Source organism: Ahaetulla prasina, chromosome 2 (assembly GCF_028640845.1).
Source record: "Ahaetulla prasina isolate Xishuangbanna chromosome 2, ASM2864084v1, whole genome shotgun sequence".
NCBI lineage: Eukaryota > Metazoa > Chordata > Lepidosauria > Squamata > Colubridae > Ahaetulla > Ahaetulla prasina.
Window position 1 is genome coordinate 150,636,038 of NC_080540.1, and position 72,089 is coordinate 150,708,126.

General features: G+C 40.4%; 2 protein-coding genes across 7 annotated transcripts; one reads left to right on the forward strand and one right to left on the reverse strand.

Moving 5' to 3' along the window:
• Positions 1-12,070: 12,070 nt before the first annotated feature.
• Positions 12,071-32,246, reverse strand: PCTP (phosphatidylcholine transfer protein). Of its 2 annotated transcripts, none has more exons than XM_058169424.1 (6): positions 30,066-32,246; positions 20,076-20,193; positions 15,813-15,892; positions 15,346-15,517; positions 13,404-13,471; positions 12,071-13,020 (listed from the first exon to the last, which is right to left on the reverse strand). In XM_058169424.1, exons 2-6 carry the CDS (start codon positions 20,116-20,118, stop codon positions 12,958-12,960), a joined length of 426 nt encoding a protein of 141 aa, XP_058025407.1. In that variant the 5' UTR covers positions 20,119-20,193; positions 30,066-32,246; the 3' UTR covers positions 12,071-12,957. The 2 variants fall into 2 exon arrangements, with proteins under 2 accessions (XP_058025407.1, XP_058025406.1); XM_058169423.1 differs by lacking the exon at positions 30,066-32,246 and adding an exon at positions 29,302-29,807.
• Positions 32,247-41,517: 9,271 nt separating this feature from the next.
• On the forward strand, positions 41,518-57,414 carry TMEM100 (transmembrane protein 100). 5 transcript variants are annotated; one of them, XM_058169426.1, is made up of 4 exons: positions 41,518-41,600; positions 47,646-47,823; positions 48,954-49,121; positions 54,691-57,414. In XM_058169426.1, the coding sequence occupies exon 4, from the start codon at positions 54,758-54,760 to the stop codon at positions 55,160-55,162; it is 405 nt and encodes a 134-aa protein (XP_058025409.1). In that variant the 5' UTR covers positions 41,518-41,600; positions 47,646-47,823; positions 48,954-49,121; positions 54,691-54,757; the 3' UTR covers positions 55,163-57,414. The 5 variants fall into 5 exon arrangements, with proteins under 5 accessions (XP_058025409.1, XP_058025413.1, XP_058025408.1 ...); XM_058169425.1 differs by having other exon boundaries at positions 41,575-41,713; XM_058169427.1 differs by lacking the exon at positions 41,518-41,600 and adding an exon at positions 42,297-44,233.
• Positions 57,415-72,089: the final 14,675 nt, after the last annotated feature.

Sequence of the window (72,089 nt, forward strand, 5' to 3'; positions counted from 1 at the left end):
TCTTAGTTTTCTTAATGTTGAGTTTCAAGCCAACTTTTGCACTCTCCTTCTTCACCCACATCAGGAGGCTCTTTAGATCTTCTTCGCTTTCTGCCATTAGAGTGGTATCATCTGCATAACTGAGGTTGTTGATATTTCTCCCATCAATCTTGATTCCAACTTTTGATTCATCTAGCCCCGCCTTTCTCATGATGTGTTCTGCATATAAGTTAAATAGGCAGGATGACAGTATACAGCCTTGCCAGACTCCTTTACCAATTTTGAAAGAATCAGTGATTTCGTGTCCAGTTCTCACTGCTGCTTCTTGACCCGCATACAGATCTCTCAAGAGACAAATAAGATGGTCTGATACTCCCATCTCTTTAAGAACTTGCCACAACTTGTTGTGGTCCACACAATCAAAGCAGGGGTGAAATTTACTTACCTTCCCTACCAGTTCGTCAATGTGCACCTGATTCTCAGCAACTCTGAGCAGCTCGTAATTTCAAAGACAGAAATTACAATGCAATTAATAAAGTTAAAAGTTGGCACGCATCATGAAATGAGGGTTGTTGTTCTCCCTCACCAAAGGCCTGGATGAAGAGGGTCTTCTGAACAATAGCAATGATCAATGAATTAACGATTCATAATGATTGTAACTGAACAACTGGTCATAATCCCAGAGTCCCTGCTTCATACACAAATAATTCAGTTTGGACTGGATTAGCTGATACAATAGCAATGACGGCGGGTGGTTCGGAGAACCTATAGCAAAAATTTCTCTCCCCCCACTGCCGCCTATACCCAGCTGAGCCGCACGATCGTCAGAGCCTTTTTTTTTTTTTACTTTTAAAAGCATTTTTACAACCTCTTCTGCCAAACAGGTTGTAAAACAAATGCTTTTAAAAGGTAAAAAAAAGGCTCTGATGATCCCAGCTGAGCTGCCTGATCGTCAGAGGCTTTTTTTTTTTACTTTCAAAAGCATTTTTTCTACAACTTCTTCGGCCGAATAGGTTGTAAAAAAAATGCTTTTAAAAGTAAAAAAAAAAGATTGCACGTCACAGCTGATCACCCCCCACACACACACACACATACACACACTGTTCTGCTTACTGCATTTGGTGCGTGGTGTGCCAGGCGCATGTGCATGCAGCGGACATGCACAGCCAGCGAACCAGTAGTAAACCGGTTCAGATTTCACCACTGCAAATAACACCCCTCATTTCATCACACACTACCTATGCAATCTTTCTCTGACTACCGTATTGTACATTTCTTGACACAAGTGAATGGATATCCGGGACAGTTATAGAATTCCAATGAACCATCAATCACAACAGTAGCCTGTGAAAAATCTCTGGCCCCAATTGCTGCCTGATTAAGTTTTGTTTTAAGTCGCTTCCTTTTCCTCACTTGCCATGAGGTCATCATATGTTTACGGCGGCTCTTTTTCTCTGAACTATAAAAGGGCTCTTTTTTTTTTTCCCCTTCCTTTCCTCGTGATGCCTTTCAGCCCCCGGAGTGAACTGTCTGAAATTATTCGTCGGAGTAATTGCCTCAGATTTCCTCTGGCCAATTGTCATTTTCTCTATCTGTAGAATGAGTTAGCAGAAATGCTGCGACTTAATTTTCGGCCTTTAAAGAAGTGGAGGTGGTGGTGGGGAAATTGGCTGGGCTTCTTCCATCCCAGGAATAATATCAGGAAAAAGGAAACCAAACGCTGCTTAGATAAAAGCCGTGTATTGTGCACACGCCACTTTCGTTTCCCCAGCGACTTGCCATTTCAGTCAGACGGGGGTGAGTGAACGATGGTGCCCTGGGATCCTACCCTCTACTTCCAAATGTCTCTTCCCTAATGCTTTGATCCTCTTTCCTGGCTTCCTCAATTTTAGTATCCAGCAGCTTCCTCTAGACATTCCTCATCACTGCAGTGACATTGCCCCAATATTGTTTCCTCTCATTTAGTTGCAGGCATTTTCGTTCCAACATGCAGTTTATGTAAGCGACAGCAGTATATTTCAACCTGGGGGGCGGGTGGGGGGGGAGATTCGAACCCAAAGACAAGCAGCCAGAGCTCCCCAGCAGACTCATTCACGGGCCTTTTCAATTTGGGCTCACTTTGTAAGGGAGTGAAGTTTTGCATTACTACTTCTTCTGACAGCCCTTTTGCAAGGGGAATCCCCCTACTTGAAAAAGCAATGGGCCTGTGGCAGAAGGGGCCTTGAGCACACAGAGTTGTCATTTCTAAAAGCATATGTGTGGGAGATACTTTGTTGCAGACACGTATGTTTTGGGAGATTTCCTGGCTTCAGTGACACATCTACTCTAGGCCTTTTTGAAATTGCAGAGCTTATGATTACCTTTGTTTCAGATGCATTAAGAATCATGTCATGGGCTCATTCACCTTAAACAATTCTCAATACTTTATCGGAAACCAAGTTTGCAAATCAAAGTAAGCCCCCATTTCAAACTATGTTTTGTTGAATAATCTACAGTTGCTTTTATATAACTGTCTGGCTTTTTCTATAACTGTCTGGTTTGGTTCTGCAACCCAACAAGACAGAAAACAGACTTCAGAGGATAATTAGAACTGCAGAAAAAAACAATTGCTACCAACCTGCTTGTATACTGCACGAGTCAAAAAGAGGGCTATGAAAATATTTACAGACCCCTCGCATCCTGGACATAAACAGTTGTAAACTGTTACAACTCCTACCCTCAAAACGATGCTACAGAGCACTGCACACCAGAACAACTAGACACAAGAACAGTTTTTTCCTGAATGCCATCATTCTGCTAAACAAATAATTCCGTCAACACTGGCAAACTAGTTACTAAGTCTGCATTACTATTATTATTATTATTATTATTATTATTATTATTATTATTATTATTATTATTATTATTAATCTTCTCATCGTTCTCATCTCCTTCCACTTAGGACTGTATGACTGTAACTTTGTTGCTTGTATCCTTATGATTTATATTGATATTGTTTCCTGATTGCTTATGTGTACCCTATGACTATCATTAAGTATTGTACCTTATGATTCTTGATGAACGTATCTTTTCTTTTATGTACACTGAGAGCATATGCACCAAGACAAATTCCTTGTGTGTCCAATCACACTTGGCCAATAAAAAATTCTATTCTATTCTATTCTATTCTATTCATATTTTAAATTGAACCATAGATCAAACTGTGCAAAGCGTATTTGATTTTACAACATACCAGGCCCAAAAGAAGCCAACTACAATATGACTTAACACTAGAGCTGTCACTAAAATCTTGCGTTTATGATCACTAGCCATATATTAGCAAATTTTAAGTTTGCTCTTTCCCTCAATAAGAATACATCTTTAAAAACAGCTTGAACAATGTCCTTACACAATAAGGACCAGAAGGGGGAAAAATCTTCTGGAAACAGAAATCAGGCCTATTTATTTCAGAAGTAATCACTGGCAGGGTTTCTCTATTCTGACACATTCTTCAATTACCCATATAAACTGTAGGGACATTTTAAATTCATATTTCTTGTACTGATCCTTTCTTTGGAAAGATTTAAGTACATAAATATACAGCTGGTTCTCGATTTATGACCACAATTGAGCCCAAAATTTCCATTGCTAAGCAACAGTTGTTAAGTCTATTCTACCCAAAGTTACAACCTTTTTTGCTAGAATTGTTAAGAGATTCACTGCAGTTTTTAAGTTAGTAACACCAGTGGTGAGATTCAAAAATTTTTATTACCGGCTCTGTGGGCGTGGCTTGGTGGGCGTGGCAGGGGGAAAATATTGTAAAATCTCCATTCCGGGGGAAGGTTACTGCAAAATCCCCATTTCCTCTTGATCAACTGGGACTAGGGAGACAGAGAATAGATGGGGGTGGGACCAGTCAGAGGTGGTATTTACTGGTTCTCTGAACTACCCAAAATTTCTGCTACCAGTTCTCCAGAACTGGTCAGAACCTGCTGAATAACACCTCTGAGTAACACGGTTGTTAAGTCAGCAGCTCCCAATTTTTCTGCCTCAGCGAACTGGCGGAGGTGGCGGCGGTGGGGGTGGATTGGGAGAGGGGATGATTTCGCGCATACTCACCCACCACTTCCATTGCCTGATTCTGAATGGGCAGCAGCCCAGAGTTTGGGGCCCCTGAGTTAAGTGAATCTGGCTTCCCCATTGACTTTGTCAGAAGGTCGCAAGAGCTGATCATATAATAATAATAATAATAATAATAATAATAATAATAATAATAATAAGAATAAGAATAAGAATAAGAATTATAATTATTATTATTATTATTATTATTATTATTATTTATTCGATTTTTATACCGCCCTTCTCCCGAAGGACTCAGGGCGGTGTACAGCCAAAATAAAACAAACAATACAATATACAATTAAAACAAGAGTTAAAAAACTTATTAAACAATTGGCCTAAAACTTTAAAAAACATTTAAAATTCTAAAAACCCATTAAAATTCATAATATAAATTTAAAAACCAACAAAATTTAAGCCAGCCCCGCGCGAATAAATAGATGTGTTTTCAATTCGCGGCGAAAGGTCCGAAGGTCAGGTATTTGGCGTAAACCAGGGGGAAGTTCGTTCCAGAGTGTGGGAGCCCCCACAGAGAAGGATCTTCCCCTGGGGGCCGCCAGCCGACATTGTTTGGCGGACGGCACCCTGAGAAGTCCCTCTCTGTGTGAGCGTACGGGTCGGTGGGAGGCATGTGGTAACAGTAGGCGGTCCCGTAAGAAATAATCTCAGGACACTGCGATAAATATTAGACAGTTGCCAAGTGTCTGAATTTTAATCATGTGACTACAGGGGTGCTGCAATGTATGCAAAATGGTCATAAGTCACTTTTTCAGTGCCACTGTAACTTCAAACAGTCACTGAACAAATGGTTGTAAGTTGAGGACTATCTGTAACTAAGAACTATAACATGCTGTAGAAAGAGCTCTCTGCCCCGTCTTTCGTTGCCACCCTGAAAACCTACATGCATGGTTATATTTTGCACACCGTGTATTTTGGGAGAAATCAGGTTGGGCAATATAAAAATTCGTTGCATCGGTACATGTTTGCGTATATGGGGATTGTGGAAAAATACAAGGTGAGCCGCCTAAACTTTGTTCTGGGTCACATGATTAGGAGGAAAGAAAGAAGGAGCTTAAAATGAAGGAACTGGCAGCATCGTAAGCCAATTCTCCCCTATAGCTTTCCCCTCCCAGAAGCAAAACTCTTTTCTCAAACGTCAGCTCTTTAACCATTTTTTTTCAGCAGCTATATTTCAGTTGTAAAGTTTGGGTGACTACTATATACCAACTAAGAGTTACCCTGTGATAAGATGGGCGGTCCATAAATTTGATAAACAAACAATAACCACCTTCTTTAATGGCTAATAGCTGGTCAATCCATAATTACAAGGTGGTTGTTTTTTTTCTGTTTAGTGTGAACTGGACTACTGCAAAGGTATAAAAGGAAAGGAAAGAAATGGAGTTCATGGACTAACAGAGCATTGTGCATACTAATGGGAAGAGGCTTTTTATCCACCAATTGATGGATGACATTGGCTGGGCATGGAAGTTCAGTCAAGGGAACTATCAATAACAGAATTTTGTGCATAGCAACTGCTTGAACAGTAGTAGTGGACAGACCTGTTCTGCGGACACAGGATGACAACAGGAACATTTAAAGAAGATTTAATTCTTTTTTAAATTAAATTTAATTCAAAAAATTAAATTCTTTTTTAAAGCAGAAAAAATAATTGCTACCAACCTGCCTTCCATTGAGGACCTGTATACTGCACGAATCAAGAAGAGGGCTGTGAAAATATTTACAGATCCCTCACATCCTGGACATAAATTGTTTCAACTCCTACCCTCAAAACGACGCTATAGAGCACTGCACACCAGAACAACTAGACACAAGAACAGTTTTTTTCCCGAAGGCCATCACTCTGCTAAACAAATAATTCCCTCAACACTGTCAAATTATTTATTAAATCTGCACTACTATTAATCTTCTCATCGTTCCCATCACCAATCTCTTTCCACTTATGACTGTATGATATAGTGAAAATTCTATTCTATTCTATTCTATTCTTTTGGCGGGACAGTCCCGCTTTTTAATAATTTGTCCCGCGTACCGCGGCAATTCCAAAAAGTCCCAAATTTTTTTTGTTTCACTCCCATTCTGAAAATGGGAGGCGGCAACGCAAGAGGAGGAGGCGGAGAAGGGGGAGTGGCGGAGAAGGGAGCGCGAGAGGGAGGAGAGACGGCGCTTGACTTCACCTGAGAGGAAGAGAAGAGCGGAGAGGAGAGCCGAGGAGAGCCAAGCCTGCCTGGAAGAGCGGAGAAGCAGCAGTCGCTCCTCCTCCTTCAGGCAAGTGGCAAGACGCAAAGCGCATGCGCAGCCCACCCCCCCCCCCACCCCCATCAATGGTGTCCCACTTTGCCATCGGTGAAATCTGGTCACTTTACTGTATGACTGTAACTTTGTTGCTGGTAATCCAATATATTGATATATTGACCATCAATTGTGTTGTAAATGTTGTACCTTGATGAACGTATCTTTTCTTTTATATACACTGAGAGCATATGCACCAAGACAAATTCCTTGTGTGTCCAATCACACTTGGCCAATAAAAAATTCTATTCTATTCTATTCTATTTCCTGCCAGCTCCAGGGAGAGGCAAAAGCATGGCAAGGCAGTTGGGTGGGCGTGGGCCTAATGAAGTTCAATACAAATACATCCAGAATTATCAAAACAAACTTTTTGTTTGGCCAACATCAAATTCACTGAAGAGAACTCACAAATTAAGCAATAATTTATGCTCACCATTTGTTTAGCTGGATTTAGAAAGGTTTAGATCCGTGATGGCTGGAAGTGGCACACAAAGTCATCTCTCTGGGCACGCCAGCTGTTGCCCGTTGCTCTTCCAGGTTCCAGCATGCACATGCTCGCCGGCCAGCTGGTCTTCATGTGCACGGGAGCACTGGAAACTGGAAGAGCAGCTCCCTGGACTGAAATTCTTGGTATTCTTTCTTGATACTCATAAAAATCTCATAAGAAATCAGAAATAGAAGCAAGATTGCAAACTCATCTGAATGCAACCATTTAGGACAGTGGTGGGTTTCAAAAATTTTTACTACTGGTTCTGTGGGCGTGGCTTGGTGGGTGTGGCCGGGGAAGGATACTGTAAAATCTCCATTCCCACCCCATTCCAGGAGAAGGTTACTGCAAAATTCCCATTTTCTCCCGGTCAGCTGGGACTTGGGAGGCAGAGAATAGATGCGGATGGGGCCAGTCAGAGGTGGTATTTACCAGTTCTCCGAACTACTCAAAATTTCCGCTACAGGTTCTCCAGAACTGGTCAGAACCTACTGAAACCCATCTCTGATTTAGGATGAGTGAGAGCAGGAGAAATGTGTTACAAAAAGATTCCTCTTATTACTTGTCTGAATTACGAAACACAGCGAGCATCATTCTAATAAAGGCGCCTCTTTTGCAAATGGCCTTATTTATAAATCTGCTGATAATTAAAAACTCTTTCGACCTATAATTATTTCCATATATTTTTAATCCATATTTTCCAACAAATCTTATTTTCAAATTCTCGCTATCAATTTTGTGAAATTATAACATCTGAACTCATTATAACTTCGTCTCTTGCAAGATGACATGCAAAGGGGAAACAGAACTCTGTTTCTTGTTCAGGAAACATCTGGTCAACCTTTTAATTCTCACGTAGGTCACTGGCCATTTCAAAGCTAATGGAACAGAAAAGGGTGGGAAGACAAAGGTACATCTCTCTCTAAGTATCATCACGCAGTATACCAGTCTGAATCCAAATAGGTTCTGGAAATGGCTTTTGGCTGATTGAGGGGTCCTTGGTGCTTTCTGAGCTTGATTGTTTTCTTGCTGAGAAAACAAGCACCACATCTAGGTGACATCATCAGGGCATTTTTGCTGATTGCTTTTCTCCAGATCAACTTTTAAGTAGCATATGGATAGAATTGCAAATTTCCAATGGAAGGACTGAAAATATATATATATATATTATTTACATTTATATCCCGCCCTTCTCCGAAGACTCAGGGCGGCTTACACTATGTTAGCAATAGTCTTCATCCTATTTGTATATTTATATACTAAGTCATGGGACGCGGTGGATGAGGGGCTAGGACGTTGAGCTTGTCGATCGAAAGGTCGGCAGCTCAGCGGTTCGAATCCCTGGTGCTGCTGTGTAACAGGGTGAGCTCCCGTTACTTGTCCCAGCTTCTGCCAACCTAGCAGTTTCGAAAGCATGTAAAAATGCAAGTAGAAAAAATAGGGACCACCTTTGGTGGGAAGGTAACAACGTTCCGTGCGCTCTTGGTGTTGAGTCATGCCGGCCACATGACCACAGAGACGTCTTCGGACAACGCTGGCTCTTCAGCTTTGAAACGGAGATGAGCACCGCCCCCTAGAGTCGGCAATGACTAGCACGTATGTGCGAGGGGAACCTTTACCTTTACCTTTTATACTAAGTCAACTTATTGCCCCCAACAATATGCAGTGCCTCTGCCTCAGTATTAGTTGAACACTGAATTATGAAGCAGATCCAGGCAGAATGGAATGGGTTTCTTTGAGTTTAGAGATACAATATAACATATCAAAATACAAAAGAAAACGATACGAAAACAAGGGAGGGATTTCTAAATCCTTTGGTGCAGTAGAATAAGGTGATAGTATAAAACCTCAACTTTTTACTTTGATATAATAATATATACTAGCCATTTCTATAACAACATATCTCCTGTAGTCTGTACCTTTCTAGCTCACTTAACGATTAGAAAATAATGCATTTTACATTAAGAAACAGCTTGTAGTATTTTTTTTTAATTTGCATTTATATCCTGCCCTTCTCTGAAGACTCAGGGCGGCTTACACTATGTTAAGCAATAGTCTTCATCCATTTGTATATTATATTCAAAGTCAACTTTTATTGCCCCCAACAATCTGGGTCCTCATTTTACCTACCTTCTAAAGGATGGAAGGCTGAGTCAACCTTGGGCCTGGTGGGACTTGAACTTGCAGTAATTGCAAGCAGCTGTGTTAATAACAGACTGTTTTAGCAGTCTGAGCCACCAGAGGGCTCAGTTTGTAGATTTATGATGATCTTATACACCCACATCCATATTTCTATCCATTCACCCTCACCAATGAGTACAATATGCAGTCTCTCTTTCAAGTAAATTACAGTTGCAACCCATTAGACCAAACTCGGGAGATCAGTTGTCTCTAGTGTTCATTCAAACTCAGTTAGCTTCCTGTTTTGGCTGTCTGTCTCAGAAATGAGGTAAGGGGAGCAAAGAACAGAAATGTCAACTCATACCTGGCAAATTGTATTACATCACTGCCGGAAAGGGCGTAACATTCTCCATACATAAGTTAAATATGATTAACCCAAACCCAATTGATTTTATGGGTCTGCCTTAAGTATGACCAATGGACAAACTATAATAAATGCATAGTATATGTAACTACCAATGTGTTTGAAGGGGTGGGTTTATATGACAGGAAATATAGAGGAGGGAAGTTTAATTCTCCTCCTTGTCAGACTGTCATTTTATAACTTTCCCTCCTTCTTTCCATTCAACTGAAAGCAGAGATTCACATCTGGCCAGTGTATCCCAGGTGGCCAATTGGAGTGCTATGGCTGTTTTGTCTTTCTATTTCCCTAAAGCTGAGCATTACAGTCTAGCTACTTTAAAAGTATTTGAAGCAGACATAATGGCACACCAGCTGTATGGTATAAAATCATGGCTTTACTCTTAGTTCCAGTAGTGAAGGTGCAGTCTAGGTTTAAGAGCACTTATGAAGTCCCTCAATGTGTGCCCAATGTAGCTTTAAGATTAGAACTGGGAATTACAAAAACAGAGGCCAAAATGTGGATTTTTTTTTTTAATAACCAGCTAGAATTTATGCTTCTCCCATATTCCTATATGGGAATTTATGCTTCTCCCATATTCATAATTCCTCTGATAATCAGGGGTTATTTTCAAGCTACAGGGAAAATCTCTTTCAGAGAAAAATTGGCTTTATATGGCATCCCTTGGGAGACATTACATAGGATGGGATATAGTAAGATATACACAAAGCCAGCTGACCTTCTGAAATATGCTAGCTAACTCTTGCCAATCTTTAATAATTATGGATATTGAAGAACATAAAAAGTTGCTAATGACAAATATTGAAATATTCTCTCATATGAACACCTCTGCCCTGGGGCTATGCAATTTGTCCTTGGTTTCTGCTTTAGGACTTTAGATATAGTTTTGTTTTGCAGGCCCCTGGGATTGACAACCGGGAACATTTTTTACCGACCTCCACAAATTTGCGGTATTAGCGAAGTTTAGGTATTAATGGAGTAACAGCATTGTCCAATAGTCTCTGACATTTAGGCCAGTTGGCTTTTTAAAAGTTATATCTATATCTGAAGGGGATACTGAGGTTGAACTACAGCGGTGACATGACACATAATTGGCGAGTGCTGGGAATTTGGGATAGATGGGCAGACACATTGTGACACATTGCTGGATTATACAGTCGTTCACAAATATCAAGTCTGGGTTATATCCCCTGTGCCACCTTCCACTGTTAAATGAAGCTGGTAACTTCATCAGAGCCAGGTTATTCAAATCTGCCCACTGTATAACAGCCGCCCCATTTTTGTCATCATCTGTACCCCAGATGCTGCTGAGACAATTAACGTGACAAAATGTATCTTATCCTTATGAAATGTAGTAAATGTCATCTTTGATCTCAGTTAATGATGGCTTATACACTGAAGTGACTATATAGTTGCTCAGCTTTAGTTATTATTTTTATGTTATAAAAATAATACGGCTGGATCCCAGCCATAACAAAAACTACTCTGCCATATTGTCAGTGGGGCTCCTCTTCTACAAGCTGCATGCTCTGTGTTTTAGGTCTTCTCTGAAGATTGTCTCTGTGGGTCTACACAAGACATTGCAGCTATACTTTTGCCACAAGTCCCGCAATAGTTCTTCCTTATAGATGGACAAACCGTCGATGTTTACTGAAATAACAGTCATCTGTGGACTTGAAAAGGTACTTTTGGGGATACACACAGTGTCACAGATGGAAATGAGCATCTCACTATGCTTTGGATGCTTCCGGATAGAAAGGATTAGGCAGCTATAAGCTGTTGTCCAGGGGATGCCCAAATGTGTTTAACAGCACACATTCTCCTTTCATAAAGGTAAAGGTTCCCCTCACACATACGTGCTAGTCGTTGCCGACTCTAGGGGGCGGTGCTCATCTCCGTTACAAAGCCGAAGAGCCAGCGCTGTCCGAAGACGTCTCCGTGGTCATGTGACCGGCATGACTCAACGCCAAAGGCGCACAGAACGCTGTTACCTTCCCACCAAAGGTGATCCCTATTTTTTCTACTTGCATTTTTATGTGCTTTTGGAACTGCTAGGTTGGCAGAAGCTGGGACAAGTAACAGGAGCTCACCCCATTACATAGCAGCACTAGGGATTTGAACTGCCGAGCTGCCAACCTTTTGATCAACAAGCTCAATGTCCTAGCCCGAGCCACCGCGTCCCTCCTTTCATATACCCCTCTAATTGAAATGAAAAGGACTTCCAGTTTTAATGAGTCTATATGATTTTTGGTGGAGAGGTGCCCGATTTTTGTAATGATTAAATATAACAAAATATCTAAGTAAAACTCCCATCTGTTTAGCTTTTAAGGAACTGATTAAACCACATTTCTTAGAAGATATAAGATTCAAAACAGATGAAATTCCCATGAAGAGAACAAATTAATGGCATGTATCAGTGTCAGATGTATTATATGCAAATTCTATCCTTTCCCACTTAATTTCTCAGTGAATCATGAAAAGGAAAAATGCCCAGACAAATCTGAAATACTGCCAGATGTATTTTGGATACTCTTTCTACCATACACACAAAAAGACATATACATGCATGCATACATACTTGTGTGTGTACATGTGCGTGTGTGTTTATATGACTACCCTAGTATTCGCAATTTAGTAAGCAATTACTCCTTTAACTCACTTTTTTGTTCATGATTTTCCTAAGTTGCACCAACACAGTGTATTAGATTTAGGCATAATTTCATTAATATATGTGTGGGTATAGCTTTCCAATATGCACTAGTCTATATGATCTTTCTTTGCTGAGGACAATGGATAAAAATATGCTCTATTTATTCTTGCTGCTCTTAAAGGTACATAGACTGGGGGGGGAGGGGAGTCAATGAAGGCAATGACAAAAGCAAGATTGAAAGTTATTATATAAGCTCTGCACCTTATATAGGTGCATTATGAAGTTGCACAAAAGTAAGAAAGAGGCGCAGCTTGCATTATACCATACTTTTTATATTGCTTTGTTGATAGGATTGGATCCTATGGATGCCTGTGGAAGATGCTCATGTCATGAGGAAATTGGCTTCGAGGGTCAACAGCCTTTTTGAGTGAAAGAAATATAGAATAGATTTCTCTATTTGAAGCTGATATTAGAAAAAGAAGCAGTGACTTGAGTTCAAAGTACTGAGTTGCTCCAACAGGTTTAATTCGTGGGATAAGCTCTGTGTATTCAACTCTTTAACCCAGCACTGATTCCACCGCTGGCTCAATTTCTCCGGCCTCTGATGTCAAGGTAACATGTCACATCAGAGTTTAGCTCAAAGAAGATTATTAGGTTATGTTGAGAGACACAAACACTTTCACTGTGTTTTCAAGCCATCAAAATTAAAAGAAAGGCGTGACTGGAAAATGAAAAGTTTAATAAGTTCCATTATCATATGCCTGGAAGCTTCCATGGCTCATGATTACCATCCTCAAAGGCAGCTGTTATTCAGTGATGTCTATATCCACATTGATGACCAATTTTGGAAAGTATATCTATCAGTCCTTCAGATTGAATACAAAGAGCTGTTTATCTCTTACGATAACTCTGGCAAGCTTTCTGCATGTCTTTCAAGAAGTTGGGAACTCCAGTCTGAAACAAGAATTGAAAAACAGTTATCTTTCGATATTTAATGGTACACTAAGTAGCAACTAATTGTCTTTGCATTTCTTTTGCTATTACTTAAAGAATAAACATTGATTTAAGTCACCCATCTCATACTTTGATTTACAGGGAAGCATCACACCAGGGCTTAATATTTGTACTAATTCTGGGGATACACTCATTGGATTACTGGTATCTCTTCTACAGGGGCAACCAAACACTACCATTCACACTTTACAAATTATATAATTATATATGGAAAAAGGCAACAACAAAACAGCATTTCAAATTTCTAAGAGCTCATGAATCAAAGTGACTTACTGACTTAACCTACAGCATTAATGCTCCAGAGCTTCAACTACTCTGCTTACCTTAGCTGCCCAGTTGACAACCCACGAAGGAAGCTTTCCACCAGGATCATCAAAATAGGTCATGAAAACTTAACCAAAAAAGAAGAAAGAAACAAAGTGAAATTTTAAGCGCATCTTTTTCATTCATCCAGTATATGCCTGTAATTTAGAAGTAAGGATGGAATTTATTCCACCAAATGTATTATTTCATGTGCTGAAACTCCAGATATCAGAATATCCTCCCTTCTGCATAATGTACTCCTCATGTGGATTCTATTCTAGGCAACTGGACAACTGATTGCACATAAACCCAGTCCAGAAACAAAGCAGTAAAGAACAGATACGAATCTTTAAAAAGTCATTCCCTTCCCTAATCCCATTGTCTCACCTATCCTTTGTAAGAAATCTAAATTTGGCCTTCACCAAATCATTCTTTTTGGGTGGAGGGAGGGGGAGGAGAGATAGGGAAGGGAAAGGAAAGATTATTTTAGTATTTCAATTTAAATGTAAATAATCTTAGTCTTTGAGTCATCAAAAAAATTACTGGATGACATTAAAAACCTATCTATCCCAATGTGTTATTCCTAGTGTCCAGTCAGTTCCATAAGCCCTATTCAATTTTTCTTCCACAACTGCTATTCAGAGATAGACAGCCTCTGATATTGCAAAAACTAGACTGACATCACTACTGCCAGACACTGATAATCCTTCCCTTCATTTGTTTGTCTAATCTGAGTTAAATGCTTCCACCATGCCGTTTATCAGAACCTGCACTAAAGGAACAAATTAAAGAATTAATATGAATTATATGGCTCCCTATCTTATATAACACTACTCGGGGTGGCCCACAATAATAAAACCAGGAAAATAAAAAAGCAAGACCTGGCACCTCAATCAACAGTCTACTATACATCCAGCAATAAAGTTCCTGACTTCCTCACCCTATCCCAATGCTTGCATGCCCTCTCTAAAAGAATTTATGAAATATGCCCCAAACCCTCATTTATGTTGAACTTTTTCTGAAAACTGAGATTCCTTTCCATTTTAAGCATTCTAACTAATTTGCTACGATTAGCAAACATAGCTATCTTGTTGCTTTTCAATTTGCTCATAATTATTTTCAAACATAGTGAAACAAATTTTCGGTTGCTGTTTTTTTTCAAACCATGTTTTCTTTCTGCTTTCTGTTCTTTAATAGGTTACCAATCTTCCAATTCCATAATGGTGAATTTACTCAGAAGCCTCTGGCAAACTTTGTGAAAGTAAAGAAAGAAAAGAAAAGAAAAACTGTATCCAATGGACATCCCTATCCATCACTTAAATACCTTCAAAGAACTTTAAAGGGTCAGTGAGGCAGAAATTACCTTTCCAAAAAGTCTGTTAATATTTCTTCAGCAAGCTTTGATTTTACATAATGTTCTCACATGATCACATGGTCAATCCAAGAAGTAATGGAAAACCTCTACTCTTCATACAGCCTGGTGCTGCTGTGAGTGCACCAGGCATTTTAAAAGTTAAAGAAAGGTAGAAGAGATTTCCTTGGCCACCACATACAGTTTTAAAAGTGGGTACAGTCCCTCACCCAACTTTTGCTAGCCAACTTATTGTTCAGTTGCTAGGCATCCCATGAAAAATCTGATAGCAGCAAATATTCAAGTTCAGTTCACAGAGGGATCTATAATAAATATTTTTTAATCCCTAGGTAGGAGACAAAGAGCAACAGAAAAAAGCAAGATGAAAGTTAAATAGTAGAGATTGGTTAGCTGGTGAGAGAGAATTATCTGTATTGGAATTTATGAAATAAATCATTGGCTGTAGGCCTACAATGCACACATTCTTTCAGCAATATCCAAATCGCTAACAAAAGACAGGAATTAATTTATATTTGTCAAAGTCCTGAATTAGAATTTAATTTTTCTGATCAAATTAACCATGCCTATGAAATTTTATATTTATTTCTTACCTTTGCACCCTTTCTTGCCATCACTTGCAAAGGCCACACCTTGTCTAAAATTCTTTACTCTAACAATCCCAGGCTTTTCTGAGAATTTAACAGTATTCACACTTTTAGCCAATATAACATAGATCTTCTGCCCATCAAGCTCCATATCTTGACGCTCACGAACAAAAACATACTGTGCTGAAGTTTAAGAAATAATCAGGATTTTAAAATTTAACATACATTGTGTCCAGACATATCCCAAATTTAGGGAGCACAGATTCAATTGCATTTTGGACTTGAAATTAGGTGGTTATTTTTCTTTTAAAAAAGTATAAGATGAAACAACAGCATGTATAAAGATTCTACTTTTTTAGTTTCTAATAAGGATTAATTTGTACACCATTTACATTTTCAGAAACTGAGATCGTAGCAAGGTTTGTAACTATTAAAGTTAAAATAAAATTACTGTCAAAAATTTGAAAGGATACATCTCTGTTTGCCAAGGGGAAGGGGAACTTCACTTCCCAGTAGATAGCTGTTTTGCCATCCTGAGTTTTCTCACGTACATCTACAAATTGGTGGTAAAATGTATAAGAAACATATTTATTTCACCAAACAATCAAATAATGACTAAAAAGCATTTAATGAAAATGCTACAAGTCATATATAAATCAAGCTAGGTATGTGAGACTTCAATAAATGTCCCTTTTGTTTTAAGCTGTCAGCTCTAGGGATTTAGGTGGGAGGCAGGATGTGTTGCTCATCATTCAGAGTTGTTTAAAGTCATGCGGTATGCAAGTTTAATAAATCATCATTATTGTATACACAACAATGTGAAATCACAGCTGCCAGTTCTTTAGCTGGTGTTGGCCTTCATGTACAGTGAGTTCTTTTTTTATTTTATTTATTCATTAAATTTATATGCTGCCCATTTCCCAAACCAAAGCAACCCTGAGTTCTTCCCAAGAACTTAAGATGTAATAATGTATCAACATGTGGAGCCAAGCAGTTTGGTCTTCTGCAATGCACCTATTTTCTAAGTGCTGTCACAGATTTGGTATGGTATTCAGTGTGCCGATAATGTGTGGGACCACTATGGCAGGCTTATGCCATAATCTTTCAACTTTGATTTGCACATCTTATACTTTGTGATCTTCTCCAATTCTTTGTCTTCTACCATTTTCCCTGGTATTGCCACATCAATTATTCCTGCTTTTGCTTTTCAACCAATCACTTTCTTGTTATGAGCCAAGGCTTGTATTTGTATTTGGAAATCCTACAATATTTTAAATATTCCTTCTCAACTATTTTTTCAACTGAGATGTTCCATCCGTTTTTTGTTACTAGCACATGATAATTTTTATAGATTATTATTTAAAATAAATTGCAAGTTAATGACATCAAGGCCAGAAACCATGACAGCAATTATGGAATCATTACTTCTTAACTGCTTCTCAGTGGATAACAGCTTTGGCTTGCAAAAGTGACCCCTGAGAAGCTCAGAGCCTAAGGAAAATAAACCCCCCAAACAGTACTGACTTTTTAAAAAGAATACATCAGGAAAAGAAAAAGTTCTATAGAAGAAGAATAGGAAAGAATATTAAGAGAAGTTATTTATCTATCACCATTTGTTTAGCCTCATTAAAGAAAAACAAAAATGCTCTTCTGACTCTGTTGCACTGGGAGAAAATATCTGTCATGAAAGGAGAGAACCATGCTGAGTAACTATGTGGAATGAAGATGTGCTAAGCCTCTGTCCAGAGATTGCTTAGACCTAAAAGGGTCCCAAGCAAGGCTCATATACAATAAATCCTTCAGCATTTTCTTGCAAAGACTTCCCTCTTCCTCACTACTCCATTCACTTGTATCTTTAGTGTTTTGTTGCCCAAACAACCCCACCTTCAACATACATACATACATACATTACTGTATACAGTTCAGATTTTTTTAAAAAACTGTTTTCCATGCAACACAGTGTGATCTAACAGAGGCTGGACTATACAGTATGTCATGTCCCCTCCAATTATATTTTATCTCCCAGAATTTCCCAGGCAGCATGGCTGCTGATGAGAATTCAGAAAGATCCACCCATTTGGAGTGCAACCAGATTGGGAAAGACTAGCTTATCAGATCCATAACATCTAACAATACATTGCCTTTCCCACAAGAAACAAAATAGAACCGACAGATAAATAAATAAAGCATAGTGTCTCTGGTGGAATGATTAAGAGGTTGGAGAGGCCCAGGTTCCAGTCCAGCTCAGCCCTTTGAGCTAATCATTCTGTCTTACTTCACATTTTAGGGTAAAAGTGAGGGAGGGAATGAAAGAAGGAATGCTATGTACACTGTCTTGATGAAAGGGAGGCTATAAATATGACAAATAATGTATGTAAGATAAGAATAATAAGTCAAGACAAATCTGTGGAGAACCCTCATTTTTCTAGCAGAAGAAGATACATGGCTTTGTAACTTAAGCCCCTAGGACTGTCTCATCCTTACGATGAATCCTCTTCTGACCATCTCAAAACAGTACTAGGAGATACAAAATGGAGAAAGTGTCTTCTTGGATAAGGTGAGGAAAAGAAAAAGAGTCAATTCTAGTAGGACAAGACTATTTCTTCTCATTATTTCTTCTAGCAATGGCTCTATTATGAAATTATTAAGGCTAACAGTGAAGCAAAGCAATGGACACTAAATCTCTCTCTCTCTCTCCCTCTCTCATTCATATATATATATATGCATACACATGCATATAGTCACCAAACTAGAACTCAATCCAAAAATGCTACTAAATCTTTTCCAATATAGTTTTTCCTTTCTACTGTCAATAGGCATAGATAATTTATGTATATATGTTTCATAAATTATGTGACCTATACTTCTAAAGCCTCAATATATTTTTAGTTTTTCAAGCAATCTTGTGTAAGCTAATTTTTAAAATTATCAGTTAGTTAAAGTTAACTACTTTTCCATCAACACAAATTAAAATGTTTCATTTTTTTAGAATATTCATTAATTTCTTTTTAAACATTTCAAAACTGTCAAATACGTCTTAAGTAAATTTCAGTCTAAAATAGCCTGTAGTGGAAAAGAAAACCCCAAAACAATACAACTGGAGCTTTTTCATGTTTTAACAAATGGTATGTTTCTCACTAAGTTTAATTTTTGAAAAATGTACCCACTCTCAAGCTCCCGTTGGATCCACTTGACAAATAGGAACTCTCATGCACATAATTGATGCAGTTTATGTGTTGATACTAGAAGACGATCTTGAATGCATTCTGTGTTTTTAGAGAACTAAATGAAATGCATCCTGAACAATAATATCATGCTCATCTTAAAAGTCAAAAAGGCCATTTTGGGCTTTTCAACTAATACTACTGGGGAGGGGGGGAGTGAGAATGAGAATTCTCTTAAATTCTTAAGACTTTGTCACAAACATATGGAAGACTTAATCACATGTTGTTACTCTGAAATATCTTTATTTTCATAGGATTTCATATTCAATGCCAACTTTCTAATGGAATAGAGTATAATTCCCAGAAAGCAGTAAATCACATGAATATCACATTTTCCACCAGAGGTCACTGCCGTATTAATTTGGGACCAGACAACCCATATCCCATATCCCCAGACAGGACATCTCTAATCTTACACAGCTATCCATAAATATATTAACTAACCAATGAAACAGCACATTTCTACTTATTTCCTGCTTAATATTGAAACATTTTTCAGCTCTCTGTTTATTCTTATGCATGCTTTGTTTTCATTGTATATCATTCTTACAGAATTCAGAAATCATTCTTTAACGCTATATTTGTGCAAAACAAGCCTACTCAACTTTACTGCATGCTTTCTTTAAATCAACAAATGCAGAATTAATTCTCTTTTCGCTTTCGTATACTTCCTAATTCCTGAAGAGTAAAAATCAGCTCCATATAACCCTTATATGGCATAAAATGGCATCATCCTTTCCACATTATAATTCATTTTAACTTCTAATATTCTTTTAGTAACAATTCTTTCCATCTCTTCTATCATTAAATTCTCCCATAGTTTCCCCAAGGCTATGTTACCCTCTCTTTCAATGATAAGGCCTTTATACAATACTTAAATCAAACAGTCACTTCATAATAAAATGATATTTTTATAATTTGTATAGAAATTGTAATTTCTCCAATTACAAAACGTGCATCTACAGCCTTACTATCTACATTGCAGATATAAAGGTAGTCAACAAAGTGCATCCAAAAGTACATTATATGATAACAGAAGCAGAAAATGCAAAAATAATATACTAATATTGTATGTGTTGCATTATATTTCCATGTATTAATTTATGTTAATTTTCATTATACTGACAATCTGTGATTTATAAGAATACACACAGACTCAGACAGACATCAAAAACTTTCTATAGGCAGAATAAAATTTTATTTAGAAGATTTCCTCACAGAGTACTTAATACCCAGTAAACCTAAAAAAGAATATTACTGAAGGATCAAAGAGGGTTGACTGAAATAAATGGCTGTCTAGAAACTGGCATATGTTTTTATTAATTTCTCAAATAAATACCTATACTTTCAAGGTTATTTTATAAACATTGGAAGAGAATTTTAAACAGCATTTGTATTTTAGGAAAGAAAACTTCACTCACTGAATTAATCATCTTTGAATTTAAAACAGTGAAATGAAAGAATCTTAGAAATAATAGCAATATAGAAGAAACATTATAATTATTTACTAACTTTTAACATATTGGTCCCATTTTGTTCTGTAGTTTAAGTCCATATAAACATCAGCACATAGCTCCGGGGAACAATCAGTAAGTTTGCTGTAGATTTTATATTCATACAGCCCTGATTTCTGGAAATAGAAATTAAAAATCAGTCAGATTAAAAAAGCAATATCTGCTTTGTAGAACCATTTCTGTCTAAGCTATTACTTTGTATCAACCTTCTTCTCCCCATTGTTCCTCAGCAAAGCCGTTGCTAAGAATCAAGGAGTAGAGTCAGTGGTGGGATTCAAGTAATTTAACAACCAGTTCTCTGCCCTAATGATTTCTTCCAACAATCAGCTTGCCAAACTGTTCAGAAAGTTAACAACCGGTTCTCCCGAAGTGGTGCGAACTGGCTGAATCCCACCACTGAGTAGAGTGTTCGTAATAGAACGGCACCAAGTTAGGGAAGGCTACTTTTACCAATACAATCTACTTTCATAAAATAAATTTACATTAGCATCTCAAGTAGAATATTTATCTTAAAGGACAAATACTACTGATCCTTTGGTGAAAGGCCCAAGCTGTCACTTTCAAAATACGAAATACAATATTGTGCCAGCAGGTTTCCATTCACTCGTGCAATGATCACCCTTCCTTTCCTCCTTCTGCAATAGTGCCCCCAATCTGCTTTGAAGTGATGCGAAAAGATATAGTACAAGCAGAGTGGATTTGATTTAAATCAAGTCGATTTAAATCATAATTTTTAAAGAGCAACTGTCATCTTTGTCTCGCAGTAGCTCCTCCTCTGTCCCGCTGTTGAGTCACCAACAGTCCCAATATTAAAGAATATACAGCCTCATGCTACATAACTAAGCTACATAACTAAGCTTTAAATTAAAAAAATGATTTTAAAAAATCCATTATTATTATTACTATTTAATTATCAATTTTTATCCACCCTGAGTACAAGAGAGAATGACTGTTTGGTTGGCTAGACTGAAAGAAGTTAAAAAGGGGAACAGAATAAATGAATGGACAGGAAAAAAAACATTGCTGGAATGTCCTTGGAAAAGCTGTATTATATTATGGAAGACAGGTTGATATGGAATATATCTAGGAATTCACCAGAAATTGAACTCAATGAATGGCACCTAATTATCTATTCCATTTGTGGAAGTACAGTTAGATTCAAACTAAAAGCTTTCATCCTGTTAGAAAACATTTCTTCATATAGTAACCATCTCACTCTTACGGTAATTCTGCATGGCAGCCTTAAGGTGTTTATCTCCCATGCTGATACTGGCTAGATATGAAACCTGTCTAGTTTTCAAGCTTTGACAATGATCCAGGCCAGATGTTCTATTCAGACAGCACTAACCATGACCTCTAGTTGGTGCATTCACCTACGTTTTTACCTTTTCCTCTGGCATTGAGAAAACAAACACTAGAGTCAGTGGTGGGATTCAAGTAATTTAACAACCAGTTCTCTGCCCTAATGATTTCTTCCAACAATCAGCTTGCCAAACTGTTCAGAAAGTTAACAACCGGTTCTCCCGAAGTGGTGCGAACTGGCTGAATCCCACCACTGAGTAGAGTGTTCGTAATAGAACGGCACCAAGTTAGGGAAGGCTACTTTTACCAATACAATCTACTTTCATAAAATAAATTTACATTAGCATCTCAAGTAGAATATTTATCTTAAAGGACAAATACTACTGATCCTTTGGTGAAAGGCCCAAGCTGTCACTTTCAAAATACGAAATACAATATTGTGCCAGCAGGTTTCCATTCACTCATGCAATGATCACCCTTCCTTTCTTCCTTCTGCAATAGTGCCCCCAATCTGCTTTGAAGTGATGCAAAAAGATATAGTACAAGCAGAGTGGATTTGATTTAAATTTTTAAAGAGCAACTGTCATCTTTGTCTCGCAGTAGCTCCTCCTCTGTCCCACTGTTGAGTCACCAACAGTCCCAATATTAAAGAATATACCGCCTCATGCTACATAACTAAGCTACATAACTAAGCTTTAAATTAAAAAAATGATTTAAAAAAATCCATTATTATTATTACTATTTAATTATCAATTTTTATCCACCCTGAGTACAAGAGAGAATGACTGTTTGGTTGGCTAGACTGAAAGAAGTTAAAAAGGAGAACAGAATAAATGAATGGACAGGAAGAAAAACATTGCTGGAATGTCCTTGGAAAAGCTGTATTATATTATGGAAGACAGGTTGATATGGAATATATCTAGGAATTCACCAGAAATTGAACTCAATGAATGGCACCTAATTATCTATTCCATTTGTGGAAGTACAGTTAGATTCAAACTAAAAGCTTTCATCCTGTTAGAAAATAGATTTCTTCATATAGTAACCATCTCACTCTTACGGTAATTCTGCATGGCAGCCTTAAGGTGTTTATCTCCCATGCTGATACTGGCTAGATATGAAACCTGTCTAGTTTTCAAGCTTTGACAATGATCCAGGCCAGATGTTCTATTCAGACAGCACTAACCATGACCTCTAGTTGGTGCATTCACCTACGTTTTTACCTTTTCCTCTGGCATTGAGAAAACAAATACTAATCACTTTCCTTTATGTGGGCAGATCTTTGAATACGTGGTTTTCATTTGTTTTCATTTGCAAACATCGACACTCAATGAATCATTCCTCTGGGAGAAGGCTTAGACATCTAATTCAACCTTATGTTTAGGAACAGATTTGCTTGGTCACAGTGAATATATCACCAGATTACCAGCTAAATAAAAACACACCAATTTCACCATTCACTATTCTTATTATTTGAGCTGGAAGACAAAACTGGCAAACTTCTCTCAATTTCTTTCCAGCTCTTACTTGAATCCAGATATCCCTTCTGCCAGCATTGATCTTTGCAAGCCCAATTAGAACTTTTATATATCAAAAGCAACAGTAACAGAGTTGGAAGGGACCTTGGAGGTCATCTAGTCCAACCCTCTGCTCACGCAGGAGACCTATACTAGGGATGGGCTCTAGTCTTAAGAGAACTAAGAGGTACATCTGTACTGGGAGAAAAGAGGGAGATTCTTTTCTTTTTTACAATTTGACAATTTGCAATTAGTACTTGGCAACAAATTACATATCTCCTGGCATTTCATGATTTAGTTTGGTTCCTCAGCAAGACTTGGCAGAGGTTTTGGACATGAATTGGCTAGTAAGATTCTTTAGATGAGAATTAAACAATGTAAAACAATACTCTTGATTTTTAAACCTATGGTGGTTTAGAGCCATTGTTTCTTCCTCCCATCCATTCCACATAGTCTTGACATGATATGGAGTGGCCTTAAAACTACATGAATGTTGTATCTGTCATTTTTTAACCGAGAACTATCTAAATCCTAACTGAGAAAGATGTGATGATTTATTTTTTATTTATTTATTTATCAAACTTCTATACCGCCCTTCTCCCGAAGGACTCAGGGCGGTGTACAGCCTTCATTTAAAACAATAAATATACATATTAAAATAACCATTAAAAAGCTTATTCAATGAAAGGCCAGATTAAAACCGTCGATTGACCATAAAAATACCCAATAAAATTACCATTAAAAGTTTAAAATTTAAATTTAGAATTTAAAAAGTCAGGCCAGTCCTGCTTGTATAAATAAATAAGTTTTCAGTTCCCGGCGGAAGGTCCGAAGGTCAGGCAATTGGCGTAAACCGGGGGGAAGTTCGTTCCAGAGAGTAGGTGCTCCCACAGAGAAGGACCTTCCCCTGGGGGCCGCCAGCCGACACTGCTTGGCGGACGGCACCCTGAGAAGACCCTCTCTGTGAGAGCGTACGGGTCGGTGGGAGGCATGTGGAAACAGCAGGCGGTCCCGTAAGTACCCGGGCCCTAAGCCATGGAGCGCTTTGAAGGTGGTAACCAAAACCTTGAAGCGCACCCGGAAGACCACAGGTAGCCAGTGCAGACTGCGCAGGAGAGGTGTTATCCGGGAGCAACGCGGTGCTCCCTCAATCACCCGCGCAGCTGCATTCTGGACTAACTGCAGTCTCCGGGTACACTTCAAAGGTAGCCCCATGTAGAGAGCATTGCAATAATCCAGTCGAGAAGTGACGAGAGCATGAGTGCATAAGGCATCCCGGTCAAGAAAGGGGCGCAACTGGCGGACCAGGCGAACCTGGCGGACCAGGCAACTGGCGGACCAGGCGAACCTGGTAAAAAGCTCTCCTGGAGACGGCCGTCAAGTGATCTTCAAACGACAGCCGTTCATCCAGGAGAACGCCCAAGTTGCGCACTCTTTCCGTTGGGGCCAGTGACTGCTTCAACAGTCAGCCGCGGTTGCAGCTGACTGTACCGGGATGCCGGCATCCACAGCCACTCCGTCTTGGATGGATTGAGTCTGAGTCTGTTTCTCCCCATCCAGACCCGTACGGCCTCCAAACAACGGGACAGCACTTCGACAGCTTCGCTGGGGTGGCCTGGGGTGGAAAAGTACAGCTGAGTATCATCAGCGTACAGATGATAACTCACCCCAAAGCCACTGATGACCTCGCCTAACGGCTTCATGTAGATGTTGAACAGGAGGCGAGAGAATCGACCCCGCGGCACCCACAAGTGAGGCGCCTCGCGGCCGATCTCTGCCCCCTGTCAACACCGACTGCGACCGGTCGGAGAGGTAGGAGGAGAACCACCGATAAACGGTGCCTCCCACTCCCAACCCCTCCAACCGGCGCAGCAGGATACCATGGTCGATGGTATCAAAAGCCGATGAGAGATCCAACAGGACCAGGGCAGAGGAACAACCCCTATCCCTGGCCCTCCAGAGGTCATCCACCAACGCGACCAAAGCTGTCTCCGTGCTATAACCGGGCCGGAAGCCGGACTGGAACGGGTCTAGATAGACAGCTTCCTCCAGGTACTGAGGGAACTGCCGTGCCACCACACTCTCTACAACCTTCGCAACAAAGCGAAGGTTGGAGACTGGACGATAATTACCCAAAATAGCTGGGTCCAGGGAAGGCTTCTTGAGGAGGGGTCTCACCACCGCCTCTTTCAAGGCAGCGGGAAAGACGCAAAGATGATGCAAAGAGAGCCAGAATCAGTTTTTTATCTGAGTTTTCCTGAATTCTTTCATTGCTTTAAAATGACATTAAGACTATTTTAGGACATTTTAAAGTATTTCCTATCTCTAAAGTGATAGGAAACGTATCATCAGTTTTTGTGTCGTGTTCAAAAGCAACTTGAGGGCTCCAAAGGATTAAAGCAGTAAATTGCCTGCTTTTGATATACAGCAGCAAATTGTTGATTCTCCCAAATATAGGCAACAATAACCATATTTCTGTTGCAATGTTTAGCTACATAATATAAAACTCTTGAAGCAAAAATAAATAACTTGCTATTATTAGTATTAGTCATTGTAGAAAGTCTAATTCAATGCATTAACAAATCCAAGTGTTTTCCCTGATGAGAAACATACTCAATATTATATATGAGTAGTATTTAAGTGATCACTACCACTAAAATTACCCTTTCTCTGAGCTCTAATGCTTATTAAATCTAATTTTATTCTAATTCTTCTATTAGAATTTTGAATGTAACTATAGGAACCCAATTCAGTAAACATAATTTCATCCTTCAGTACAATCAGCTAGGGCTTCTATTAAACCATCATTTAACAGTAATTTAAATAATGGTGTACAATTCATAGATAATTTTATAGTGGTATTAAACATTTCCCTTATTCATTATTTATTTTCAATATATTTTTACAATACTGCTTTGAACAATCATTCCAGAAGTGGAGGTAAACCCACTCTTTATAGACGCTTAAATAGATCTGCATCAAAGCTGCTCCTGCAGAGGTAAACAATTATATCTACTCTAGCTTTAAATGAACACTTAATGTTTATATTATAGAAAATTACAACAAAAATTATTTCATTGCTTTAAAAACATCTTAAGCTTTCCCACTGCTTCAGAGAGAATCTTTCAATAATGAAATGTCAATAAAATTGGATATAGCATATATATTAAAATGGCACAATTTTAGCAGCCTACTCCAAGGCTGGATGTAGTCAGTAGATGGGACTGACAAAATAAAACATTTGGAACCAGCAGCTTGTCTGGAAAAAAATACGTAGCAAATATGAAAGAAGGTTTTTCACTAAAATCAAGATAAATATTATCTTAAGAGAGATAAATTAATCAAGTTCTTGAATACATAACTCAAACTTGATGTAAGCATACTGGTTTAATTAATTAATACAGCTGTAGTCTGATGGAACAGCAATTGAAAATACATTCCATTAAGCACTGCAAATATCAAAATCTTGAAATTCTAAATATGATCATCAGACCATGGCCTTTGACTTAATAAACTACTGTGTTCCTTACTTATTTCTTACTTATTGTATAACTTATACATAAGCTTATAAATTGATTATTAAGTTATATTGTATCATTTGAAACCTTACTTGGTTATAATCAGGATTGTAAATCAAAAGTATTTATATATTTCTGATATGATTATACAGAGTCTCTCTCTGAGTTTCACCCTTTGCAATCATGATTCCTAGGAAATGGTGTCCTAATTAGAGTCTTAGGGGAAGAGAATGAGCCTCTAATGTTTTCAGAAAGGGTAAGAAGCATTTACATCAAACATACTGAACTCCCCCCCACCACCACCACCACCATTTCTCAGAATTATTTTATATAGGTAGTCCTCAATTTATAATTGTAATTGAGGCATAATGCAGGTCATGACATGACTGCACCTGATTTTATGATGTTTTTTACACTGATTGTTATGCAAATCTATGGTTTGCTCCGTGTTGTTTTTTTTAACAGAAACTGGAAGTAAACAATGGCTTCCGGCAAAACCATCATAAATGGTGATTGCATGACTGCTGCAAACATATATAAATGTGGGCCAGTTACTGAGCACTAGAAATAATCATGTGACCACAGGGTGGAGGGGGCCAACATTAAAACTTTGAAACCAGGTCATAAGTAGCTTTTTTAGGGTCTATCATAACTGAACAACTGAACGACTAAGCAACCAGTCATAAGTCTGGTCTAGATAAGGACTAAACTGTATCAACGCACTATCAAAAATCTTCTTAAGCTGAGGGAATCAGAACAGGGAGGTAGAAATTTGGCGTTCTTATTCCTAAATAAAAGTAGGAGCATCCCTTGGGTATATCTAACAAAGAAAAAAATTAGTTAAATTTTAAAAAAATCTAGGGTGACATTCAATTTTATTTGATGATATATTGGAGGAAATAGTTTAAAATCCTATCTTTAGCTTTTCAGATCTCAGGAGTAGACAGTAATTGTGATAAACATATGATATAGGGGTTTTTCTCCTGAAAAAAAAATATTCAATAAGAATAACATTTCTAAAATGTAAGAGAATAATTGGGTTTTGGAGAAATAATTATTTTTTATTCCCAAACCCAAATTATTCTTTGTATTCCTTCAGCAAACTTTATAGAATGTGAAGAGGAGAGCAAAAACTTTATTTCCAAAGATATAAACTGTTTATAAACTTTATAAACTAAAAGGAGGATAGGAGAAAATTCTGCCTCTGTCTATACTTCAACCATCCTGCTCACCTCCCTGACCAGCTCAACAATGCTGCAGAAAAACCAGACTTGCAATAAGATGCTATATCTGCATCCTACAGCTTCTTTAATTTTGTCTTATAATAAACATCTCTAAGTGAAAAGGAGTACAGAAAACAGAATATTGTTGAATATACCCATGATCAAGTATGAAAAATTCAAGCTGTTAGCCCTCACTTTCATTTCATCTCAAGTATGGGAAACGGAAGAATGAAAGAAAATAAAAGTTGAAGGATAGGATGATAGAAGCAGAATACTCATGAAAAATGAAGATGTCTTTTTGGGCACTTGCCAATGAACTTTAAAAAATAAATGCCACTTAGTCATAGTTGGTCAACCTATAAAAATAAACCTTTCTATTTCCTATGTTACTTCCCTTAATAGGACAAATCTATCAATGATTATTACTCAGCATAACTGATCCTTCACCTTAAAAGCATATTTTTAAATGCTAGGGCTACTGTTATCTTGGCTGCAAACATCTGGATAACTGAAAGGCAGCAAAGAAATACAGAAAACTGATTACGATTGTGTGCAAGAATTCCTGAAGGGTCCTGGCTAGTGACTATTGGAAACGATATTGGACTTGAAAAACCTTTGATTTTGCCAATCTTCATAGTTTATGATGAGGAAATTGTATATTTATGCCCAGAAACTTTACAATTATTTCTTCCCCCCCCAAAAAAATGACAAGAATATTGACAGACTGAAACTTTCAGATTAAAAAAACCGTGTACCCTTATATCTGGTGGAACAAGCCTGGGGCAGTCCTGTTCTATGATTTTGCTCATGGTTAAAACAGTGGTTATAATGTGGGAATCTGATAAGGGAGCTCCAAGATTCAAACCTCTGCAACCACCTCAAACTTTTGACAGGAAGATCATGGTCTGCCCCTTTCCACTGAACTTCCTTGCAGGTATGCTGTGAAGGTTAACAGGTGGGAAGCCACCTTGTAGGCCTCCTGAACATCTTGGTGGAAATAGGTGAGGTTAAACATAATTAAAAGTAAAGGTAAAATAAAGGTTTTTTGTAAAATTAGCTTGATTAACAGAGATTATTACACAGACTTGGGGAAATCTATATGAAATGAGAGGATGAAATGTTATAGCCATTGGTTAACTAAAGGATTAACTGATTAAGTTATTCGGATAGATACCAGATGGATGTATAGTAAGACTAGATAAATTAAAGGGTTGTATATCATGAAACTGTACAAGAGATTTGTCACCAGCCCACCAACACACTGTAATTGGATTTAAGATGCTTTTGTTTGTTTGTTTTTTAAAAAAAAATTAAAAAAAGAGATTATTACACAGATTGCATCTATTCTCTGCCTCATTTTTGTTTTCCATTTTTTAAAAAAAATGAGCCAAGGTCCACTAAGGACTCAACTAGCTGGGCAATATTCTAATAAAACATATACTTATATATACTGTATATATACTGTGTGACAAAAATAAATAAATAAAAATAAAATAGGGCCCTCTCTGGAACATTTCGGTTTCTGTGGTAATAATACCATAGTGCAGCATAACTGAACTGAACAAGTAAATATATTAATAAGGCCCTCGCCCTTTCCAGCCTGTCACCCCCAAGCAGCGAACTCGGGGGGGGGGAGGCGGGGACCCTGGTGCGACGCCTCGCACCTCGTCGTACAGCCGGTAGATGCAGAGACCCTGGACGTTGGTGAGGAGCTGCCAGGTGTCAGGACGCGCGCTAGGGCTGACCAGCTCCTTGGAAACGGCCAGGAACTGGTCCTCGGAAAAGGCCGGGCGAGAGTGCTCCGGCCTGCGGACGTGGGCAGCCGAGGAGGAAGCTACGTTGCTGACGCTGCTTCGGGACATCCCCACCGAGAAAGGACAGGCGCAGCGCTCGCCTTCCTCTAGCTCTTCCTTGGCCGCCCCCTTCAGCAGGCCACCGGGGAGCCTCCGGACCAGGTTGCTAAAGATCTCCGGCGGGCACATGGCCCGGGCCCAAGAAGCATCGCCGGCGGAGCTCCTGGCGCGCTCAGCTCGGCCGGGCCCGGCACGGCGTAACGGCTGCACGAGGGGCGCGCGCGCGGACCTGGCTTCGAATCCCCCCCCCCATCCCGACGGGATGGGCGAAATGCCTCAGGGGTGGGGAAGGAGGAGAAGGGCTCCCTGGAGGCCGGTGGGCCACGGGCCCCAGAGTCTGCCTCCTCCCCCCCACCCACCCACCCCCACATCTCGCTGCAGCTCGGACGATCTGGGGAAGGGGCAGATCTGAGGCAGATCCCCACCGATGACATGACCCCTCCCTTTCCCCTCACCCCTCCCCCTCCGGGTCATGTTTCTTCGGACGGCTCCTGTCAGACGACCTAGAAAAAGTTAACGGTTGTTAAGAGGCAAAGGCCTCTGAGGGGCTTAAAAGAATTGTCAGCCAGGATTACCCTTGCACGGTCTGTAAACTGGGCCGAAAGCCAACAGTACAACAGATCTAAGTAGCTCCTTTCATCCAAGAATAATTGCCAAACGGGTCATGGTATTTCAGTCAGACACTTTGCCTAAGAATCACTTTTGACGGACTCTGTTCCCATGACACACTCCTCTCTCTCGGTTAATCCGATTCTGCGTCTTGTATGACATATGCAACCATAAACTAACCACACGGCTTGAGTTTCCATAAGTGACAAGGCTAAAATGTGGATTGGCTTGTTCCATATTTCAGGCTGTCATGTCAGTGAAGGGCAATAAAGGTTCAGAGGGGTTTTTTAGAAGTCTAAGAAATGCTTAACAGCTGCTGAATCCAAAGAAAATATAACACCGAAACTGAGCAGACTTTTAGGCCAGGGCAGCCAAAGCTTTAAAGGTCCTGAAATTGTGAAGGAATGTGAACATCTCATCCATTTATGTCTTTTTCCTATAGAGGAGCTAACCCCAAGAAGTCAAGATGGACTCCCCCCCCATCTCTGGATATTTTGGAGGACTGCAAGGACCTGGCTTTTCCACAGGGATAGAAAGAGACTGTGATTATCCGCCCCTGGAGATGGAAGAAACACCAGGAAATTTTATTATTAATGTGATAATGTGGATGCTTGTTAATGAGGATTTTTTTAAAGAGCTCATTTTACCTATTATATTGTTAGGGTTTATATAGATAAGTTCATTGCTGTGAAGAAAAATTGTAATCTGCTCAGAGTTAATTAGAACAGTGTGGAGCTCTAAGCGAGTTCATTTTGTTTATTGTTTCAACCACAACAGAATATAATAATCAGTATGAAAGTTAAGTAAAAACATAACCAATCATAATTAAAATACATCAGAATCTGTAAGAGTAACCAAAACATACAGGGCAATATTTCTACATTAACTAGAAAAGTAAAAAGTTAATAATTTCAATAAAATCATTAATGGGTTTCGTTACTTGAGCAAAGCTTGCCAGCTTCCATAGTATGGCCCCCCCATCTGAATTCATCAAATATTAAATGTTGACTGAATTGGACCAAAAAGCACCAGCTTGGTCTAGTGGTTAAGGCATGAAACTAAAAACCAGGAGATGGTGAGTTCTAGTCCCACCTTAGCCATGAAAGCCAACTGGTGAGCTTGGGCTGGTCACTCTCCCTCAGTCCAACTCACCTCACAGGTTGTTGTGGGGAAAACGAGGTGGAAGGTTTGTTGGATATGAATGAGTGAGTTGTAAAAATAATAAAGGGGGGCTACAAATAAATAACATAGTTTCCTCGATTTGCCATGGACAGAAGTAGGGCAGTGCAATAATATCAAATATGTTCTATAGTTTTATTTGAACACAGAAGCACATACAAGTGGTCATTGTTCAGTGATTGTCTTGGATAGCAACCATTTACAATTACAATAGTGATGAAAAAATATTTTTATGACCAAACCTCATATTTATGACCTTCACAGGTCTGTAAATCAAAGGAAAGCTGAAGGAAGATCAAAACCACAGTTGTGATTGCACCTAGTGGTTGCCCCACTTAATAACTGAGTTACTATCCCACTTGCAATTTGTAAATGAAGACTATTCATATTATATGGTACTTTAAGAAATTTGTCAGTAGTTAAAACTATTCTGGTGAATATCTTGTTAGGGAATAGCTCTGTTACCTTAAATAACAGTAGTTAACAAGTAGTCATAGTCAATTGGTTATATAAATTTTATGCCAAAGGGCAATGTTGCTATAGTACTGGTAGTCCTCAACTTACAGTCACAATTGGGACCAGAGTTTTGGTCATTGGGCAAAATAATCATTAAGCAAGATGTCCACATGATTGCTTCACTCAACAAATGCAATCCCAGCTCTTCATTGGGCAACTACATGGCTTGTTAAGTGGACGGAGTGAAAGAGCTGCTTACCAAAGGACAGCGGGCAACTCATCTCTGTGCACAGAAGGGAATTGCAGTGGCAGGGTGGGGAAAGGAAATTCAGATCATAAAGAGCAGAGCTTCCTTTCTCCAGCCTGCCAGATTCTCCAATGACTTTCTGAAGAAGCCAGCAGAGAAAATTGCAAATAACAATCACATGATCACAAGGAATTTAGCAATCAATCATAAGAGCAAACAGGTTGCCAAGTGCCTGAAATATGACTGCAGGGGCAGCAGTCATAACTTCGAGGACAAGTTGTAAGTAGCTTTTTAAAAGTCCATTGTAACTTCAGTTCTTACATGACCAGCCAGCAAGGACAATCTGTTTGCAAAACCTAAGAACAATTCCTTTGAAAACATCCAGAATCCTGTTTTTAAATGACTGATTATTGTAAGCATTATTTGCAGTCAGAAAGACTTGGTGAAGAGCCGAAGATATGCATATGATTGATTAAAAACATAAAGCAACAATTGCAAGATGAAGTGGAAAATTTCATTTGCTTCAAAAGACATAACTTGACAAATTGTGAATCTGCTTAATCCAGTAATTAAAGCTTAATTAATTAATCTGCTAATTAAACACCTTAATTATTTTGGCTGTAATTAGGTATGTGCTAGTTTCTGTATTCAAAAAGGAAATATGTGTACCTTAAGGTACACATAGCTCTAAGCAGCATGTTTTGGGGAAAAAATCCATTTCATAAGGGGCAGAAATTGTCCTTAATACCCTTACATGTAGAAAATAAGGAACTAGCACCTAAGCAAATTAGTAAATATGACATAAGATTAAAACACAATTCTTTTAGATAAAATCATTAAAAAAGGATTTGACTATACTATTAGGCAGTACACAAAGTAGCTTCCATTTTCTTACTTCACTGAGCCAATGGCATGAGAAATGTGAAAGGAATATAATAAGGACATATTCAGAATGTTAATTTGAAATAACAAATCACAACTGCAAGTTTCTATTTTCCATATATTCATAAGACTTTCCTCACTTTCATCTAACTGTAATACAGACATACCTTCCTTCCCCCCTCCCTCTTTCTTTCTTTCTTTCTTTCTTTCTTTCTTTCTTTCTTTCTTTCTTTCTTTCTTTCTTTCTTTCTTTCTTTCTTTTCCTTATGAAGCTGCCTCATCTGATCTGAAATTTAAACCAGGACAGATATTACTCCTTCCCTCCTGGTCTCTATTCCAGAGTTATTCTTTTCTGTGTAGTAGAGGACTCAACTTCTTTCAGACCAGGCTATCTCCAAAGGTCACCAGGTACAGATTCAAGTGCAGGAACAGTTATGCAGGAGGGTTCTGGCTTTCTTTTGTGCAGCCTACTCCCACACCCACACCTGTCATGGTAGACTAGCAGTGGTGACAAGAGTGTGGAGAGTAAATGAGAGACAGCGACTTTTCCACCAGCTGCTAGTTGGTCATTGTGAGAAATATACTGCACATTTGGTGGACAAAGTCACTCATAATCACTCCAGTTTTAAACCAGAATTCCAGTTTTAAAGCAGAATTGATGGAGGTAGTGGCAGTTACATCTTGCAAAGAAGTTTTAAGTGGCATGGTGGCATAATGTTGAAGATGCTCGCTTCTCACTCAGAAGGTTGAGAGTTCAACTCTACCTGTAGGTAGTAGCAAATGTTTCTTTCTCAGAAGTCCACATAGGAGCCAAGCAGTGGTGGGATTCAGCCAGTTCGCACCACTTCGGGAGAACCGGTTGTTAACTTTCTGAGCAATTTGGTGAACTGGTTGTTGGAAGAAATCATTACGGCAGAGAACCGGTTGTTAAATTATTTGAATTCCACCACTGGAGCCAAGCAATAAACACTCAGCTCCATTTAGTTGCCCCATCTCTACCCTGAATTAAGGGATTAGAGGTTCATAAAAAAGGAAAAAAAAGTGTTTTATAGTTTTAGAATTATAAACTACCTACATTGTACCCAGGAATATAGGGATTACCAATGGAGGAGCAGATTTTTATGGCAGTTTAGTTTTCTGCTAGCAAAAGGAGTGATAGGTAGCATTTTTAAGTCAAAAATCCTCTATCTTAGCAGCAAGATGTCCTTTGAATCACACTTTGGAATACTTTGTGCAACTGTTTGCTAATCTCTGTTGTGGAGTAAAGGCTATATATTTTTTAATTAAACATCCTTTCAAAAACACAAATCTCTTTACCCTGGCGTATTTCAAAAACACTGGATCTTCAAAAGGTCTTTTCTTTTGTTGACATTCTTACAAAGCACATCATAATTATGAGCAGTTACACCCTCTCAGAATTGTTCATTCTTCAGGAAAAGAGCTCTTGTTTTCTTAATAAGAAGGAGGTACCAGTTTTATTGCATCTGGCAAATGGTATCTTAAGAAATTGAAGATTTGCTCCTTATGTCCACATTCAGACCTTTTCATTCTGCCTTCTGGCCCCTGCTGGGAGTATCCCACTCTGAACATCCTATGGTACTTACTGAAGAATAAACACCTCTCTTTCCAATTCTTTTGCAATGAGAAATTGCTTGGCAATTTCAGCAGACCAAAGTGACAGTGATCCGTTTTGCTCATGTTTCAATCTAACTTGCAAGTTGTTGAACTGGTCTTTTTCAAATTCAGTCTGAAAATTGCTAGGTAAATATTTAGTGAAAAGCCTGTTGTTCTAAGAGTGCCACTATTCTTTAATACAATAAATGATTATATAAAGTTTTATGGTTTATGCACAGAAGGCTGCAGCATGGAAATGCCTAACTGACTTACGGTGTATTTTCTGTTTAGGTACTGCTCAGCCATTTCTTTTTCAGAAGGCTGTTTCATTATTCCATCCTTGGCTACATCCCCAATTTGGGGAATATTTTGTCTTTTTCAGTAGATAGCCAACATTTTGTAGATATTGAGAAAGTCATGTGTTCGGAGAAAACCCACAAAAGCTGTTTCACAAACTTACTGGCTTTGTTCTTGTTACTTGTGTGTGTGTGTGTGTGTGTCTTTGACTCAGTATGAACTCATGGCAATTGCCTAGACTGGTTCCTGCTCTTTTACTGGTAAGATTTTCAGAAGTGCCCATGCCTTCTTCTAGAGCTGAGAGGGGGTGGAGTGGAGTGGCCAATATCAGGCAACTGGCTTTGCGCCTGAGCAGTATTAGGATACATTGTTGCCTGGTTTCTAGCCCAGTGTCTTAACCACTACACCAGCCTAGCTATCTCTCATGAATACTTTATTTATTAGCCATTATTACTTCATGTTTATTCATTTAACCTAATTCCACAACTTGCACATTATATTGAGCCCTCACTAACTACATGAATGTATCTTGTATAATATGCTAAACTAGAATATGGTTGAATAGTCCATGAGTCAGTGTGACATATGCACCTTTGTTGGGAATTAAGGAACCCAACACATTTTGATCAGTAGCATATTAAAACATGTAGAGCTCTTCATATGTGTACCTTCCTTTTCTTTCAAAGAACTGGAGACATATTGATCCTTCAGCACCCTTTTGAGGGTGGTAATTCTTTGAAATAATGACTAGTGCAAAGCTATGCAATAAGTGAAGCGTGGCCCAAGATATGGATGTTAGCAGAAGAGATAAGAGATGACAAATAATGGAACATCCATGCAACAAATTTGATGTGACTGATGTAAAATTTATAATTGAAACATTTACACAGTAACATATACAAATAGAATAGAATAGAATTTTTATTGGCCAAGTGTGATTGGACACACAAGGAATTTGTCTTGGTGCATATGCTCTCAATGTACATAAAAGAAAAGATACGTTCATCAAGGTATAACATTTACAACACAATTGATGGTCAGTATATCAATATAAATCATAAGGATTGCCAGCAACAAGTTACAGTCATACAGTCATAAGTGGAAAGAGATTGGTGATGGGAACTATGAGAAGATTAATAGTAGTGCAGATTCACCATTTTGATGTAACTGTGGCTGTAAGTGACACCTATGGCCTAGAAGTAGTAACTATGCATTTGGTTCCCAACAATCTGTGCCAGGCAACCAATCAGTCTATTTTCCCCCATTATAGCTAGGAACCAGGTATAGACAAAATGGAATCCATCGATACAATATAACACCTGAGCATTTTTATAAAGCCTGATTGTAAATAATCATAAATTGTTAAGTTCGGGAAGTAACGAGGCTCGAGACCAGGGTAGTGACAACAGCTCTTTAATATAGGGTGAACCCAGCAACAGGCTGGGGGAAAAACCTCTCCTTTTATACAGTTCTACTGGAGGCTTCGTCCAATCAGCAACGTGCTGATTTCCCGCTCAAATATTTAAAGGTACAACATGAATACATAACACTCCTCCCCTCCCAGAAAACACTTTGCCACTATTTACATATTATTTACATGTTATTTTTCGACGTAGTCACGCAAATAACCTGGGCGTCTCCTAGTTCTTTCTGACCTGCGCGGTTCAGTTCTGGGTGGTGTTTTGAGCTGGTCGGAGGGGCTGTTTTCTCCTCCCAGCTCTTTCTCTGAGCCAACGGGCTCCGGATTATTGGCTGACTCTTTTTCTTGGCCATCCGGCCTTGGATTATTTTTGAAACCGTCCCTGCTGTTTCCCTCGGGAACCTGATGGCGTCGCTGGAACTCTGGGACCTCAGCTAAGTCTTGCGCCTCCCCCGGGTCATTGTCAGCTGTGAATTCAAATTGGTATTGGTCATGTTCTGTTTCATTTGGTTCGGTTTGATCAGTTATTCGTTTCCTTAACTGATCTATGTGGCGCCTCCACACTCGGTTGTCTGGTAGCTCTACCACGTACGATTTTGGGCCGGTTATCTTTATTATTTGTCCTGCGAACCAACTAGGGCCGTCCCCATAGTTTCGGCCCACACCCGTCGCCTATGCTCATTTCCCTTGTCTTTTCTAGCTCCCCCTTGTAACCCTCTGGTGTGTAATGGGGATTCAAGCGGTCAAGTGGGCATCGGAGTTTCCGTCCCATTAGTAATTCGGCTGGGCTTCTCCCGGTGGCCGTGCTTGGGGTTCTGTGTTGAACGGCTAGGAAAAAGTCTATCTTTGTTTGCCAGTCACCTGGCTTGAGCCTGGACAATGCCTCCTTAGCGCCCGGACGGAACGCCTGCAAGGCCATTCGACGCAGGGTGGAAAGGCGCAGAGAGGGCATGTCGGATGCCTCCTCTGCCAGGTATTCTTCAAACTGGGCTGCCATGAATTGAGGCCCATTGTCGGACACCAGAGTGTCCGCAACCCGTGAGTTGCAAATAGGTGGCGCGGGGCTGCGATTACTGCTTCGGCCGTAGTGGATTTCATGAGTATGATCTCCAACCATTTAGAGAATGCATCAACAACCACTAAGAACGTTTGGCGTGGAAGGGCCAGCAAAATCAATGTGGATTCTTGACCAGGGCCCTTGGGGCTTTTCCCATTCCTGACTGGGGCCGTTGGGGTAGAGGTCTGGACTCTTGGCAAGCCTGGCATTTCCCTACCCTCTCAGCAATCTCTGCGTCCATGAGTGGCCACCACACATAGCTTCTAGCTAACCCTTCATCCTTACGATCCCTGGGTGACCTCGTGGAGGAGGTCCAATACCTTTCCCTCAGTTTATCAGGAATTATTACACGATCACCCCATAACAGGCACCCCTTGAGCCGAGAGCTCATCTCGTTTTTAACAAATTCTTTGAACCGTTAAGCCCGGCGCAGCGGCCACCCTCTCTGTACCCAACCGAGTACAGTCCTTAACACAATGTCGGTATGATGCCGAGCCACTTCCTTAGATGTGACTGGGCCAGAGTCCAAAGAGTCAATAAGTAGGATGGGCGTTCCCGGAGTGGGGTCTTGATCGCCCCTGGTAGTGGGCATCGGCTTAACGCGTCCGCATGCCCCACTTCTTTTCCTGGTCGATGCTGCAGCTTGTACGAATAAGCGGCTAGAAATATAGTCCAACGGGTCAGTCGTGGCGAAAGTGCCACAGGCGTTGGGCGGTCGCCAGCCAGTATCCCTAGTAGCGGTCTGTGGTCAGTCACGATTTCAAAATTCCGCCCAAAGACATATTCGTGGAATTTTTTAACCCCTGACACAATGGCTAGTGCTTCTTTATCTAGCTGGCTGTAGTTTCTCTCTGGGGAGGACATCGTTCTAGAGTAAAACGCTATAGGGGCTTCTGTGCCGTTTGGGAGTCTATGGCTGAGTACAGCTCCCACCCCATAAGGGGAGGCATCGCAAACCAACACTAGGGGCAGTGAGTTGTGGTATTGGATGAGCAGGCTATCACTTGAGAGCAGGTTCTTTACCGCTTCAAAAGCCCTATTTTCCGACTTTCCCCAAGACCAAACAGTATTTTTTCCTAAGAGCCTATGCAGCGGTTCCATAGCAGTTGCTTTGTTCTTTAAAAAGACCGCGTAAAAATTCACCAATCCCAGGAATGCCTGCAGCTCTGCTTTGTTTTTGGGCGCTGGAGCCTTCCTAATTGCCTTAACCTTGCTCTCAGTGGGGTGAATTCCTTTCTTGTCTATCCGGTAGCCCAAGAAATCGACGGATTCGACCCCTATCTGGCATTTGTTTGCCTTGACTTTTAATCCGGCTGTCCGGAAAATACCCAAGACCTTTCTTAACCGCTCCCCCAATTCCTCCATGTTTTCCCCTGAAATTAGGACATCATCGAAGTAGGGAACTACCCCTGGGAGCCCCTGCAGCAGTCGTTCCATTAGGTTTTGGAACAGCCCTGGTGCCACACTAACCCCAAATTGCAATCGGGTGCACTTGAAGGCCCCCCTGTGCGTTACAATCGTTTGGGCTTCGGCCGTGCGGGCGTCTACGGGCAGTTGTTGGTAGGCTTGGGCCAAGTCTAACTTTGCGAAGACTTGCCCTTGCCCCAAAGAGTGCAGTAAGTGTTGCACCACGGGAACCGGGTAAGCGCTTTTCTGTAAGGCTTTGTTAAGCGTCGCCTTGTAGTCAGCGCAAATTCTAATTGACCCGTCCGGCTTTATTGGGGTGACGATTGGCGTCTCCCACTTTGCGTGATCGACTGGCACCAAAATCCCCTGATTTATGAGCTTGTCCAGCTCCTTATCGATTTTTGGTTTTAGGGCAAAAGGGACTCTCCTTGCCTTAAGCCTAATGGGGGCTACCTGGGGGTCTAAGTTGAAGGAAATAGGGGTCCCCTTGTACTTGCCCAGGCAGTCCTTGAAGACATCTTCGAACTCGTTAAAGAGAATGTCTTTCAGGTTACAGTCACTCCTGTAGATGCCAGTCACTCCCATGCCCAGGGCACGAAACCAGTCTAGTCCCAACAGACTGGGCAGAGTTCCTTCGACGATCGTGATGGGCAGGGTCTTCTTGTGTGGACCGTACTCGACTCGGACGGAGGTGGTCCCTCGAACAGGGATGCGATTCCCCTGGTAGTCGTGGACTCGTAGCCGTTGAGCTTGCAGGTGGCGCTTCGCGACAGACGGCAGCGACTTCGCCAAAGTGTCCCAGGACATGATGGTGATCGCTGATCCCGTGTCTACTTCAAGCCGGCACCGCACTCCCTCTATTTTTGGCTTGGTGAAGATCTTCTTCTCCACTCGGGTCGAGGCGCGGCCTATGACCACAGTTGTTTGGTTGGAATCCGCGCCTTTTTTGTTTGGGCCAATCGCGGGTCGCCTTGCCGATTCCGCGCTCTGATTGGCCGATTTGAATTTTCGGCGGGAAGGTTGGGCCGCTCGACAAACTTGAGCTAGGTGCCCTTTCTTCCCACACCGCCGGCAGGTTGCGTCCTTAAACTTGCAGCGTTGGCGCTGGTGTTGCCCACCGCAGCTCCCGCATTCATCTCTGTCCCCTTTGTCGCGTTTCTCGGTTCGGCAGACCCCTTCCTCATCTTCACCGTCGGATTCGGTCTGAACCTCCTCCTGGTGCACCGGGGTTGCCTTCGCGCTCGCCTTTGGTGGGACAGGCTTCTGCAGTGTCTCCGCCGCTTGGGTGGACATTTCATGTGCTCTGGCTTCGTCCAGAGCGGTGGCCAGCGTTAGGTTGCTCTTTGCCAGCAGCCGTCGCCGCAAACGGATGTCTTTGACGCCTCGGATGAGTTGCTCGAGGAGCACCTCGTCTAGGTCGCGGTATCCGCAGTCCTTGGACGCTTTTCTTAGGGCGGCCATGTAGTCACCGATGGTTTCGCCCTCCATCTGCCTTCGCTCTCCGAATTCAAACCGCCGCACGTATTTGGACGGCGTTGGTGCAAAGTGGTTTTTTAGTAAAGTCTGTAGAGTTGGCCATGACACCGACTGCAACGGCGTTGGCTCTGCCAGGGCTTCCGCGATATCAATGACCTCCGGACCACAGTGGCTTAAGAAATAAGCCCTTTTGCGGTTATCTGGAACTCCTTGCAGTTCGTTGGCTTCTAGAAAGCTTTCGAAACGGGTCATATACGTTCCCCATTTCTCCTTAGCCGGGTCAAATGGTGCGGGCGGAGTGTAACTGGCCATCTCCGTTTTTCTGCCCTGAGTTTGCTGGGTTCGGGTCTATCGTGCTTCAGCTCGGTTCTGGTTCTCCTTAGCCTCGAGATCCCACCTTCGTCGCCAATGTTAAGTTCGGGAAGTAACGAGGCTGGAGACCAGGGTAGTGACAACAGCTCTTTAATATAGGGTGAACCCAGCAACAGGCTGGGGGAAAAACCTCTCCTTTTATACAGTTCTACTGGAGGCTTCGTCCAATCAGCAACGTGCTGATTTCCCGCTCAAATATTTAAAGGTACAACATGAATACATAACATAAATGATCGTATAAAATAAAGGCAAATTACTGCCAATTTCTGAACAGCTGTGGTTTGCTCAAAGATACATAATTACTCAAATATCCTGTAGTTATTGAGGGGCGTGCATAAGAGCACCAGTGTGCCTACTTTCCCTGTCGTAATGTTACCTTTAGTTGTATTCATTTTATGTATTCAATTCATGTTTATACTTATATATATTGTCTAATACATACTCGACAAATAAATTGGCTCAGACTGGTAAGACAGTCTGTTATTAACACAGCTGCTTGCAATTACTGCAGGTTCTAGTCCCACCAGGCCCAAGGTTGACTCAGCCTTCCATCCTTTATAAGGTAGGTAAAATGAGGACCCAGATTGTTGGGGGCAATAAGTTGACTTTGTATATAATATACAAATGGATGAAGACTATTGCTTTACATAGTGTAAGCCACCCTGAGTCTTCGGAGAAGGGCGGGATATAAATGCAAATTAAAAAATAAAATTGCAGAAGGGGACTCGTCCTTGTTTCTATAAGGAGATACTTTTGCCCATTACAAGGTCTCCTGGAACCTTTCTCCAAACTTAACAATTCTCAGTTTCCCTGCTGTTTGTATTCTGTCATTAGCAAAAAAGATGAGTCTGCTTCCCCAGACACCCCTTTGTGGTGATTTCGCTGAGACCACCCAGAATCAGTGAAGTTTATCCCCCAGCAGCTTGTTCCCTCCAAGAACGCTTTTCATTTAATCTTGTGAAATTGACTCCGGTCCCTTGGTTTTTATTTTTTTTTTTAGCTCTGGCTCAGCCGTTTGTTTACAGTCCCTAGCTTCCCCCTCTTCGGAGTGCTCTGGGCAAGTGTATGCTCAGTTCTTCGCTGATCGAGCGGAGGTAAGCTGGTCACACGGCTCGTTTTTGGCTCCTGGGTTGGATTTAAAGGGAAAACTGGTGGAAACTTTTCCGGGCTTTTCCTTTCCCTTCCTAAATAAGCTGATCTTTAAACAGTAAGTCCGGTTCTCTTATTATGAGAGGGAACTAGAGGGGGGAAACTTCGAAAAACGACCGTAGAGCACCGGGAGGGATATTAAATGCAATACGGATTTTTAATTGGTTTTTTTTTTCCTCAATAGCTGTAGGCAGTTCTTCAAAAAAAAAAAAAACAACTTTAAACAGGATAAGTGTTTCCAGATAGTTTTTACCTTTCCCTCCGAACTCTCTTTAGGCTATATTTCCCCGACTTTCAGAGATATGACACTATAGTTATCGAAAGTCTCCAATAACTGCGCTGCTTTCTTTCAATCTTAATATTGAAAGAAATAGTCCGCAATGCATTTTATTCATGCATTTATTCGCCTGTTTGACTGCGGATTACGAGCGAAGGGGTTTGATTTACCACCCTGGCCCCACTTTCCTCACTGCTAGATTTCCAAACCGCGTTGCCTTACATTACAGGATCTTAATTTTTACAATGGGGTTTAAAGACAGGCACGTAAAAGTTTGAACCTTACAACCGGAACTAGCTTTTGGAATCATGCTTATAGTATTTCAACGTGTAGCGCTGAACTAGATTACACAGATTCCCTTCCCTTCCCCCCCCCCCCGGAATACCTGGAGAAGGGCAAGAATATGCAAAATGTTATTTTCCTGTAGATTCTCTTTTTCTTGAAGATTCAGGTCTCTATAACCTTCTGAAATGCAACTAGAGTTAGTGGTGTAATTTGCATTTGAGTGTTACTTGGACCATCCTGAAGTTGATGTCTGGACTATTGGAGGTGGTGTGTCATTCTGTACATCAGCTAAATCAAGTGTAGTTGGGGGGGGGGAATTAAATGCAAGATGCACCTACATGAATGTTGAATTCATGCTGGAGTGGGGAATGCAGCAATGGGTCTCAGCACATAAATTGAATTGTATGTGTACACAAGATGAAGTTATTAAAATTTGATTTCTTTTCTCATAATATTAAGGTTGTACAGTACATGATATTTTGGAAATAAAACTATTTTCAATGGAAGAGAGTTTACTTCTGAGTAAGAACATATAGCAGCTCTTTATAGTTACTAATAAATGCTATATTCAGCAAGGTTTTTCAGTCCTGATCCATCATTAATATTACTGTGTTTTATTTACTTTAAAGTATCCAGCCTTGAACATTTCTGGAAGCCATAACTTTCTTTTTAAACTTCTTTCCACAAAATGTCAGAGTTAATACTTAACAGTTCTTTTACTTTTTTTCCAATTCTTCAAATAATCTGGGGCCATATTTCATCTGGGATTGGGATCTGGTAAAATATTGTATAAACAACTTGCTCCCACCCCCACCCCACCTGCTATAACAACTTCTGCTAAACATCACTAAAGATGACAAATGGATTGATACTAGTCAGGATGTAGATTGTAGAAGTACCTAAAAGATTTGCAATTTAGCTAAGCAAAGATAAGTAGGGATAGCGAAAATGTTGGAGGCAGCAAAGGAAGGAGTAAAGAAAGGTTTACAAAAACAGACTGGAATTGTTTGCAAGAAGATAATTCCCCAGTACAGGCTCTGTTCCTAAACTCTCTCATGCTTCAAAAGTTGCAAGCCTTGTTCAACCAAAGATGGGAAGGACATTGGGACTCTCTGCTCAGCTTTGATCTTTCCCTTTGCCTGGTTCCTGCGAGGGTCTCTGAGCCAGGCCCGTTTTGGTTCTTGAGATGTTTGGCTTGCAATGTTTTTTGTTTTGTTTTTTTAAAGAAAAATTTGTATACAATGTAAAGCGTGAGCCTGCGGCTTTCCTTCTCTGGCTTCATTAAAGTTGCTCTTGCAAGTTGAGAAAAAACAAAAAAACAAAAACCAGTACTATTAGGATATGGAGAATCATACCTCTTTCAAGATTGTGACAATCCCGTTATCATCTCTTTCCATCCTTGGGCGGAGAAATATGTCTTCAGAAAAACAGAAAAAGTTAGGAAATATTGAAATGAGGATCTCCTGGCAGGAGGGATGAGGAAAAAGATCAAAAGATAATTTCCTAGTGTGATCCTGTCCAAGATTCTTTGGTTCATATCAGTGAGGCTTTGCCTCAGTTCTACGTTTGCTCTATATAAAATGTGATCTTTATAAATGCATACATGCCTATGGATTTGTGAACTGATACAGTTAGAATAGAATAGGAGATACAGGTACAGAATCACAAGTATATTTATTTATTCTCCTCTTGATCAGAATTAATGACTTTTTAAAAAAAAATATATACTGGACTTGATTAGATGAACAAAGTTTACATTTTTTGCTTGTATGATTTTGATTATTTTTGAATATTTCATGCAGACACTGGGTCAGACTCATAGTTTGGGTCAGACTCATACAAAATTCTGCTTAGCAATGCTGTGAATTAAACTCAATGTTTTGGGCATTCAAACTACGGTATGTGCTCTACCACAGAATAATGGCCCTCCTTCTCTTTAGTTTTCAGAATATGGTAAAAGCTGCCAAACAATTCAATATTTGGCCCAATCTTCTGCACGTTCCATGGTAGTTGTGGGTGTGTACTTCAGTACATTATACTGGCTTTCCCTCCAATGTCCTCTGTATTGATGGAGTTTATATTCCGCATAGCGCTAAATCAGATATCACAGGACAGGGCAAATGTGCTTTTTTGCCCTCACCATAGGTTCAATTGACTGGCCCAAGAGTATAGTATTCAAGGAGCTTCGTTGCCAACTGAGGATTGGCTGAATGACTGTCTGGATGACTGTCCAGAAACTGTTCAGGAGCTCAGCTATTTCAGCATTCTATGGGTACATGGTAAATAATATGTACACAAATGCAGCTCAGCTGCTAAGACTTCTGGTCATGTATCCTTTATACTTGAGAATCCATTTCTAATACGTTGTCTTGGAATAAGCTGTAGGTATTTCAGTCGTCCCTTAGACCTCTGCTGGATGTAGTTCGTCTCAGAGGTGGTAAAAGCCATGTATGAATGTGAAGAGACAGAAAATTGTGCATCCTTAGTTGTTATATCCCATTCTGTGCTTTTGTTTGAGTCACCTTTGTGTTTGGTGATACTCTTAGGTTGTTGTAATATTAAGAAATTGTTTTAACTGGAATGGCAGGACCATAAAATCAATTAAAATATGTGGCAGAATATTGGAGTATATCTCATAAAATGTGTTTAGATAGAAAATAATGTAGGTAATAATGTATATAGCACAGTGGTGGGTTTCAACTGGTGTTACAACCGGTTCGCTTTGCACCCACGTTCTGCGCAAGCGCTTTGCATTTCAGAACAGCTGAGGTGCAGCAATCCACTCTGCAATGCCTATCAGCTGAGCTAAAAATGAAAGAGTATAGATAGGTTATAGCACAGGGGTGGGGGGAGGGCCCAGTTGATGGTTGGAGCGAACCGGTTCGCTGTCAGCTCACCATTGCCACTACCGGTTTGCCCAAATCGGAGCGAACCGGTAGAAACCCACCACTCATATAGCAACATTTAGACCGATGATGGCTAACCTTTTTGCCGTTGCCTGCCAAAAGCGGGGGGGAACACGGGGCGGGTCGCGTGCATGCATGCCCACACCCATAATTCAGTGCGCCTCTCTCCCCTGCACAGGCGTGCACAACTTCCCCTGTGCTTCCCCTGCTATTGGTGTGCGATGGCACAGTGGGCCTGTTTTCCACTCTCCCCAGGCTCCAGAGACTTTCTTGGAGCCTGGGGAGGGTGAAAACGGCCTTCCCCACCCCTCCGGAGGCCACTGGAGGCTGGAAACTGCCTGTTTCCCATCATCTTCCGGTGGCCTGGAAGGCCCAAAAATCAGCTGGCTGGTGCACACATGCGTGCTGGAGCTGAGTTAGGGCAATGCTCGCATGCCCACAGATATGGCTCTGTGTGCCACTTATGGCACGTGTGCCATAGGTTCACCATTACGGATCTAGACAATTCAAAAAGTTTGGCATTAGATCCACATTCCCCTTATAGCAGTTGCCACACAGCCACACTTAGCAATTTTCTCAGATAAAAGCAGCCCACAAATAGGAAATATACATTTTCCTCATTTGACTGATCCAGTCAGCTAGCTAGCAGGGACATTATAAACTGATACCCGAAAAGAGTTGATCCTTCAAAAGAGGGAAAGAGATGACCTTTTAGGGAGCTTTGATTTTATCTGCCCTTCAGAAGCGTAAATGCTGTGCTTTTAAATCTAACCTGTGGAAAAGCTATTCTTTGCTTTGGCAGAGCACACACTGAAATTGGAATTCGTTGAACATGTCTAATGCTAAATTTCATCCATCTTTCAATTCTGTGAAATATAAGAACTTTATTCCAGGTCAGATAATCTGTCTGTTGAGCTCAGGATTTGGTTTTTTTTAGAAAGTTCTGAAAGGTTTTGGAAATAGAGATTTTTCATATAACTTCTTGCCTCATCCTTGAAATATGAAAGAAAAGTTAGGATAGATTATTAGTGTGTAAAGTTCCAATCTATGCATTCAGACCTTTTCCTTAAGGAGCCAAGATCTCTAAAAGGTTTTGTAAATCTGAATCTCCTTCTACTAAACTGAATGTGAATTTTGTGTGAGAGAAAGAGAAAGTGAGAGAGGGGGAAAGAGAAAGAGAACAAGAAAGAGAGCACATAAGAACATTCAATTGATTGATAACCCCTAAACATAAAGCTAATTATGGGATGAGGACCATCCCCACCGCCCATGAACTACAATCTTCAAAATAACACGTGCGCTTCCTTTTCTATACTGCTATTGCAGATGTCTTACTGCCACCCAGCAACCATCCATGGGGAAGCATTTTCCAGATGTGTGTACTACATTTCCCATCACTATAAGCCTACCGTATAGGTAGTGGTGGGATTCAAGTAATTTAACAACCAGTTCTCAGCCCTAATGACTTCTTCCAACAACCAGTTTACCAAACTACTCAGAAAGTTAACAATCGGTTCTCCCGAAGTGGGGCAAACTGGTTGAATCCCACCACTGCCTATAGGCTACCCTAGCTGCAAACTATGAGAGTTATACTCCGATGCATCTGAAAATACCAACTGGAGTCACATCGCTTGTGAAAGTTCAGCCTTGTACTTTGATAAACCACGTTGCAAAAAAAAAAGATTTCAACGTTACTATTCAAGGCTATGTTTTTTGAATTCATCGTTGACAATTACAGTGAGGATATCTGTCATCAGAAAACGGGATCAGTCCAGCGTGGTATTTTGATCCAATGCAAGTAGTACGCGGGCAGTTATCCCTCTATCTTTTCCTCACATTTCTTGCTAGCCCTTGGCCTGCCGTGTTGAACTGGCCAAAGTGTCCTCCAGAGCCGTTCAGGCAGAGGAAAGGAATGTTGAGTAAGCTTAGTCGCAGATCTTTTGCAGGTTCAGAAGGTTAACCTGACTGCCTTGTGGTTTCACAGCTGTTGCTCTAGCTGACGCTGCTTTGGCTCTTCCTTGCTTAGGGAAATCATGGAAAGTGTCAATCGGGGATGTAGCTGTGAGAAATGCAGGTGCTTGAGAAAATTTGTCCTTTTAAATGGGATCAATTTGAAAGATAGCAGAGAGGAAGGTTGTCCTTTTTTCCCTCTTCTATACACTGAAACGGACAAGATCTTGCTTTCACGACGGAGCAGGACAACCATTGGTCTCCATACCTGAAGCAACAAGCTGATTTAGCAAGCTAAGAATTAAACCATGAGGGACAGAGATCTTTCTAACCTCACCATTAACCTAAGATAGCATGGAAGAACAGGATGAGAGGCTGAGAATTTGGCATCCTACTCCTCGGTTTCTCTCACCTGAAGTAGTTATTTGTTTTCCTGAAGGACAGGGCTGCCTATAGGTAGGGTCTTACTTCACAGAGAGAAATGCAAGTGTTGTATTTTGAACGCTGTATGAAGAGAAGCTGCTCAAGTGATTTGTGTTTCCTGTTCCCTCTGGATCGCTGTCATATTCGAGGCCTCTCTGGTCAGATGAGCCAGGCTGAAAAAATTCTTTGGAGCAGTTGATGAGGAACAAACAAGGATGAAGTTACCAGATCAAATGGCATAAATAATGGAGCTTTTAGAGCTCTGGTGTCTATTCTGTGGAATTCTAATCTGGTGGGCTGAATGATGTTGAACTCTTCCAAAGAAAGGTAATTCCCCTGAAAAGGGAAATAACTGGTAGTTTTTACTTCCTGGTTTTTTTTTAAATCTTTTAACAGCAGGATTTAATTAACAAAAATTCCTCAAAACTGGTTGTGTTGTTCTTTTTAATTTGATTGATGTATGTGCTTATTTGTCATATATTGCCCTACCTTAAGAGCTGTTAGCTATAGTCTGACTAATACATTTTGTACTGCATACTTTATTTACTAAACAGAAATCCTGATATATGTGTGTGTGCATATATATATATATATATATATATATAGGTCTTTGGTTGTTCGGGTTTTCTCCCGTGTAAAATTGGAAGTGTCTTGGCGACGTTTCGACGAAGTCTCATTCGTCATCTTCAGGCTTCAGCTTCGTGCTTCTGGGAGCAATGTGTGATCGCAGCTGTTTCTTCCTTTTAACTGCTAGTGGGGATTTGAACTGATTGGGTGGGAGCTTGGCTGTGCTCTGATTGGATGGGGGTTTTTTTGTGCTCTGATTGGCTGGGGGTGTGTCCTGTGTTGGTGGGGGCTTGGTTGTGCTCAGTCTAATCTGTGCTGCAGATTATTTATGTTATAGTACAATATTTGATTAGTATAATCCTAACTTGTATTCTATCACAAGGAATTTTTTGTCATTCTTTGGATTTGAAGAAATTTTTGTATTAGGGGGGTGTTCACAGTTGCCCCATGGAAGAGGAAAACTATAGAACCATGCATTTGCAATTTTACACGGGAGAAAACCCGAACAACCAAAGACCTATATACAAACACCCGTGAAAACCTCAGAAAACAAATATATATATATATATATATATATATATATATATATATATATATATACATACATACATACATACACACATACACACATACACACATTTACATACATATATATATATACTCATGTACACATCTATATAATATATACAATACTATTTATGTATACATATGTATATGTATGTGTATATATATATATATATATATATATATGTACACATGTACACATAAGTAATATATATATAATACTTTCATATATATATATATATAAGCTTATGCTGTTGCATATTTCTATCATTTATGTTAACGTCATCCTTTTGCAGTTATCATTGTATCCAATTTCTTTTCTCTAGGTCCCATTATAGAGTGTCTGGTTTTCACAAGACAAAACAACACAAACGGTTAAAAGCCCTCAATTTTTGCTGTTCATCAACTGATTTGGAGAATAAAAGTCTGATTTTTGGAATAAACCTTCACCGTTGCTTGCCAAATCAAACTATGATAAATGTTTTACGGAAGAGGTAGGTGGAAGCTGGCTCTTGTTTGCGTGCATGAACAATAATAAATTAATATGGTCTTAGATCAGAAATAAAAGTGTGTCAGTATAACTCAATATCTGAAGAAATAAATACAAATGTATCATTCAATAGGCTTTTTAAACATGTTTGTTAAGATGAACAATCTCTGCCCTATATTTATCCATTTATGTTATAGTACAATATTTGATTAGTACAATCCTAACTTGTATTCTATCACAAGGAATTTTTTGTCATTCTTTGGATTTGAAGAAATTTTTGTATTAGGGGGGTGTTCACAATTGCCCCATGGAAGAGGAAAACTATAGAACCATGCATTTGCAAAAAAGAGAAAGGAAGAATGCATTATAAGTCATATTTAAGGAATGAAACAGTGACACTCCAATGCGTGTTTTATCTTGATTTTCTCACTATCAATTGTTAAACAGTAATCTTTCTGTGGAGAAATAACTTTTGCTTAGAAAACTTTGCAGAACATATGCTGAACAGATAATAAGTTAATAAAAATATTGAGGCCTCTGTGTTTAAGGATACTTTTAGTTTTCTCAACTGAAGAAGTGACAGCAGTATTGCTATGGATAGTAAAGATGATGTGGTATAATAGCTTAACTCAAGTTTTTTTTATTGTGGTATCCAATAGACATATGACACTTTCACTGTAACTAAACCAGATCTGTCATAAAAGGGTATCCAAGAGATTATCCAATTGACAACCAAGCCTGTAATCTCTAGGTTTGTTTTTAGGTTAACCTCATAGCCTGTATTGCTCACTTTGAAAGTTGACTGGTTTTCATTTTTCTTCTTTAGAAAGCAAAAAGTTATTCATTTTTATTTGCTTTTTAAAAGATCAGATATACAGAAACTTATTTGCCAAAGATATTGAAGAGCTACTACCAGAATAGATGGATAAACTCAGATAGATGGATAATCTATGAGTCACAGCCCCAACTCACGTAGGAGTTCACATGTTAGACTTGATGATTGCCTGGAACAAATGTGATATATAAATGTTAACATCTGCCCTTTAATGTGGTCAGATAACTCTCTAATTGCTATGAATCTGACCAGCATTACCAAACAGGAGGATAGATTCATTTGATTAGCCTGGCCCAAGAACATAATGGATTCACTTGGTTTCCAAAGAATGCCTGGGGAGGATTTCTAATCACTGGTGGGTCTCTGTGCTGAAGTGTTGCTCTCCTGCTGGGAATACTTGGACAGTTGCAGCTTTGCATAGAACTGCACCTAGGTAGCCTCTTCCTGAACACTGGTTCATGAGAGCTCCTTGGATTACTGGGAAGCTCCAGGATTACTGAGAAGCTCCAGGAAGTGAAACAGCAGAGACACCTAACGCCACATTAGGAAAAGACAAAGAGCTTTCTGGATCTTATAAGAGTGTAGCTTGAGCTTACATGTGCTAATATGAGTGCTAAAATACTTATTACTGATCCATATTTTGCTATTCAGTGGCCTGTTTAAAGTTACCCTTACCATATTAAGTAAAGAGGAGAAAAATAAAATAAAATCCACTTGGAACTGGGTTCTAAATAGGCAAGTCCTATTGAGGTAACTAAGAGTGTTCCTTGCAAGGTTAATCCAGAGAGTTTGATTCTTTTGGTTCCGAGGAAGGGGATAATATTCTTCACAGTATTGGCTCTGACCCTTGTGGTTTAGGTGCCTGTCTCTCTGCTTGGTGAAAATCTCCAAGGAGCTATCAGGTGACTGGGTCTGGGTTGTAGTTAATACACCCTTGAGAGAGGCAGTAGTACTCCCTGTCTTTACAAAGGTAGTAGTGTACCTTTTTAAGAAGCTATCACTTAATCTAGCTATATTGGATAACTGTTGTCCAGTCTCTAACATTCTCATTTTAGGGAAATATAATGATTAGGTTGAAGAATAGTGGAGGAAATAGATTGTCTAGATGCTTTTTAGATGCTGCAAGAATGAAACTTCTCAATCCCAGATTTCATTTTTGAAGCAGCAGGTTCCCAAAATTAGGTTGTCCTCCATTCTGTTAGTTTTGAGAAAGGCCATTAAAGCATGACTTTTCAAGAGCACCTTAAGTTGGAATGAATATCAGTAATTGTAGTGAGCCTCTCTTGCTATGAATTTCTTTTCATAAGATGTTGAATATTGAAGTTTTCTACCTGTAATCCTTATTCCTTTCTGTGCTCTTGGAAACACATTTCCATGAGTCCATGCCATGTAATATTTAAACAACTGCATTAGTAGGTCTCAGTTGATTATAGCCATATCATGAATATAAAATGCAAAGTGTTTTTACCTTATTAATAAAGAGACTGCAAGATGGATTTTATCAATACACCCTTGGTTATATACTTACATAATATATAACATGTTAGGAACATTGGGTGTATCCTTTTGAGATACTTGGACAAATATTATAATTTAAACTTTTGTTGGCATTCTTATTGTTTTGCTATGACTGAGAAAATAGTTGTTCTTTTAAATAGAATGAAAAATAATCTTGATTACAAAGTAAATTAAAAATCAGTATTCAATTTTTGATGGCCGTAGTGTGGTGTGTGCATGTGTGTGTGTATTTATGTAAGTACAGTAAGCTAGTTCATTCATAAGAGACCACATATTCTAAACTAAAATGTCTACCGTAATATTAAATAAAAATCAATGAACTTTGTTATGTGACTTTTACTTTACAAATGGTGACTTTCAATGGGGAAATGGAGAGCCAATCTGATATGATGATAAAGGTGCTGGCCTAGAAACCAGAAGAGTGTGAGTTCTAAGCCTCCTTTTAACATGAAAGCCAGCTGGGTAACTTGGGGCCAGTCCTTCTCTCGGCCCAACCCACATCACAGAGTTGTTGTGGATAAAATAGGAATTGGGAGAATTAGATACATTTGCTGCAGTGATGGGTTTCAAATTTTTTTACTACCGGTTCTGTGGGTGTGGCTTGGTGGTGTGGCATGGCTTGGTGGACGTGGCAGGGGAAGCTTACTGTAAAATCTTCATTCCCACCCCACTCCAGGGGAAGGTTACTGCAAAATCCCCATTTTCTCCAGATCAGCTGGGACTTGGGAGGCAGAAAATAGATGGGGGAGTGGCCAGTCACAATTTTTACTACTGGTTCTCCAAACTACTCAAAATTTCCACTACCAGCTCTCCAGAACTGGTCAGAACCAGGTGGGATAAAAAATTAAGAATAGTAGCAAAATAGACATTCAGTGATATATAGCACTACAGTAGCATCACTCCAGTCCCACTGTACTAGAATAATTCATGTTAGTTACTCTCCAAAAACGGAAATGAATATTTCATTAAAATATTTTTATGCTGAGATTATTTTTAATTAGGTTATAAATAAGGGCATTAATCTATCATGGTATTTGATTCTGCTATCCTAAATTGGAAATATTTTTCTCCCTCTGCTTACCTCTTTTCCACTGAGTTTTTCAGGCTGGCCAGGAAAAGTCCCAGTGCTTTTGTACAAGCCAGAATTAGCAGGTGTTGTAAACATTAATGCTCCCTGCTTTTCTTCTATCTGGAAGGAAATGACTGTTTGCAAATAACTGGGAGAAGGCTGCACATACACACAGTAGGGGATCAGTTTGCCTTTTGTCAGCTGTGCAGTCTAGTCGCCTGAAAAATCACAAATAATTTTCATTGTTGTATTGCTGGAAGCTGCCTTAAGGTTTGGAAACGCCCAGAGTAAATGTTTTCAATAAGTAAAAAATACCTGCAAAGCAGTGGTGGGATTCAGCCAGTTCGCACCCCTTCGGGAGAACCGGTTGTTAACTTTCTGAACAGTTTGGCAAACTGGTTGTTGGAAGAAATCATTAGGGCAGAGAACCGGTTGTTAAATTCCTTGAATCCCACCACTGCTGCAAAGTATATGGTAGTTAGTTCTATGGAGGCTATGGACTTGAATAAGTTAAAAATAAGTTTCAAACCCAGTCTGAATCAAAAACCTTAGGGTCAATTAAACAATTCCACAGCAATCACTACAAAAGAACATAATGCTATTATGTTCCTAGTGTGTCCTATTAAAAATCCAAAATTGTATAAACAACCTAAAACACATTAATCAGAATTGGATCCAGTGAAATTTTGTAGATAAGGAACATTCTATATTTGGATCACCACAGATAACCAAGCCCTTCCCAACAGTCCTACATAATACATAGTATAAGTTATAAAAAGAAGAGCAATGACCATCAGAAGAAGTGATCTACCACTGTTCATGGGGAAAAAAAGATCTTCAGCAGAGGTCCTTCCCTTCACCTGCTGTCTGATACATTGTGTAACTAGAGACATCAGAGTTTGTATCTTCTTACTCGGCATGCAAAATACTATAGATATGCTATGGAGCAAGCTGGAACCATCCCTGACCTGTACAGGAGATGTAGAAGAAATTGTTGGTCTCAATACTTTTGTATCTTTCAAGATTATGATACCATTTATGCCATAATATTTAAATCAGTGGTTCCTTTTTTTGGCCATGCCCCACCTAAGCATCTCTAAAATCCTGATGCCCCACCCCCGTGACATATAATTCTTAATATTCAACTCCTACTCACACGGAGGAAGCCTAAAAGGCTTTTAACTTGGTTTAAACAAGGTTCCAATTGCCCCCATTAAAAATCAAATTGCCCCCCTGTGGGGCATGGGCCCCACGTTGGGAACCACTGATTTAGATGAACACCAGTTTTTGGTTTTTTTTGTTTACATTTATACCCCGCCCTTCTCCGAAGACTCAGGGCGGCTTACAATGTATAAGGCAATAGTCTCATTCTATTTGTATATTTTTTACAAAGTCAACTTATTGCCCCCCCAACAATCTGGGTCCTCATTTTACCTACCTTATAAAGGGTGGAAGGCTGAGTCAACCTTGGGCCGGGCTCGAACCTGCAGTAATTGCAGGCTCTGTGTTCTAATAACAGGCTTCTCTACTGCCTGAGCTATGTTGAACAATTCCAATGATTGTCCTGTTAGCCCTTCAAAAATATTTCCTTACGCCGTTTTTGCTACTCAATCTATACGCTAACTCACAGTTATTGAATTACAACAAATGAATCATTACAAAATATTAGTAGAGAAATATCTGAGTTTTAAGGTAAAAATGTAAAAAGACAGAAGATGGCTCCGAATTCCATTTGAAAGATTCGTTTTCTCCTCGCTTTCAACATAGGCAAATGACAGAATTTGCCAATTACTCCCAGGTTAGGAATAATAGCTGTGGGGGCAGGGACTTTCCTCTCTCCCAATGGTGATCTGGAAGTGGACTATGGTCTTAACATTATCCAGGAAGGAATAAGGGGCACCATAGGAAAAGTTGTGGCAGATAAGTGGGTCCAGGTTATTCTTGGATTTGTTAGGATGCTGCAATGGGTTTCATGTTATTTTAAAACTTGATGGCTTATAATGCAATTTGCTTCCTCATTTCGAAATGCCATCGACCCTGGGTTAGAAAGGACTCTGGGAGTTAAAAAGATGTGGGGCTGTATATTGTCCATCCTGTTTCTAAAGGTAGTCCAGAAATATTCATGCATTCAAATTCATTTCCTTCTCACAGCTGAAACCTTTCAAACGACACCCAAGCCCCAGCATTGACGCAAGAGAAGCTAGTTGAGCATTGCAAGATGACAGACGAGCCTATTAAAGAGATCTTGGGAAGTTCCAAGTGTCCTCAGTGTGTAACACAGGAGAAAAGCAACAACAATGACTACAGGGTAATAGCGGTCCCTTTGGTGAGCGAATGCCAACTGACGGCTGCGACAGGGGGAGCTGAACTCTCCTGCTACCGCTGTACAATCCCATTTGGGGTGGTGATCCTCATTGCTGGAGTGGTGGTCACTGCGGTGGCATATAGCTTCAACTCCCATGGATCCATCATCTCCGTGTTCGGTTTGATTCTCTTGTCATCTGGACTCTTTTTGCTGGTGTCAAGTGCATTATGCTGGAAAATCCGCCAGCACCACAAGAAGACCAAGAGGCGTGAAAGCCAGACAGTTCTAGTGGCTAACCAGAGGAACCTGTTTGCTTAAGAACTACATTAAAAAAAACACACAACCTCTAAAAAAAAGACAGCGAGAATGCAATGGGTCACAGAGTGCACAAATCTATTTATTTTCATTTGGGCTACACGATGTCTTTTATTAATGACTGTTTGGATTTATCAACGTTAAGTAAATAGTTCTTGCAAAATCAGGAATAATTGGTATCCGTTTTATCATAAACATATTTCAAGGTGAATTAGGTTTAGTAGTTTCTTCCTTCCATTTAGTCTCCTATCGGCATTTACCCCTCTCTCCATTTATATTATAAACTTAAAAGCATGACAAGCTGAGGTGAGAAAACCTATTACAGTCAAAGATAGCAGTAAGCAATTGATAATGTATATATGCCTATAAGAACAAGGTAATTCTTTGTTAACAGCTATCTCTTTTCATAGAATTATTTGTTTCCAGTAAATATATATATATATATTTACTGGAATATATATATATATTTACTGGAATATATATATGTAACAAGAGCTTAGCTTGAATTACTTTCCTGAGAAGCAACTTTGAAAGCAATTGGGAAGAGGAGCCTGTGAATAATTCTATTATGGCTAATAGTTGCAAATAAATCTGTGTCACTATAGTGGTAAATAATTCTATATTTTTCTGTCCTACAATAGACAGGGAAGCACCTAAATTTTAGCTGTTTTTCTACTCCAGATTTCCCTCGAAAAAATCAGCGTCTACCTGTTGTTTACCTTGGTGTGGAACAAAGAGGTCCTGCTGCCTCAGTACCATCTCCCAAATTGAAAATAGCAATTTCATTGCATGCTTCATTGATTAGCATGTTTGCTTGATTTACAAAGAGCTGCAAATAAAGCAATTCCCTTTTTCCTTCTACCCCCATTTGGAAAACCCATCTTGATATGTTATTTGCCTCCCCATCCTTATGCTTTGCCTCTGCTTACTGCCCTCCTCCTCAGCTCCGTCTTTTGCACCAAAGATCTTTGTTGTTGTACTCCAAGCTATTCTGAATGCTTGGATAATGTTGGAAACAGGAAATGTCAGGAAAATTGAGAAGACGATCAGAAAACACCCAAAAGCCTGCTCATGGCTTTCTCCTCCAATTTTGGGGCATTACGTTTTCAATAGATGTAAAGTTCACATATCAACTTATTTCATCAACTTATTTTTTTAAGGCCTACAGTAGCTGCATTAGTGAATTCTCAGATCACTTCTCTACCCTTGTTTTGCTCCTAAGAAATTTATGGTACTTTTTCAAGAGAAATATTGAACTTTTTAAAATTTTGGGTGCTCAGGGGAGGGGGATTAATACTTAAGACACAAGTTAATCTCGATGCTTATTAGCCCAAAGTGAACAAAATATCTGTATAGCTGAAAGTGACTTTTTTCTATAAATTTCATTATTATAATGCTCTCATACTTAGCACTTTGGGGTGGTTTTGATATTTTTTTAATGAACCCTTCATTTTAAAAATAATAAACAATTTCTGCTGCTAGAGCTTCACAAGGTTTAGTTATTTCCATTCTGATCTGGTATAGGTAATCCTCAGCTTACGACCACAATTTTGCACAAAATTTATGTTGCCAAGTGAGAAATTTGTTAAGGGAGTTTTCACCCATTTTGTGACTTTTCTTGTTACATTTGTTAACTGAATCACTGTAGTTGTTAAATTAGTAATACAGTTGTTAAGTGAATATTGTTTTCCCGTTGACTTTGCTTGTCAGAAGGTTGCAAAAGGTGACCATATGACCTGGGATACTGCAACTGCCATAAATGTGAGTCAGACGTCAAACATCCGAATATCAATCACATGACCATGGGGATGCTGCAGTGGTCATAAGTGTGAAAAATGGTCATAAGTCACTTTTTTTCAGTGCTGTTGTCAACTTCAAATGGTCACTAAATGAACTGTTGTAAGTCGAGGACTACCTGTACTGACCCATCCCAGAAGACCAGTCTGGATATGAGTGATACGAATGCACAGCCAGAGATAGCTTCAATGTATTTTGTTCATCCCTGCCTCACTGAAATTCTAAGGAACACGTGAAACTAGACAGGAAGAACGTTAAACTATGCAGATGGAACTTTTATCCAGTCTCTGAAAGCTTGTACTGATTATTAATACTGATTATTAAGTGCAGTTGAACCTCTAAAAGTTTGCTAATGTTGAACTTTCTCTTCTGCATCTTTATTTAAGAAATGTATGGGGCAACGTATGCAAAATTTATGTTAAAAACTTAAAATACAATAAAAGATCCTATGAACCAAGCCTAAAGCAGTAGAATTTCAAAAAGCTGAAATCAAACACAAATTGAAATAGTAACATGTACTATACAAATTAAATGCAAATAAAATGGTTCTAGCAGATCATTAGGGACACGGTGGCTCAGTGGTTAAGACGCTGAGCTTGTTGATTGAAAGGTTGGCAGTTCAGTGGTTCGAATCCCTAGTGCCGCGTAACGGCGTGAGCTCCCGTTACTTGTCACAGCTTCTGCCAACCTAGCAGATCTAAAGCACGTAAAAAATGCAAGTAGAAAAATAAGGACCACCTTTGGTGGGAAGGTAACAGCGTTCCATGCGCCTTTGGCATTTAGTCATGCCGGCCATATGACCACGGAGATGTCTTCAGGCAGTGCTGGCTCTTCGGCTTTGAAACGGAGATGAGCACCCGCCCCCTAGAGTAGGGAACGACTAGCACATATGTGCGAGGGGAACTTTGCCTTTGCCTAGCAGATCATTGAATTTAATTCAGAGTAGATGCTATCCATGTTTCACCTGTAAGCCAAGTGATGCTGTGGCTGTGCTTTCACAGTACCTAGAGGCTGTAGGGGTCTGGATGGGGGACAATAGGCTGCTATTGAACTTTGGTAAGATGGAGTCGTTGTGGAGTCTTTGGATCCAGAGGTTTATCATTGTTAGTTCTGGAGGGATTGGCTCTACTCCAGACAGACCTGATGTGCAACCTGAGGATTTTCCTAGACTCATGACTCCTGCTCAAAGAGGTTAGAAGAACCTTTGCACAATTTTGGATTGTGTGTCAACTGTACCCTTGTCTGGATTATGAGGCCCTGTGCTCAGCAACTCATGTTCTGGTCATCTGCCATTTGGATCACGCACTCTACATGGAGCTACCCTTGAAGGGTATTTAGAAGCTACAATTGTTTCAGAATACAACAGTACGGACAGTTTTGAGGCTCCTAGGGTAGCACCTGTGACATCACGTTGCACTGGCTGCTGATCCGCTTTCAGCTAATTCAAGGTGTTGAATTAACTCTCTTTAAAACCCTTTGTGGCATAGGTCCAGAGGAGCCATCTTTCCTCAGTGGGGTTGGCCCGTTCTCCACATGCTAGTAAAAGTATCCTATTGCGGACCCCTTCAGGCAAGGAATTGCAGCTGGGAGGATCCAGGAGAAAAATCTTTTCTGCCCCTGCCTTTTGGAACATCTTGCCACTGGAGGTGAGATCTGTCCCTCCCTCTCCTGGCCTTCAGGAAATGCCTTAAAATTTGGCTATGTTGGTTTGTCATAGGAGAAGCTGTTGGCTGAAGGTGACTAGTGTTACTAGTGTAGTAACAGAGAAACTCATTGCCTAATTTTGTATACCCTCAACCTAATTTCAACAGCCTCTTGCAGGAACAAAATTCAGATTTTGGGTAAGTGATTTCAACTTTTCCCCTGCAGCCTCCTGTCTAGGAGTAAAAGAGCAAAAGGGCAATAGAAAAACTGAAAAAGGAGGCCAAAAACATGATGGCCCTACTTCACTCACTGCTGCTTTGCCATTGAACTTCACTGATGTAATCTGACTCCCAATCAGACTATGCTTGAAGAGATATGTTGCTTGGTCAAAAAAAAAAAATTGTTCCCCAAAATACAAAGCATGAACCTCAGATGCATATAAGTTCTTGTACCCCAAAACAACCCTTGAGGCGAGAGACAAAGTTGGTCTCAGAATTCTGTTTCTTCTATCTCTCTACACGCCAAAGAAGCTGTAATTTGGGGTATGTCCAGGACTTGAGCGAAAGCATCTCAGCCTATTTCCAGTGTTAAGACTCAGTTCTGTGGCATGTTAGCATGTTAAGTAGTAACAACAGAGTCTATCCGATCATGTTCAAAGTGTCATTCCTTCCTCAGTGTGTAAGATTCATCTGGGAATAGACTGAAAGTTTCCAAACTAAAGGATGTGAGTTGGGTCATGACATCCTGGACTGTAAGAAAGTAATAGAAAAAAAGATCCAAAGTGTTTGTGAAATTGGCCATTGTAGTCCTACATTTTAAAGATAGAGCCATGTGGCTGATTAAGAATCTGCTCTCCTACAGATGGATGTAAACCTGTGGCATTTCAGTCTACAACTGAAATGTCCTAATTTTTGTCCAATAGAATTTGCTTGTAAGTAAATGTGAATAGGATTGCAACTTTTAAATTACGAGTGCTGTAATGCTCTGTGTCTAGACTCTAGAGAGATGTAAAATCAAGCCCCAGAAATTTCCTCTCAGAATATTACTGGCTTTCTCCAAATGAAGGAACAGTGGAGATACATCATAACCCCAGCCCTTTTTAAAAAAATGTGCACATGGAAACAGTGCTCACAACTGAGACCTTAGCCTTCTAAAGTGCAAGCTGTGATTTAAATAGAGCAGCAGCTATACATATGGGAGGGGATGTTTAGACTCAGTATTTGTGTTGCTACACTCCACAGTTACCAGACACTATAATAAAATCACTTGCATCAGAGGAAAGCTGACCACACATTTTAGCACTTTTCATAGCTCGAACTTAATCACGGCAGGAAGCTTTCCTGCTACTGGGGGAACATATTGCGTCACTAGAACATCTGACACGGGTATCTTATGTCAATCACTTTGCTTAAGGTCATTAAAAATATTAGGGGGTGTTCTCTTACAATATAAAGCTGTGGCACAGAGTGACAATTAGCAGGACACACAGCATTGCTAAATCAGTGGACAGAGGATTTAAAAACCCACTCTGATTCAGAATGAGGGCCGTGGTTATCATCTGCAAGGCAAAGGGTGACCCATACTAAAGCAATAATTCTGATCAAGCTTCAACTAGAGAAACAAAGACAGCATGTTCTGGCTGTAATATGCTTTTTTTTTTCTTCCCCTGCTGGAATTTTGTATAGCCCAGCAATTTGACTGTGTGTATTGCAAAATTCAGGTGCACTGAAACCACCAGCCAACCATCTGAATGGCACGTGAGTATAGAAAACAGAAATACTTCTCCTAAGGATGATATGAGAGAATGAGCCTTTTTAAATTTTTTGGACCCAAACTTTCAGCTCAATATCATTCAAGGCTTTTCAGGTTTGGTTCAGGTTTCAAACTCCTGAATGACATGATGGGTCAGAGGTCACTGAACAAGAACCCTTATGCAGATATGTGTAATGGACATAGTAGCCCTTTTGCAACACGTATGTTCTGCTAATTGTCACTCTGTGCCACAGTTTTATATTGTAAGCGAACACGCCCTAATATTTTTAATGACCTTAAGCGAAGCTATCTCTTATTGGCCATTTATTTAGGAAAAATGAGTATAGGAAGCATAATTCAACAAAAAAATGAATTAGGGAGGGGCGATTGCTGGAAATGAAATAGCTTCCTATGCACTGGTGGGCTTGTTCAGGAAGAGCAAACGGGTGGGGATTTCTTTTTCAGATGTCCTTTAATTCTTTGTGAATGTTTCCTTTTTTGTTGGCCCCATTGAAAGAAATAATACATCCAAAGGTATTACCTAGTCCCACTCAGTTCCACTCTGAAATTCCCCCAACTCAAGATGTTCCTCAGTGATATTTACATTTGGTAATGGCCAGTGATGGGATTCAAGACATTTAACAACCGGTTCTCTGCCCTAATGATTTCTTCCAACAACCAGTTTGCCAAACTGCTCAGAAGGTTAACAACCGGTTCTCCCAAAGTGGTGCGAACTGGCTGAATCCCACCACTGGTAATGGCCCTGTCTAATTCATAGAATTGAAGGTAGTCCAATTTAACTACTCTACTCCCTATCATATTTTTTGACTTTAACGTCAATGTTTTAATCAGGAAAGGGCAAAAATAACTACCTGATGTGTCTTTTAATTGCTTGGACTAGAGCTGTCAGTCTCCAAATATTCTAACTGCCCACCTCAAAGTGGCTGTCAGAGAAGTGCTCCCAAAACAAACTGGCAGAGGGAATAACACCAATAATCCTTTAAATGTAAATTATGCTCATTGTTTATCCTTGCTGAATTATTAATTTCTATGTCTACATCTCCATGTATGCCAAATGATATTAACTTGTTTTCATATTCATTCCACTAGGATCTCCCTGGTTCAGTGCATGATTCACCAAATGGACAGAGCCATATTACTATGAAGAAAAGTCCACCTTACTTCCATTCAGGAATCAAATATTCTAAAATAGAATCTCCTCTGCATTGGATAAAGCTGGGTTATCAGAAAGATTTCCTCTCTTCTCCTAAAAAAAAAAAAAAAAAAAAATCAGAGATGAGCATTCCCACTCAGTTAGATTCCCTTTTTGTCTCAAGAGCTTACTTTGTGAATTGAATTAACAGCTTTCCTGGAAAACTGGCTCATGACATGATTTCCTTGTGAACTCCATCCACCTGTCATGTCAGAATTTGGAAAGCTGCCAAAATTGGCAGGAAATAATAGGCAGCAGGATACTGGTGTGTGTCAATGGCCCTGACCCTCCCATTCCTGAACATGAATAAGTTTGATGCTTGCAAGGCGTCAGAGCCCATCAGCTTCTGGATTCACAGAAGCCTATGGGTGGGATGCACAGCCCTTGAAATAACATCCAGCCAGTAGAAAGCTTTGCAGCCTGGGAGGCAGAAGGGGCTGCGTTCTCTTTGGCTGGAATTCCCATACATCCCTTTGTTCTTTGGCTTGATAAGATTCCGACTGGTTCTAATTGAAGAACGAAACACAATCCTAATGTGAGCGGTTGCTCGACAAGCTAAAATAAAAGTTCACCCAAGGGAAACATGAAAGTGGTGGTTCACAATTTCCATCTTTCAAAGCACTTCTTTAAAAGGAAATGCGGTCCGTTGGGATGCTGAAAAATACCCACATGGAAATTTATTTCCCATTGATCGGTGAGTGGGTTTAAAAAGAAAAACCATCTCATCAATTTGATTACATTTAGTGAATGAAATTCTTTACTAGGGTGAATCAAATCCTGAGTACTATACTTTGCATATTATGATATCTATGCCTTCAAAATAAATATGCATGATGTGGTAACTCACATATGTTGTGGCAATAGATCATTGATAGTATTTATTGTAATTATGGTGCAATAGTCAACCCAAGATTCCTGATGACATGTATCTGTAAAAAAAAAAGTGTCATTCTTGTTTCTAAATAATTTACATCCCGTGTTTACCTTACCCATTTTTACTTCACAAAAGCAGATGGCTGTTTCACATTTTAATGTCCATACTTGATAAGGTGACTTGATAGCCCAGTTTCCATAATGTATCAATTGGTTCTTGCAGTATCGATTAAAGTATTGAGTCCATTCAATTTTTATGGCTGTTGAATTTGCGACCTAAATACAGTAGAATTTCAGGTATGAGGATATGGTATCTTTGAACCCATGAGGAGTAAGTGTTTGGCAGCATCTGTTGATTATTTTTTTTTACTTTGAAGCTGATAACTTTGGAAACTTGCATGTGCAAAATCTGACCTTTCGTTTTCTAGGAAGGAATCCATATATTTACTGGCATCCATCTCGCTATATAAACCAGACTAGCATTGGAAGATCTTTCTGGAAATACTTCCAGTAAGATAGTAAGTCACGACTGAAAGATTGCTTCTTTGTACATAGGCTTTTTTATATTGAAAGAATCAAGATTCAAACTACTGGGGATTCAAGATTCAAACTACTACTATTTTCCTCTACTTTCCCAAGTTTATTATACTGCAGGTGGAAAGTGAATTTCTTGGTTTACCTGGAAGGGCCCCGTGCTTCGTGCTTGTGGGATAGATAGGACTCCTCAGTTGAACAGGAGCTGCTCCCTATTTAAGTAGGGGCTGGGACGCTCCCAGCCACTCTATAGATCCAAAGCGTCCAATCTTGGCAACTTTTAAGATCTGTGGAAAAAAGTCTGTCTGTCTGGGAAATTCCAGGAGTTGAAGTTCACAAGTCTTAAAGCTGCCAGATGTTGGGCACCCCTGCTGTAGTTCTCCTGATAGTCTTCACATCAGGCTGCCAAGATTGATGCTGGAGGAGCGGTGAGGGAGGGCCAGTAGCAGGAGAAACAGGTTGACCTGTCAGCTTCTATCAGCCAGCCTGAGAAGCAGCTGACAGGCTGGGTTAAGATTGACATGACGAAGTGAGGGAGATCCTGCTTCACCACATAGACCCCAAAGCACCTGTCAGGTATTTTTTTCAGCTGACTTTGGAACTGTTGCTGTCATCATGTTATATAATTTATCATTACTTGTTCCATTCTAAAACAGAATATAGTGGTGGGCCGATGTTACATGTGGTGGAAGAACTCCTTCCATTATCTCACTATAACTTTCCTTCGCCTATGCCTATCTGTTTTTTTTTTTCTAAAATTTTCTCTGGCTGGCGAAGCTACGTTTATAATAAATCTGAACAAGCAGTTGAAAGGATCTGGATGAACTGTGTGTGAAAGCAGAAGCTCTCCTACTTCACAAGATTTCCTGCTCATTTTCTAGATATAGAAAATGAAAATATATATAATATATATTTTATATAATTATATATATATATATATATATATATATATATATATTTGTTTTCTGAGGTTTTCACGGGTGTTTGTATATAGGTCTTTGGTTGTTCGGGTTTTCTCCCGTGTAAGATTGGAAGTGTCTTGGCGACGTTTCGACGAAGTCTCATTCGTCATCTTCAGGCTTCAGCTTCGTGCTTCTGGGAGCAATGTGTGATCGCAGCTATTTCTTCCTTTTAACTGCTAGTGGGGGTTTGAACTGATTGGGTGGGAGCTTGGCTGTGCTCTGATTGGCTGGGGTTTTTTCTGTGCTCTGATTGGCTGGGGGTGTGTCCTGTGTTGGTGGGGGCTTGGTTGTGCTCAGTCTAATCTGTGCTGCAGGGGGATTTGAGCTGGTGAGCTGCACTGCTGCTGTTTGGCTTCGTGGTCGTGGTCGTGCTACATCTTCGTAGTGGGTGTCAGTCTGCTGCATGTATGGATTGGAGGGTTTGAAGTGGCTAATGTTGCAGCTGCGGTCTGGCTTCTGGTCCTTGGTCGTGCTTCCTGATCAGTGTGGGTTTGGGTGTGCTTTCTGGGTGGATGTGTGGTGGTGACATCCTGTGTGGACCTCGTGAGTGTGGGTCTGGTGTCATTCCTCGTGTTAGGGACACGTTTGTCAATAAGGGCAGGTTTCAAATGGCTGGTAGGCGGAGGTATCATCTCGTTTGTTCATGCTATGTGGGCGTTTTTCTATCTCGATGGCTTCTCTGATTATTCTGTTATTAAAGTGTTCAGTTTTGGCGATAGTTCTGGTCTTTTTAAAGTCAATATCGTGTCCTGTGACTTTAAAGTGTTGGACCAGGGAAGTTGGTTCCTCTTTTTGAATGATTTCTTGTGTTCTTCAATGCGTGCACTTATTCTTCTGTTGTTTTGTCCAATGTATGTGGTGGGGCAGGCGGTGCATGGGATTTCATATACTCCTTGATTTTCTAACTCAATTTTGTCTTTGGGGTTTCTTAGGATGGTGGATATTTTTTGGTTTGTGCAGAATGCTGTCTTGATGTTATGTTTGTGGAGGATCTTGCTGATTCTGTCTGTGGTGCCTTTTATATATGGGAGGAGGGCTGTGCCATTTTCTTGCTCTCTGTCTTGGGTTTTAGTGGGGGTTCTTTTGGATTAGTTTGGTAATTTTATTTCTCTGGAATCCATTGGATGTTAGTACGTTTGTGAGAGTGTAGTTCGGTTTTAGGTGTTGTTCGTCAGCTAAGCATTTTGTTCTAGAGATGAGTGTCTTGGCTCTGAGTTGATCTGTGCTGGGTGGTGGTGTGAGTGCATGCAGATAGCGGTTTGTGTGTGTTTTCTTCTGGTAGATGGTGTGTCCTAGAGCCATTGGGTTTCTTGTAGACTAAGACATCTAGGAAGGAAGTTGGTTGTTAACTTCTGTTTCCATGGTGAACTGTATTTTGGGGTGTAGGCTATTGAGGTGTGTGAGGAAGTTTTCAAGTTTTCTTTCCCGTGTGGCCAGATTATGAAGGTGTCGTCTACATATCTGAGCCAGAGTTTGGGTTTGTGATCAGATTTTCTAGTGCTTGGGTTTCAAAGTGTTCCATGTAGAGGTTGGCAATGACAGGTGAGAGGGTGATCCCATGGGTGCGCCTTCTATTTGTTTGTATTTTGTCCATTATAGATGAAGTATGTGTTGGATAGGCAGTGGTTGGTTAGATCTAGTATGTGCTTGGGGGTTATATTTGTTTTGGATGGCTGTCAAGGCTTCTTTGATTGGCACTTGGGTGAAGAGGATATGACATCAAAGCTCACGGGTAGGTCGCTGGGCTGTAAGATCATAAAGAAACAAAACTTACAGCCCAGCGACCTACTCGTGAGCTTTGATGTCATATCCCTCTTCACCCAAGTGCCAATCAAAGAAGCCTTGACAGCTATCCAAAACAAATATAACCCCCCCAAGCACATACTAGATCTAACCAACCACTGCCTATCCAACACATACTTCATCTATAATGGACAAAAATACAAACAAATAGAAGGCGCACCCATGGGATCACCCCTCTCACCTGTCATTGCCAACCTCTACATGGAACACTTTGAAACCCAAGCACTAGAAAAATCTGATCACAAACCCAACCTCTGGCTCAGATATGTAGACGACACCTTCATAATCTGGCCACACGGGAAAGAAAAACTTGAAAACTTCCTCACACACCTCAATAGCCTACACCCCAAAATACAGTTCACCATGGAAACAGAAGTTAACAACCAACTTCCCTTCCTAGATGTCTTAGTCTACAAGAAACCCAATGGCCCCTAGGACACACCATCTACCAGAAGAAAACACACAAACCGCTATCTGCATGCACTCTCACACCACCACCCAGCACAGATCAACTCCGTAGCCAAGACACTCATCTCTAGAACAAAATGCTTAGCTGACGAACAACACCTAAAACCGAACTACACACTCTCACAAACGTACTAACATCCAATGGATTCCAGAGAAATAAAATTACCAAACTAATCCAAAAGAACCCCCACTAAAACCCAAGACAGAGAGCAAGAAATGGCACAGCCCTCCTCCCATATATAAAAGGCACCACAGACAGAATCAGCAAGATCCTCCACAAACATAACATCAAGACAGCATTCTGCACAAACCAAAAATATCCACCATCCTAAGAAACCCCAAAGACAAAATTGAGTTAGAAAATCAAGGAGTATATGAAATCCATGCACCGCCTGCCCCACCACATACATTGACAAACCAACAGAAGAATAAGTGCACGATTGAAGAACACAAGAACTCATTCAAAAGAGGAACCAACTTCTTCCTGGTCCAACACTTTAAAGTCACAGGACACGATATTGACTTTAAAAGACCAGAACTATCGCCAAAACTGAACACTTTAACAACAGAATAATCAGAGAAGCCATCGAGATAGAAAACGCCCACATAGCATGAACAAACGAGATGATACCTCCGCCTACCAGCCATTTGAAACCTGCCTTATTGACAAACGTGTCCCTAACACGAGGAATGACACCAGACCCACACTCACGAGGTCCACACAGGATGTCACCACCACACATCCACCCAGAAAGCACACCCAAACCCACACTGATCAGGAAGCACGACCAGGACCAGAAGCCAGACCGCAGCTGCAACATTAGCCACTTCAAACCCTCCAATCCATACATGCAGCAGACTGACACCCACCACGAAGATGTAGCACGACCACGAACACGAAGCCAAACAGCAGCAGTGCAGCTCACCAGCTCAAATCCCCTGCAGCACAGATTAGACTGAGCACAACCAAGCCCCACCAACACAGGACACACCCCAGCCAATCAGAGCACAGAAAACCCCAGCCAATCAGAGCACAGCCAAGCTCCCACCCAATCAGTTCAAACCCCACTAGCAGTTAAAGGAAGAAATAGCTGCGATCACACATTGCTCCCAGAAGCACGGTTGAAGCCTGAAGATGACGAATGAGACTTCGTCGAAACGTCGCCAAGACACTCATCTCTAGAACAAAATGCTTAGCTGACGAACAACACCTAAAACCGAACTACACACTCTCACAAACGTACTAACATCCAATGGATTCCAGAGAAATAAAATTACCAAACTAATCCAAAAGAACCCCCACTAAAACCCAAGACAGAGAGCAAGAAATGGCACAGCCCTCCTCCCATATATAAAAGGCACCACAGACAGAATCAGCAAGATCCTCCACAAACATAACATCAAGACAGCATTCTGCACAAACCAAAAATATCCACCATCCTAAGAAACCCCAAAGACAAAATTGAGTTAGAAAATCAAGGAGTATATGAAATCCATGCACCGCCTGCCCCACCACATACATTGACAAACCAACAGAAGAATAAGTGCACGCATTGAAGAACACAGAACTCATTCAAAAGAGGAACCAACTTCTTCCTGGTCCAACACTTTAAAGTCACAGGACACGATATTGACTTTAAAAGACCAGAACTATCGCCAAAACTGAACACTTTAACAACAGAATAATCAGAGAAGCCATCGAGATAGAAAACGCCCACACAGCATGAACAAACGAGATGATACCTCCGCCTACCAGCCATTTGGAAACCTGCCTTATTGACAAACGTGTCCCTAACACGAGGAATGACACCAGACCCACACTCACGAGGTCCACAGGATGTCACCACCACATCCACCCAGAAAGCACACCCAAACCCACACTGATCAGGAAGCACGACCAAGGACCAGAAGCCAGACCGCAGCTGCAACATTAGCCACTTCAAACCCTCCAATCCATACATGCAGCAGACTGACACCCACTACGAAGATGTAGCACGACCACGAACACGAAGCCAAACAGCAGCAGTGCAGCTCACCAGCTCAAATCCCCTGCAGCACAGATTAGACTGAGCACAACCAAGCCCCCACCAACACAGGACACACCCCAGCCAATCAGAGCACAGAAAACCCCAGCCAATCAGAGCACAGCCAAGCTCCCACCCAATCAGTTCAAACCCCACTAGCAGTTAAAGGAAGAAACAGCTGCGATCACACATTGCTCCCAGAAGCACGGCTGAAGCCTGAAGATGACGAATGAGACTTCGTCGAAACGTCGCCAAGACACTTCCAATCTTACACGGAGAAAACCCGAACAACCAAAGACCTATATATATATATATATATATATATATATATATATATATATATATATATATATTTTCTGAGGTTTTCACGGTGTTTGTATATAGGTCTTTGGTTGTTCGGGTTTTCTCCGTGTAAAATTGGAAGTGTCTTGGCGACGTTTCGACGAAGTCTCATTCGTCATCTTCAGGCTTCAGCTTCGTGCTTCTGGGAGCAATGTGTGATCGCAGCTGTTTCTTCCTTTTAACTGCTAGTGGGGGTTTGAACTGATTGGGTGGGAGCTTGGCTGTGCTCTGATTGGATGGGGTTTTTTCTGTGCTCTGATTGGCTGGGGGTGTGTCCTGTGTTGGTGGGGGCTTGGTTGTGCTCAGTCTAATCTGTGCTGCAGGGGGATTTGAGCTGGTGAGCTGCACTGCTGCTGTTTGGCTTCGTGTTCGTGGTCATGCTACATCTTCGTAGTGGGTGTCAGTCTGCTGCATGTATGGATTGGAGGGTTTGAAGTGGCTAATGTTGCAGCTGCGGTCTGGCTTCTGGTCCTTGGTCGTGCTTCCTGATCAGTGTGGGTTTGGGTGTGCTTTCTGGGTGGATGTGTGGTGGTGACATCCTGTGTGGACCTCGTGAGTGTGGGTCTGGTGTCATTCCTCGTGTTAGGGACACGTTTGTCAATAAGGGCAGGTTTCCAAATGGCTGGTAGGCGGCGGTATCATCTCGTTTGTTCATGCTGTGTGGGCGGTTTTCTATCTCGATGGCTTCTCTGATTATTCTGTTGTTAAAGTGTTCAGTTTTGGCGATAGTTCTGGTCTTTTTAAAGTCAATATCGTGTCCTGTGACTTTAAAGTGTTGGACCAGGGAAGAAGTTGGTTCCTCTTTTTTGAATGAGTTCTTGTGTTCTTCAATGCGTGCACTTATTCTTCTGTTGGTTTGTCCAATGTATGTGGTGGGGCAGGCGGTGCATGGGATTTCATATACTCCTTGATTTTCTAACTCAATTTTGTCTTTGGGGTTTCTTAGGATGGTGGATATTTTTTGGTTTGTGCAGAATGCTGTCTTGATGTTATGTTTGTGGAGGATCTTGCTGATTCTGTCTGTGGTGCCTTTTATATATGGGAGGAGGGCTGTGCCATTTTCTTGCTCTCTGTCTTGGGTTTTAGTGGGGGGTTCTTTTTGGATTAGTTTGGTAATCTTATTTCTCTGGAATCCATTGGATGTTAGTACGTTTGTGAGAGTGTGTAGTTCGGTTTTTAGGTGTTGTTCGTCAGCTAAGCATTTTGTTCTAGAGATGAGTGTCTTGGCTACGGAGTTGATCTGTGCTGGGTGGTGGTGTGAGAGTGCATGCAGAGTGCATGCAGATAAAAAGACCAGAACTATCGCCAAAACTGAACACTTTAACAACAGAATAATCAGAGAAGCCATCGAGATAGAAAAACGCCCACACAGCATGAACAAACGAGATGATACCTCCCGCCTACCAGCCATTTGGAAACCTGCCCTCATTGACAAACGTGTCCCTAACACGAGGAATGACACCAGACCCACACTCACGAGGTCCACACAGGATGTCACCACCACACATCCACCCAGAAAGCACACCCAAACCCACACTGATCAGGAAGCACGACCAAGGACCAGAAGCCAGACCGCAGCTGCAACATTAGCCACTTCAAACCCCTCCAATCCATACATGCAGCAGACTGACACCCACTACGAAGATGTAGCACGACCACGAACACGAAGCCAAACAGCAGCAGTGCAGCTCACCAGCTCAAATCCCCCTGCAGCACAGATTAGACTGAGCACAACCAAGCCCCCACCAACACAGGACACACCCCCACCCCACCAGAGCACAGAAAAAACCCCATCCAATCAGAGCACAGCCAAGCTCCCACCCAATCAGTTCAAACCCCCACTAGCAGTTAAAAGGAAGAAACAGCTGCGATCACACATTGCTCCCAGAAGCACGAAGCTGAAGCCTGAAGATGACGAATGAGACTTCGTCGAAACGTCGCCAAGACACTTCCAATTTTACACGGGAGAAAACCCGAACAACCAAAGACATATATATATATATATATATATATATATATATATATATATATATATATATATATAAAAGATACCTTGATGAATCACACTTGGCCAATAAAAATTCTATTCTATTCTATTCTATTCTTTTATGTACACTGAGAGCATATGCACCAAGACAAATTCCTTGTGTGTTCAATCACACTTGGCCAATAAATTCAATTCAATTCAATTCAATTCTATTCTATTCTATTCTATTCTATTCTATTCTATTCTATTCTATTTTTAATCCCATCTTTAATAGTTTTAGAAATAACTGCAGGCGGCAAACATACCTAATACTCCTTCTTCCTACTCCTGTTTTCCCCATAATAGCCACCCTGTGGAGTGAATTTGGCTGAGAGCAACTGGTTCAATGTCACCCAGATGGATTTTTATGCTTTAGGCAGAAACCAGAACTCCGTTTCTCAGTTTCTAGCCTGGTTGCCTTAATCATTAGAACAGTGATGGCGAAACCTTTGGGCTTCACGTGTCAAAAATTCAGAAAATTGACTCTGCTGGGCTGTAAACCCTCAAACAAAAGAGAAACAATTCCTCCCCTCCCAATCTAGGCCACTCTGAACAGCAGCAACACTACCGAAGCTGGGCCTGAAGGCTTCAACTTTGGCCTTAGCACCTCCGCAGCCACTTAAAAAGAATAGGAGAATAGAATAGAACAGAATTTTTTCTTGGCCAAGTGTGATTGGACACACAAGGAATTTGTCTTTGGTGCATATGCTCTCAGTGTACATAAAAGAAAAGATCATCAAGAATTCTAAGGTACAACTCTTAATGATAGTTACAGGGTACAAATAAGCAACCAGGAAACAATATCAATATCAATATAAATCACAGGGATACAAGCAACAAAGTTACAGTCATACAGTCATAAGTGGAAGGAGATGGATGATGGGAACGATGAGAAGATTAATAATAGTGCAGATTTACTAACTAGTTTGACAGTGTTGAGGGAATTATTTGTTTAGCAGAGTGATGGTGTTTGAGCAAAAACTGTTCTTCTGTCTAGTTGTTCTGATGTGCAGTGCTCTATAGCATCATTTTGAGGCAGCTTTGTGTGGTTCCCCAAGGTATACAAGCCTTGAGGAATTGTGCAATTGCCTCACAGCCTGGTGTTCCCCAAAATCTGCCGTGGCTCACTTACCTTCAGGCGATGTTCGCCAACAGACCCTGGGGGGTCACACAAGACTTTCGTTCTTGAAGCCGCTTCAGAGTATGCACTTCTGCGGCTTCTGAAATCTGGAAAAATACATCCTGGTCTCACACAATTCTCTTAAGAACAGAGAACACTTTCAAGAATAGTTGTCCCCAGGTATGATAAGGGACCCCAACATATATGCAACCCTAAAATACCAATAAGTTCTGTATGTACCTTTACTGCTCATATGATTCTGTAAGGATTTTGTAATGCTAATGGAAAAATTACTTCTATGTGAAAGCAGAAGTTATCTTGCTTGGCGGAGGCGTGTGTTGCAAACTTAGGGGAATATTTCTACATATTGTA

Coding starts and splice junctions, on each gene's coding strand:
- TMEM100 (XM_058169426.1), top strand. CDS start 54,758: ATGACAGACGAGCCTATTAAAGAGATCTTGGGAAGTTCCAAGTGTCCT.
- PCTP (XM_058169423.1), bottom strand. CDS start 29,619: ATGTGCCCGCCGGAGATCTTTAGCAACCTGGTCCGGAGGCTCCCCGGT. Junction 15,893..20,075: donor ATGGGACCAATATGTTAAAA/GTTAGTAAATAA, acceptor ACCAATTTGTAG/ATGTACGTGAGAAAACTCAG. Junction 13,021..13,403: donor TTGTCAACTGGGCAGCTAAG/GTAAGCAGAGTA, acceptor TTCTTGTTTCAG/ACTGGAGTTCCCAACTTCTT.